The 72,089-nt window shown below is 33.9% G+C and overlaps 6 protein-coding genes and 1 non-coding gene across 8 annotated transcripts; 3 read left to right on the forward strand and 4 right to left on the reverse strand.

Annotated features, from left to right (window-relative positions):
* Window positions 1-15,040: 15,040 nt before the first annotated feature.
* Window positions 15,041-15,147, forward strand: LOC128042225 (small nucleolar RNA R71). Its single transcript, XR_008197430.1, has one exon. It is a non-coding gene; the product is annotated as a small nucleolar RNA R71 (small nucleolar RNA).
* An 11,221-nt stretch (window positions 15,148-26,368) lies between these two features.
* LOC105773634 (probable ADP-ribosylation factor GTPase-activating protein AGD14) lies at window positions 26,369-32,862 on the forward strand. Of its 2 annotated transcripts, none has more exons than XM_012595673.2 (14): window positions 26,369-26,681; window positions 27,043-27,151; window positions 27,767-27,828; window positions 27,975-28,062; window positions 28,197-28,258; window positions 28,336-28,432; window positions 28,609-29,082; window positions 30,134-30,802; window positions 30,888-31,049; window positions 31,130-31,234; window positions 31,349-31,432; window positions 31,812-31,953; window positions 32,044-32,089; window positions 32,332-32,862. In XM_012595673.2, exons 2-14 carry the CDS (start codon window positions 27,053-27,055, stop codon window positions 32,462-32,464), a joined length of 2,223 nt encoding a protein of 740 aa, XP_012451127.1. In that variant the 5' UTR covers window positions 26,369-26,681; window positions 27,043-27,052; the 3' UTR covers window positions 32,465-32,862. The 2 variants fall into 2 exon arrangements, with proteins under 2 accessions (XP_012451127.1, XP_012451126.1); XM_012595672.2 differs by having other exon boundaries at window positions 26,369-26,567.
* Window positions 32,863-34,747: 1,885 nt separating this feature from the next.
* LOC105771739 (putative glycine-rich cell wall structural protein 1) lies at window positions 34,748-35,230 on the reverse strand. The gene has a single exon (XM_012593141.1). The coding sequence runs from the start codon at window positions 35,228-35,230 to the stop codon at window positions 34,748-34,750; it is 483 nt and encodes a 160-aa protein (XP_012448595.1).
* Window positions 35,231-40,374: 5,144 nt separating this feature from the next.
* LOC105773606 (uncharacterized) lies at window positions 40,375-41,250 on the reverse strand. Its single transcript, XM_012595632.2, has one exon. The coding sequence runs from the start codon at window positions 41,248-41,250 to the stop codon at window positions 40,375-40,377; it is 876 nt and encodes a 291-aa protein (XP_012451086.1).
* A 1,229-nt stretch (window positions 41,251-42,479) lies between these two features.
* On the reverse strand, window positions 42,480-50,728 carry LOC105773605 (DNA mismatch repair protein MSH7). Its single transcript, XM_012595631.2, has 17 exons — window positions 50,250-50,728; window positions 49,484-49,955; window positions 49,072-49,167; window positions 48,903-48,958; window positions 48,564-48,630; window positions 48,076-48,171; window positions 47,247-47,378; window positions 47,134-47,167; window positions 46,996-47,043; window positions 46,348-46,544; window positions 46,145-46,271; window positions 45,777-46,054; window positions 45,210-45,404; window positions 44,408-44,815; window positions 44,177-44,273; window positions 43,681-43,808; window positions 42,480-43,211 (listed from the first exon to the last, which is right to left on the reverse strand). Exons 1-17 carry the CDS (start codon window positions 50,552-50,554, stop codon window positions 42,738-42,740), a joined length of 3,210 nt encoding a protein of 1,069 aa, XP_012451085.1. The 5' UTR covers window positions 50,555-50,728; the 3' UTR covers window positions 42,480-42,737.
* A 5,741-nt stretch (window positions 50,729-56,469) lies between these two features.
* On the forward strand, window positions 56,470-57,218 carry LOC105773895 (multiprotein-bridging factor 1c). Its single transcript, XM_012596090.2, has one exon. The coding sequence runs from the start codon at window positions 56,628-56,630 to the stop codon at window positions 57,063-57,065; it is 438 nt and encodes a 145-aa protein (XP_012451544.1). The 5' UTR covers window positions 56,470-56,627; the 3' UTR covers window positions 57,066-57,218.
* Window positions 57,219-57,286: 68 nt separating this feature from the next.
* On the reverse strand, window positions 57,287-60,406 carry LOC105773894 (aldehyde dehydrogenase family 2 member C4). The gene is made up of 7 exons (XM_012596089.2): window positions 60,252-60,406; window positions 60,000-60,142; window positions 58,381-59,028; window positions 58,161-58,298; window positions 57,939-58,076; window positions 57,794-57,855; window positions 57,287-57,703 (listed from the first exon to the last, which is right to left on the reverse strand). Exons 1-7 carry the CDS (start codon window positions 60,340-60,342, stop codon window positions 57,430-57,432), a joined length of 1,494 nt encoding a protein of 497 aa, XP_012451543.1. The 5' UTR covers window positions 60,343-60,406; the 3' UTR covers window positions 57,287-57,429.
* Between the last annotated feature and the right edge of the window lie 11,683 nt (window positions 60,407-72,089).

Here is a 72,089-nt window from a genome sequence, read left to right on the forward strand (position 1 = left end):
AAGGGCCACTGTCGACGCCACACGGGCGTGTGCCTGGCCATGTAGGTGGTCGTGTGCGAGACACGGCCATGTGTTTGATGAAGGTGCGGTCGTACACAAGACACGGTTGTGTGATAATGTGGGTATGGTCTTGTGGGTTACACGGGCTAGGCCAAGTTGGGCGTATGGGCCACACGGGCATATGGGTTTTGGGTTAGGCCATGTGGGCCACACGGGGAAGGCCAATCTGGGTGTGTAGGCTATACGGGCATGTGGGCCCCTACGGGCATGTGGGCCAATAAATCTGAAATTTTTCCTAAGGTCGGACGGTTCGTTCTGATCGACTGTGAGCCTACTGTAGGGTCAAAAAAGGCTAACCAAACCCTAAACTATGTGATCTAATACTCTGATAGTCTGTCTTGTGTAGGATACCAATATGTACATCTATTTTGTTAAGTATATATATGCAATCTGTATATGACCATGTTATGCATGATATTACTGTATTTGCTATTTATGTATCTGTGACTGAGATAGGTTTTGTATATGTTGAGGAAGTGAACTGTACGGCGACACTTTGCCTATATTTTGGTAGCTTGACTGCATATTATCTGTAATGTGTCGCATCGACACTATATGGTGTGTAGGGAAGGGTGAGTTTTTTAACCCAACATGGTGTGATGGGACGGTCGGAGACGGTGTGTAGAGGATGGGGGTAGGATTCTGCTTATTTGTACTGTTTAACTGATTCTGTTATCTGTATCTGAAGCGGACATAAGTCTGAATCTGTATCTGACTGCGTATGAGATTTCTGTATGTATTGCATGTCTATTTTTGTTGGGCTACACGTTGAGTTTAAGAAAACTCACATCTGTTGTCTATTATGTTCAGTTAATCCACAGACTTAGGCGGATCTGTGTGACGAAGTCTCACGATGACCACGAGTTTGTAAATTGTTTAAGATTGTGGTTTTTTTTAATTAAGGATTATTTCTGGGAGTTTTGTAATAATTAGACTCTCCGGACTGTTTGGTTAAATTTTGGAATTTGGATTTTCGTTTTAACATTTTACTTGCGACGTTTATCTAAAGACATGATTTTTACTAAAACAAAGGTTTTCCAAAAATGCGAACTGAATTTTCAAATATAATGTTTTCTATGACTTCTACTGTAAATTATGTTTTGGTAAATAAATTAATGAAATAAAATTTTTGATAATTGTTATAAACGAATATGAGTTATTAAAATTAAATGATTTAACAAAACGACTCAGTTTTCAAAACCCTTCTTTGTGACTTCTCCGGATTCGGCCATAACGTCTAGGCCGGGTTTGGGGTGTTACATATGTACTCACCTGTTATGAATTGTAGTTGACAGGAAATTTTGACTTTTAGTATTGCTATGTTTAATTCGGTAAACTTTATCATTTTAACCATCAAACTTACTAAGCTCTATAAAAGCTTACTTGTGTTATTTATCTTATCCCCTTATAAATAACGTTTTGTGAAGTTGGGCGATCAGATCAACTTGAGGATCACATTATCCAAATATATTTTGGTAGATTTTTATATGTTTATTTTGGGTTATATGGCTTGTAATAGTTTTTTTGTATACTTTTAGATACTTATTACAAATGTTATGTTTTAAGCTTGGTATAAGCTTACTTGTGTAGGTATATGTGTACGATGACATATCGCCTTTAATCTTGGTGTGAATATGTTCATATAAAGTTGTTTTGGTCATGTGATATAAACATTATTTAAGTGTTTGAATCATGGTATGAATGAATGTGAATGAGTAAGAAAAAATGATAAGTCTGGCATGAGTTTTATATATGAACCCATGAATTTGTATGCAAATTAGTTGTTGTGTCATGTGAATTGAAGTTGATAATTGAATTGTGGTGTCAATGAGAACACATTAGTTAGGCACTTACGTTGATTGTTTTGGCATGTTTAAATGTGTTTTTGAAGTATGGAAATGGTTGATTTTGATTTGGCTTGGAACCTAAGTGTTGGATGAAATTTTTGCCTAGTTTTGGAATCTTTTTAAGGTGCACACGGCCTGAGCTTTGCCACACGGCCATGTGTCTTATTAATTTTTAGGTGCAGGATTTTTCACACGATCACAGTTAGTCACACGGTCTGGCCACACGAACGTGTGGGGAAGCCACATGGGTGTGTGTGAAACCACACAGCCTAGGCTATTCCACATGGCTTGGCCACACGACCGTGTGACCCCCTGTTTCCAAAGTTTTCAATTTTTTGCATATTTTTCTATTTTGATTCAAATTAGTCCCGGATTATTTCCAAACTATTTTTAGGGTTCCGTAATTATCATAAATTATTGAATGTTATCATTTATTTTATATTTTTGTTTCTGTTTAATGGCAAATGTCCTGATTTGTAAAGTAATGTTCTGTAACCCTAATTTAGCGAACGGAGACGGGTTAAGGGTGTTATAGGACAAGGCAAAGGTGATGGAAAAAGGGGGATAGTCCTAGAACAGTGATCATGGAAGCCGGTAAGGCATTAGTGTGATAACCAAATATTAAGTGATCATGTGAAATATTCGCCAAGGTGGATATAACCTGAAAGGTCGTTTAGAGGGTAGGCTGAAGAACTCTATTTATAGTAAATGGGGGGAAAAGAAACCCACCCTGTAATAGGGTTGAAAGAAAGGATATAAGTAAAAGAAGGACAGAGATTGCAAATTAGATGAGTCATTCAGGGAACCATTAAACTAGAATGATTTCGAAAAGGGAGATCTAATGATTTATCCAAATAAAACAGAAATCGTCGGGTTGTCTCGAGAGAAAATTCTCCAAGCGAACGGGGAGTTTATTTTTATTATAGGATTATTTATTTGAATCCTTGCATAGTGGGGTATGTTTTGGTGTAACAAAGAAACTCACTAAGTTCATGTCAACTTACATAATCTGATTTATGTATGCAAGACTCGTCAGATAAAAAAGGATCTTAGGGAGGGACCCAGTTAGACAGGGGCATATTGAGGAGCGATTAAAGGATAATGTCATGCACGTAGGGAAAAGAGGTACGCTTAGAGGCGTCACCTCAAGGTGGAGCATTTTGTAGTTACGTAGATCCTTTAGGGAACAAGTTTAGAGATGGTAAACCCTTGACTTAAAACTTAGTGATTTTTTTGTAATCGAATGGTTCTAAATAAATAAAATTTGTCCATAAGAAATCAAGCTTAAAATTTGTAAAATTAGTTCAACTCGACCCTATTGTGGCACTCCACACCTGGATTTGGCAATTGGGTCGGGTGAGGGTGTTACATAATTGAAGTTTAAAGTGAGAATTAAATTAATTAGTCATCACAGATTTGTTAAATAAAGAAATTAAATATATTTTCCTTATAGATTTCAATATGGTAAAATTTTCATAACTTTAACAGAATTAGAACTGGATTGAGAAAATAATTTAATACAAAAATTAATTTAGTTTAATTTAATAAATTAACTAATTAGTATTTTCAAATAGACAATATAAGTTGGATTAAAGTCCAATAACACATGTAATTGGACCCAATACATGAAAGGTCCAACTAGGCTTTATGGAACACAAAGGGCGACAAACCTTAGTACTGTATAAGGCATGTCGCTACCGCTACTACTTCTACTTAGAGTAGAAGTTGTATTTTCTATTAAAATATTATTATTTAATCAAACTTTATTCGAACAGAACTCTTGTACTGATGCTCTATAAATAGGAACTATGTGTTGAACTATTAACACACATTATTTACATCATTATTCTGCCAAAAAATGGTGGCAATTTATTTTACAAAATAAATTCTATTTTCTAGAAAAAAATGCATAATTTCAGTTGAAGAGAGAAATAACTTTCCTACTAAAAGTTAAAAAAGTATTCATTATGTACTACTGGTTCCTGATTCTAGAGTCCACACTCAAAGCAACTCGTGATTCGAGAATAATAGAGAAAGACATTAGGTAGAAAGTTGGGATCAACTTAATAGTCTCGTATAAAGCACAAGTATAATTACAATTAATGTCTATTGTTCTAAATATCACAATACTCAGTTTTAAAGAAAATTTTAAACTTCCTCTGTGCCTAAAACACAATTTTCTAAACCAATTTTTCAACAATACGAACAACCAATTATCCTCAAACAACAATTAAAAAAACATAAAGAAATAACAAATCAAGAGAATCAAAGGAAAAAGAAGAAGACTCCACCATAGATTTGGTAGTTTCTAGAATGTTTAAGGACAATCCAATAGACAGACCAAGACCGTTTCTAGCTACTTTGACACGCTCGACAAAATTTAACTCGTATAAATCTTTTAATAGCGTACGTCCTCGAGTTTTGTGCCTCCCACCACTTTCAGCTAAAAAAATGGTATATTATAATATAAGAATTTGAAACAAAAATCAATAATAAAAGTCAAACATGCATGTAAATTAAAGTTAACATGACTTTGAATTTCTGCAGGTTCGTCAGCTGCATTCGGAACATTCGAAGATCCAATAGCAGTTTGTTGTTCACTATTTGTTTCTTCCAAATTTGGAGGATTTTGAATAATACTGAGATCTCACAATCTTCTTCTAGGCATTTTATATGCAATACACATAAAATTTCTTAATAAATAGATATTAAGGGGGATTTATGAAAAAAATTTCGAGTAGGTGGATATTTTGAAAACAGTATTTTAAATACCCAACCATCTCTATTTTAGAAGCAAATTATTATAAATTTAATAAACATATGATATATATCAAGCAATTTTTTCTGAAAAACAATATATTTAACAATTTTTAAGCAAAATTTGCTAAAAATATTAAATTTTTTTTAAAAAAAAGGTATTTAACCTTAAACAAATTTCCTAAGAAGACCAACACTTGTGTTCATCATTTCCCAATCCTAGAGATAGATTGGTTCAGTGCAGAATAGCATCAACAAAGATTACCAAATGTGAAGATATCCAAATTTAATCCATATAGGGTATTTAGACATTTATATACATAACAAAAGTTTGAAACAACAATCTACTAAACTAGGTCAACAAAACATAGAACCATAAAAATGACACAAATGAACTAAATATGAACTATAAAACATTAGGGGGAAACCAAAATCAAGAACTAATGAACATCCACTAGCAGCAGAAATAAGACAACAGTTATTTCTCTCTTATAAAGAAGAACCAGAGACGAAAAGCAAAAACAAAAAACATAACAGAAAAAACCCCTAGACCCCTAAATTTACAAGGCCTGGCTTCACTACTGTACTTTTACAAGTTAAATCCGATGCATGCAAAAATCCGATGCATGCCAAAATTAAATCCGAACAATAGATGAAAGAACGAGGGACCTATTTCTAAGCAAATGAAGAGCAATCTTATTCAAATAGGTATCCATTTTAACCAAAATAAACGCATGTAGAAACCTCAATTGTTATTTTCATTTTGGAACATACATAAGAATACTTATACGGCGATGCAACAGAGTAGTGTCTAGGGTGATGAGGCAAACGAATGTCGACAGTGATGCGGCAGAGGTGACAGTCGACGGTAATGCAACAAAGGGGACAATCGACGGTGATGTAGCAGATGGTTGGATGAAGATTTGGGGATTTTAATTTGGGGAATTAAAGATTTGGTGAAAAATTTTTGGGGAAAAGTAGGGGATTTCGGGGATGAGTTGGGGATAAAACTGAGCATAGAAAAACGGCGCAGTTTTGTTTAAAATAAAATTATACTTTGCGGCATTTTTCTTCTAGCGCCGCTAATGCTTGACCTTTTGCGGTGTTTTTCTCATAAACACCGTTAATGCTTGACCTTTTGCAGCGTTTTTCTCATAAACGCCACTACTGATTTACCTATTAAGGCGTTTTTTACGTTAGCACCACTAATGTATAATATTTGCGGCGTTTTCCTTCCAAACGCTACTCTAAATGCTTCTAAAACCTTAAATTCCTGTAGTGCCTACAATTACGGCGAAAAGAATAAGAGAGTGTAAAAAAAAGAGAAAGAAATAAGAAAGAAACGTGGGAGAGAGAAAAAAAAGAATAAAGAATAAATGATAAAGAAAAAAACAGAAATAAGTGGTAGAGCCTACAATAAAAAAACTTAAAGAATTAAACACATGGCATCCAAGTAAGCATTTAACGAGCTACATGTGATTTTCATTACACCTCTAAGGCAATTAACAACAAAGTGACCAAGTTGTTATAAATCGATAACGTTAGTGACCAAACAATAACAATAGAAACTTCAATGGCCAAAACATAAATTTAAACAAACATAAGGGACTATTTTGCAGTTTACCCTTAATATTTCTTAATTTTATATATAGTTATAGGTTATAGATATTGTTCTGGAAACAAATAACCAACTAAAGAAGGATATGTTGTGTATTTAATCAAAGCAAGTTTTCACCATTTGTTATTATTGTTGATATAAAAAGGATTTGAAATCTATTGAGGGTTTACATTGTGAAGTCGAGAGCTATAGACAGAGGTTTCGAGTGAATCTTAAGAATGGGAAAGAGAGCTTCAATGAAGTTTGGTAAAGAAATGATAAAAGAATGAATAGGTTGATGAGAGGTATTTAAATAAGTTGGTCTCGATTTTATTTAACTTCCTAGTGTTATATGAAAAAAAATAGGTTTTAGGTCATGATGAACCTTTTATATAAGTCTTAGATCAACTTCAATAAAGATCAAATGAGGTTTACATGTGAAGGGACATGTATCTATAATCATGCAAGGGGGTCAAACCCCTCTAAAATTGAAAATTCGCTTTTAGGTCTCTTCAAAATTTATAAAATTATAAATAATATATGATAAAATTATAGTTTGTGAAACACTCCATACTCAACCCGATTTTCAAATCCGAGTATGTGATGTCTTATTACATTGCCAAAGCAACTCAAGCTAATCTATTTCATAATCATAAAATTTCAAACATAATATATCAATTAAATAGTTTAATCATTAATCATACTTACAATTATTCATTTATTATGATTAAGGCTCAAAATCATTGTAAACCGGTGTTAAGAAAGTTCAAATGTCGAATTCGAACTCAAATGTCAAATTTTAAATTCTTGTATTGAGACAAGTCATAAATTATTTTGGGATTTTTAGATTCGAAGTTAGTATGTCTCAAGACACTACTAATTGTCTCAAGATGAACCTTCCCTATTTTCTTATTTTTGCTTTGATGTTTGAATGTCTCGAGACAAGGGGTTCCTATCTCGAGACCTGATGGTCACTAAACTATCTATAATTACGACAAAGGCAAGCACACCTATCGAACAATAGTATCACTATGGAGAGTAGGGAATATCGTATCCATGAGGATTAAAAGTACTAGTAACTACCGTTTTTCTATAATTTAGCCGATAAATTGAAGTGATTGTTTTTAATATAAAACTACTAATTTAATTTAACTACGAACGCAACAGAGAATGAAATGGGAAAATAATCGAAGATAACCAAAGAGAAAGACAATACCCAGGAAAGAATCCACCTAGATTTCACCTATTATTTTGAATCTGAATTAAATGATTTATTCACTTGTGTCTTGATCCGTAGAAATCCCTAAATTATGTTAATATCGCTTTCGAGAGTAAGAATAACTGACTCTAGGTTGATTAATTGAAATCTCTTTCTAATTAAAACCCCTATCGTCGCATTAACTTGATCTATGGATTCCCCTATTAGATTTGACTCTAATCCGGTAGATTTATGTCATCCTATTGCTAAGATTTCATGCAACTCCACTCAATTATGCTAGATCTACTTTTAAACAGGGACATTTGCTCCACTGAAATAAGCACATTAAACATGAATTAATATCCCAAAAATATTAAAACACGAAATAAGCATACAAAATTGAGAACAAGAATCAAGTATTTATCATGTAAATCAAAAATCGAATAACAAAATTCATCATAGGTTTCCTCTTAGGTATCTAGGGAATTTAGTTCATAATTTGGGATGAAAACATCTCAAAGTTAGGATAAAAACAAGACATAAAGAAACTCAATAAAACTTCGAAGGAAATTAAATGGAGATCTTTAATCTTGAAAGAGATCTGCTTCTGAGTTGATTCCGATGGTGTTCTTCGAGTGATTTCTTCAATCTTCTCTAAGCTCCCTTTTAGATCTTCTAATTTATATTTATAGATTTTAGAATGCTCACAAAGCCTAAAAATTGGATTTTTCCGCGTATTTGGGAAGCAGGGCGCAATATCAACACGGGATGGAACATGGGCGTATGGCCAGCCTGTCTGGCTCACATGGGCGTGTGGCCAGCCTGTGTGGAAATGCCTAGGCCAATTGGATCCTGGAAACAACTCTATTTGTCTGATTTTGGCTCGTTTTTCGCTCCTTTCGCTCCCAAATGCTTTCCTAAGTATAAAAACATGAATTTAAAGGATTAGGAGCATCAAATTCACTAATTTACATAATTAATCATTCAAAAATGCATTAAGAATAGGATTAAAATATGTTACTTTTACAGCTTATCAAATATCCCCCACACTTAAGCGTTTTCTTGTCCTTAAGCAAAATCCTCAACTCACAATTAAAATTAATCTTTCTCAACTCATTATTCTCATCAATGATGTTTCGTCATAATTCACAAATAATCATACATGGATAATTCAACTAAAAGAGCACTAAGGATTCAAACAATCCAAGTCAAACATTTTTAACGCATGAAAACATAGGTATTTCCCGTTATCTATGTAATTACCTTTAATTCAAAATCGACAAGAATCGACATCCTCACTAAAGATTCACTCAAATCACTCAATGTGTTTAAGGTTAAAGAATAAGCACTCAGTAGTCAAACATGAAAAGTCATTACCATAGGCTTGCATAAAAATCAAATCTCCACCACTATAAAATGAGATGATACACAAATCAAAAGGTCTTTAAGAGGTGTAATGGGGCTTAGGTTAAAGTTGTGGAGAAAGGCTGAAAAAGATAGTTAAAATCGAGATCGAATTGATAAATTACCAAACTAGAAAAATAAACAAATGTTGAATTAAAAACAATTACATCAATCGAAAACTGTTCAAGAATAACACGAGCTTCTTTTAAAAATATGAATTTAACTGTTCAAGCTCAATTATCATAGAACTAAATAATAATCAATATATGTGTATTTTTTTTATTTTTTTATATGTTTTGTACAATAAGAAATAATTCAGCAAATTAAACAAAAGGGCTTAATTAGGCAATTAATCAAATCAAATCTCGATAACAAGAGAGTCAATAAAATGAGAAAAATCCTCAACGAGCAAAAAATGAGTTATGGGTTAACATTAATAGGTAAATCAAGAAACGGTGTGTTAGGCTCAATGGGGTTCACTAAGGGTTAATTATGTAGGTAGGCTTTTTATGGGATAAGTGGGTTAAAACCTAAGTGTCTTTACCATCTCAGCATATCAAATCAAAGGAGTGGTCTCGATATGTATAATCGACGAAAGTTCTAGAATAACAAATCAATTTGACACACTCATAACCAATAATAAAATGAGTGAGAAAAATGCATGCTTTAAAGGCTCAAAATCTCACAAAAAATTATGGTTTTTGATGTCAAACTTGTAAATTTAAAACTTCAAGGTAACACCTCAGTTCAGGGAAACAACCTAAAAATTTTTTTCTGAAAATAAACTTATCATGCTTGATTCTCTCATGTCTTAAAGTTTAAATCAACCAATACACAATTATCGGCAAATTAATCTAAAAACACATCAACAAAAATAACAAATTGATAAAAATTCATTCTAATAGAAGTATGAGAAAAGTATTTAAACACAAGACATAATTCTGGGATTTTCTAATAATTATATAAATAATCTCCCCACACTTAAGATGTACATTGTCCTCAATATACAAACAGATATAATCACAGTATAAACAGAATATCATAAGCGAGGGAGAAAACTGAAACTGCCCTGAATATTGGATGAAATCCCTAGAATAGTGAAAAGCGAAATTGTAGTCAAATCTAAGTGTAGAGTACGATTCCGAGCAAACTAATAAGAAAATAAACACAAATAGTGAAAAATATTAAGGGATTATAACTAGATTAGAAACAACCATAAAAATAAAAATATAGTTCAAAAGATAAAAATGAAATAAGTCTAATACATGGAGATGCTGACAAATCTGCTTAATGTCGCGTCAATGCTGTCGAACCTCTGAAAGCAGTGCTGCTCGAAACGAGTGAACCATTCAGAGAGGTCCGCTAAAGTAGTAGCAGAAGAAAGAGGACGGTGACTCGAAAGTGGAAGATGAGGTGGATCCTCGTGATGTAAAGGGACATCATCAGTGAAGTCATCGGGTTCATTCTAAGAGTCAGAATGAACTAATCAGTTCTGAGGAGGATCTACACTACAAAGTAGTTCGATCATCCTCATATGGGTCATACTCGACATTCTCTATGAGGACATCTGGCCGGCGAGTGTAAGCGTAAAGGACTACTCCGGTGTGCCAAGGAGACCGAAGTGTCGAGCAAGTCGAGTCACATAAAGACCTAAATAGATAGGGCCCTTCCTGTTGCGGTCTGTCTGATGGCGGAAGGCTAGGGCGATGAAGTATGCTAAATCAAAAATATGTCTGGTGGACATGCTCCATAGAAAATAGGCATCGGCAGTACTGACGACTCCAGTGCTCTCTCTCCTACCAGTCAAAGTATGAGCTAAAATAGTATGAATATACCGTAAAGCCGGAGGGAGAGTAGTCGCCTTCGAGCGACTCACGTCATAAGGTGTCATACTTGCCATACGATTTTCCCAACAACTAAATGGCGAGTAGTAGATGTGCCGATGTAGGCAGAGGAAGTTCTCGACACTCATAAACTCCTAAGCGTGTAGTCCTAAAGAAGCGCCGAACTTAGGGACACTCATATGGTGCACCCGGCCACCAAGTCTGAAAGTGATGGTGCATGGCTTATCATGAGTCGTCATAGCATGCTATAGAGTGAAAGTCAAGCAGAACTCTAAAGTCAGTGCCATGTAGGTGGGCACAATGATGGAGAAAAATCGATCCCACGGGGCTGTGGCAATAAAGGCGCGAACAAGATCAGCTAGCTGGACTTGCTCCAAAGCAACCCAATCAATACATCGACCTAAGCCGAGTGGCCGCAATCAGAGTAGCTGAAATAATTCCTCCTCGGAACCCTCTGAAAATCGGAGAAAAGGGTGACAGGCCTCGGCGGAGGCACTCGAAGAGGAGGTCGTTCCAGGGGTCTTCCACTTTTTCAAAGTAGGGACGGCTACCTTAGACTTGCTTCGTATGTTCGTCATAATGAATCTGCAATAAAGCAAGCAAATAAATGAAACGGACGAACCAACATAATAGATGCACGCTAATAGGAAATAAAAATCTAAGTGAATCTCAAAAATTAGACTAATAGAGAAATTGACTTTGAACATAATAAAACTAATAAGCAGAATGCTACTACCAAACAAAAACACAATAAGAATTAATAAAACTAATAATGATCAACAATAAAATGAATAATCAAGACTAGCAAGAATAAAATCAAAAATAAAATCAACTAAAACAAAATAAATGTGTAATACCATTGAATGAAAAATAAAATAAAAATAAACTACTAGAAATGTCCAAAACCTAAATCAAGAATAAACCCAAAATCAACAGTAAAGAAACTAAATAAACAAGAATAATTAAAGAAATAAATAAAATTAGTAAAACTAATAATAATAATAATAAAGATAGAAATAAAGAAATAACAATAATAATAATAAGAAAAGGAAAAGAATCAAGGGGAAGAAAAGAGGACAGAAGGCAGGGCATTGGGGTGGACACACGGTGGCTGGTGCGGTGGTCGACGGGGTAAAGGTTTGGTCGACTAGAGAATGTGGGGCGGGCGGTGGTCTGACGGGAAAAAGAAAAAGAGAAAGCGAAGGGAGAGGGGAGATAAGGAAAGGGGAGAGGGGAGATAAGGAAAGGGGAGAGGAGAAGGGACGGTGTGATGGTATGGGAGTGGGGAAAAAGGGTGGGGGAGTAGTGCGACTTGGTGGGAGACCGAGAAAGGAGAAGGGGAGTCAGTTGGGGTGGGTGAGGGGAAAAAGTGTGACGATTGAGACGGAAAGAGGCCGGCAATGTGCAAAGGTGATGGCTATGGGGGTCAGGATTGAGGAGCAAGAGAAAAGGTAGGAGGAAGGGAGAGAGTGGGGCGACGAGGGTGGCCGGATTATAGAGGGTAAAGAAGTGGTAACGACTAGAGTATGTTGGGATGGTAGGGGAAGAAGATAAAACAGATGAAAAGAAAATGGGCTAGGGTTTTTTTAAGGGTGACACAGTCGTGTAAAGGCCCGTGTTAGGCCACACGGCCATGTCACACGCCCGTGTGCGATTTAAAAAATACAAATCCAGTCTTCACACGGTCATGTCGCATAGCCGTGTGCAACCGTTTTTGCTTCTCCCACGCCCGTGTGAACTCCCACATGCCCGCGTAGCTCGGCCGTGTACCTTGCCTGTGTAACTCACTAACTTGATTTAAAAATGAAAAAAATTAGCTTCAGGTTTCACACGGCCTAGGACACGCCCGTATGTTCAGGCCGTGTGGTCCACACAGTCGTATGGACTATTTTAGACCATGTAACAGTCAAATTTTAGAAAAAAATAGAAGCCCCAGGATTCACACGGCCAAGGACACGCCCGTATGTCCAGGTCGTGTAGGTGTAGGTTACATTGCGTCTGCCAGCAGTAGATAGGTCATCTGTTGTCTCGTCGTGCCATGTAACTCATTATCAATTTTCTTAAAATTTTAAAACTAAGTCTTAGGATCCATACGGCCAAGAACAAGCCCGTGTGTCCTGGCCATGTGACATGTCGCGAAGTCGTGTAACTTACTGTCGAACCCCTTTTAGTGCACAAGGCCTGGGACACGCCCGTGTGTCCAGGCCGTATAGGTCAAAAAACATATTTTTTAAAAAAATTTTGAAAATTAACTAATTTTAAAAATATCATGAAATAAAATTAAGAAATTTAGCAGTGGTTCGCGGAGTCTAAGCTTGTGTGTCCAAGAAGCGCTTATTTAAAGTCTAAGCTCGACTTAGCTCACATCCGCACAGTCACGGTGGTTCACGGAGTTGAAACTCCTCTATCTCGTTATCAATTCTAGTATCAACATAAGGCTTAAATCGAGTACTATTTAGCTTAAATGTGTCAAATTCAGAGTGAGTTACCTTGATTGTACCGTATGGGAAGACATTCAGTACCGTAAAGGGATTTGATCTGTTTGTATCAAGCTCTGAAGTGCCAATTCGAGGATCTGTTTTATCTAGCAGTACCTTGTCCCCAACCTAAAATTGGTTCGTTCCATCCATATGTTCGCCATAGCGTTGCTTTGGTTCTGCATCTTGTATTCTCAGTTTCTCCTTGACATGTGGCCGCCATTCGTCTAGTTAATTGATCTGTAGCATTCATTCTTCATGAGTCGTTCTGTTTCTGTCATATGGACTGGAATGTGGCTCTATCACATTTTTTGAAGGGTTTCCTACAAAGAAGTCTGAGCCACAAGGTTGCTCATATTAACAGAACTCGTATAATCATCTCGATCACTAGATGTCTTAACAGAATCACGAGCTTGGAGTGTAATCGTGTCATCACCTACACAAAGTATTAATTCATCTGTACCAACATCAATACTAGTTCTGGAAGTTGCTAAAAAAGGTAGTCCTAAAATTAAAGGTACGTCACTAATCTCATCCATGTCTAAAATAGAAAAATCAATTGGGAATATGAATTTATCAATTTTCACAAGTACGTCTTTAATAATACCCCTAGGAAATCTAATGGTTTTTTCAGCTAATTGAATACTCATCCTAGTTTGTTTGGGTTTCCCAACACCTAATTGCTTAAACATTTTATAGGGCATGACATTAATACTAGTCTCTAAATCAGCCAAAGCATTATTAATATTTAAACTACCAATTAAACAAGGAATAGTAAAACTCCCTAGATCTTTCAATTTGTTGGGTAGTTTATTCTGCAAAATGGCTGAGCAAACTGCATTTAGCTCCACATGTAACGAATCATCTAACTTCTATTTATTTGCCAAAAGCTCCTTTAAAAATTTAACCGAATTGGGCATCTGCGAAAGAGCTTCAATAAATGGTAAGTTAATGTGTAATTTTTTTCAGAAGTTTAAGAAATTTACTAAATTGTTCGTTCGTGTGGTCTTTCTTTGTCGTGTTAGGATATAGCACTCGAGGTTTATACCCTTTACCAACCAATTTTTGTTCATTTTAGCTTACCTCAACCTTACCGTTACTTACCACACTTTCTTACCTTGGTTCTGATTTAGATTCAACTGACCCTTCTTCATCTCGAACAGTAATTGCATGAAGTTGCTCTCTTGGGTTAGTTTCAGTATTACTCGGTAAGCTACCTTGTGGTCATTTTGAGATTAATTTAGCGAGTTGACCTATTTGGTTTTCGAGCCCTTGGATCGACGCTTGTTGGTTTTTAAGTGTTGTTTCAGTGTTTTGGAAGCGAGCTTCTCTTACTTGTAAGGTTGTTGTTGCAAGCCTGGAGGGGGTTGTGCTCTCTGATTTCCTTGACCACCCCAAAAGAAATTGGGATGGTTCCTCCAACCTACATTATAGGTATTACTATAAGGGTTATTCTGAGGCCTAGAATTATTACCCATATAGTTGATTTGCTCGTTCTTTGTGCTAGGACTATAGGGCAAATATTCTGAATTGTTCATTCCTCCTCCATTCGTATCACATTGCATCACCTGATGTACCTGCGTAGAAACATATAAACCATCAATTTTTTTATTTAAAAGTTCTATCTGATTCGATAACATGGTGGCTGCGTCTAAGTTAAAAACACTGACTGCTTTCATCAGCTTTGTCCTCATGACTTGCCACTGATAATTATTCTGTGTCATCTCCTCTCTATAAACTCATAAGCCACTTTAGGTGTTTTATTGTTCAGAGTACCACCTACTGCTGCATCTATCAACTACCTAGTTGAGGGGTTCAAATCGTTGTAGAAGGTTTGAACCTGTAGCCATAGAGGTAACCCATGGTGAGGGCACATTCTCAATAAATCCTTATACCTCTCCCATGCATCATATAGGGTCTCTAAGTCAATCTTCACGAAGGAAGAGATATCATTCCTCAGCTTAGTTGTTTTAGCCGGTGGGAAGTACTTCAGTAGGAATTTCTCGATCATTTGATCCCATGTAGTGATAGAACCTTGTGGTAAAGAATTCAACCACTGTTTAGCATTGTTCCTCAAATAGAAGGGAAACAACCATAAGCGAATGGCATCATCAGAAACGCCATTTATCTTGAAAGTGTCATAGACTTCTAGAAAATTAGCCAAATTAGTATTTGGATTTTCGTCTTGCAAACCATCAAACTGAACAAATTGTTGTACCATCTGAATAGTGTTCGCCTTCAGTTTGAAATTACTTGCAGCAATGGTGGGTCTTACAATACTCGATTCAGCCCCATTTAGAGTGGGCTTAGCATAATCGTACATAGTGCGAGAAGCAGGATTTGGATTTGCAGGATTCGCAACAACTGCAGGAGGCAGCTGATTATTCTAGTTATTACTCATCTCTTCAATAATAATAATAACGTCATCTTGCTCGTCTACTATACTCTGTCAACTTTGCCTTGCTTCTTTATAATTTCTGCAAACTGTACTTTCAATCTCACTGTCAAATAATAATGGTCCTGACGGGTTTCTTCTAGTCATAAGCTAAAGGAACCTGCCAGAAGCAAATAAAAGAAAAATTAGAAAACAAAAATTAAACTAAAAACAAAAAGAAAATGCAATAAAAATAAATGGCTAAATTAATAAAAATCAAGTGTTCCTAATATTTTAGTCCCTGGCAACGGCGCCAAAAACTTGATGGTCACTAAACTAACTATAATTACGACAAAGGCAAACGCACCTATCGAACAATAGTATAGCTATGGTGAGTAGGGAATATCGTATCCACGATGACTAAAAGTACTAGTAATTGCCGTTTTTCTATTATTTAGCCGATAAATTGAAGTGATTGTTTTTAATCTAAAACTGCTAATCTAAGCTAACTACGAACGCAACAGAGAATGAAATGGGAAAATAATCAAAGATAACCAAAGAGAAAGACAATACCCAGGAAAGAATCCACCTAGACTTCACCGATTATTTTGAATCTGAATTAAACGATTTATTCACTTGTGTCTTGATCCGTAGAAATCCTAAATTATGTTAAATCTCTTTCGAGAGTAAGAACAACGGACTCTAGGTTGATTAATTGAAATCTCTTTCTAATTAAAACCCCTATCGTCGCATTAACTAGATTCATGGATTCCCCTATTAGATTTGACTCTAATTTGGTAGATTTATTTCGTCCTATTTTTAAGATTCCATGCAACTCCACTCAATTATGCTAGATCTACTCTTAAACAATGACTTTTGATCCACTGAAATAAGCACATTAAACATGAATTAATATCCTCTAATCTTGAAGGAAATCCACTTCTGAGTTGATTCCGATGGCTTTCTTCGTGTGATTTCTTCAATCTTCTCTGAGTGCCCTTTTAGATCTTCTTCTAATTGATATTTATAGACTTTAGAATGCTCAGAAAGCCTAAAAATTGGGTTTTTTTGTGTATTTGGGAAGCAGGATGCGATATCAACACGGGATGGCACATAGGCGTGTGGCCAGCCCGTGTGGCTCACGCGAGCGTGTGGCCATCCCGTGTGGATCTTGGAAACAGTTCTATTTGTCCGATTTTGGCTCATTTTTTGCTCCTTTCGCTCCCAAATGCTCTCCTAAGTATAGAAACATGAATTTAAAAGATTAGGAGCATAAAATTCACTAATTTACATAACTAGAAACATGAATTTAAAGCATTAGGAGCATCAACTTCACTAATTTACATAATTAATCATCCAAAAATGCATTAAGAATGGGATTAAAATATGTTACTTTTACAGCTTATCAAGACCTAAGATCAATCGTCTCAAGATTATACATTTATGTCTTGAGACCTCGTGCTTTTAAATGTAAAATTTAAATGAAACTTGTTCTAACGATCTTGAGACATGTTCTTTCTGTCTCGAGACTAAATGGTCAAATAGCCTAAAATGCACATTTTTTAAGCATAAAAACCTTATCTAATTGCACCAAAAACATACTCAAATATTTCACCAATAAAAAACCACCAATTTAGCACATGTAAACACAATCAAACATCATTAAATCATAGCATCCAAAGCATTAAGGTTTAATATACTAAATAAAAAATTCAGACATATATAAACAAACATAAATAATCATAATTCAAGTGATGAAACTTAGCCTTTAGAAACGTTATAGCTTATAGTGTCAAAAGTATCAAATAAACTTAGGTACATGCCACACGACTCAAAACACATATATACATTGAAAAAGGATTGAGATTTCTTCTGACTTGAGTTTGGAGAAATTAGATGCTTGCACTTGAGTCTACAAAAGCTCTCGTTCATGACCTACACACGGAACAAACAAATCGTATGCTGAGCAATAGGGCTCAGTGGTGCTAATGTAACACCTGGAACCTAACCTAATCGTTGAGTCTGAGCTATAAGGTGCCACATTCATTGTCGAAGTAACTAAGATTAAACTAAAAAAAATGAATGATTAATTTCAGTAAATACATGCATACAATACAATAAACAACTATTTCTAGGTCTTAAACGAGCTTACTAAGGCTTTAATGCTAACTCAAGATCAAATTAGGACTAAACCGTAATGTTTATAAAATTCTAGGTTGACATCGCGAAGTTATAGGGTTCCTTGTCGCGACACAATATAGTAACTAGGTCTCATCTCAACAACCTATGCTTGACATAGTGTCGTGGCATAGTGGCCTGATCTCGTCGCGATGATCTACATCGACGTCGCGATATGACAAACTGTAATGTTTACAAAATTTTAGGTTGACGTCGCGAAGTTATGAGGCTCCTCGTCGTGACACAACATACTAACTAGGTCTCATCTAAACAACCCATGCTTGACATCGCATTGTGGCATGGTGGCCTGATCTCGTCGCGACGATTTACACTCAACGTCACAATGTGACAAATTGTTTCAATCTACCAACTTACTTAAACACAATCTAGTTTCATCTAAAATATGATATTCAAATGAACCAATTCTTGAACTATAACACTTATTCTATGATACACCAATATCACATTTTTTATAATTCAACCATTTAACACAAATCATTCCTAACTTCAAGCATAAATACCTATTCATCAATGCCATAGACCAATACAACATTTCATACCATTCAACCTCATATTTTGAATTCATTTAAACATTGTATTCAATTAACCAAATTCATACATTAAACTTCTAAATCAAAAGTGTATATAGACATAGTTTTGCACGAAAATTGACTCAACCTAGGTATATACCATGCTTAAAACAAAACGAGATTTACAAATGTTACTGAGTCGGAGGTTGCTTCCTGGATGCTGGATCAACTGCTCAAACTACTAGAATCTACTTTACTTGTGCACGGAGAAAACAAATTGTACGTTGAGCAAATACACTCAATGGTATTTCTATGATTCAAGCCAACATTATACAAGTTTAAAACATATGCATACATTCAATCCAATTTCAATTCATAGACTATTCTTAAATAAGTTTATGCCAACAACTTACAATACATTATAAACATACAAATCATCATTTTAACATACTAACTCAATATGCATACATATCAACTTACCAATACCATTCATTTCACATACTACCTAATCAATTCATAATGTCATTTATATGTACTTATGGTTACTCTGTTGGAGAAATTCGGTTTGAAAACAGCTTTCTGACACAGCGGAAAAACAAAATTTTAAAAATTGAGCCAGTTTGTGATATTTATAGCAATAAACCCTTTATCAAAATCACATATGTGTTTTCAGCTAGAAGGATCCTTGTTGTTCCTAAATTTTAACCTAACAGCCTTTTCTGCTATTCTCGTACCACGAACTGCTTCTAGTTTAGGCTCGAACAATTCGAATTAAACACAGAACCAAAAATAGTTTTCTTCACTTTCAATGTGAAAGCAAAACTTCTCTCAATAGAATTCAGCAGAATTATTATTCTCGAAAAAAGAATTAATACTTCGAGAATAAACTCTCACTGTTTTCGAGCAAAATGACAATATCTGAAAGTTGTGTATTTTTAGCCCTGCCAGTGCCATCTGTTTATAGGGAGAAGAGGTGAAAACCTAATTGAATTGTAGAAGTCTATTTCAAATAGAAAAACGAACTCCTGGTCTAATTAGGAGTATAAGGGGTAGCAACCCTAGTTAAACAAACTAGGGTTTATCTTAAAAAAACTAGGGTTTATCGTCCCTCTCTTTAAACATGAAGGCTTTTGGGCCTCTCCCGTATCAGGTCCAATTACAAGTACTTCCTGAACCTTTAACCCAATACTTTATAGTTCATTTCAACCCGATATTTGTTTTTTTATTTCCCAAAATAAACATCTTAAATAAATTAATTTTCCAATTAAATAATTTTCTCAACCAAATTTTAATTCACGACTTTCTTGTAAAAGAATCCATGAGAAAATATATTTAATATTTTTACATTCAACGGATTTAATATGACCAAATGATTTATTTATATTTTCAAACTTCATTTAATTCAAAAACCATAAATTCATTTCCAAGTCATTATCATTTTCATTTTAGAGAAAACCACATTCATTTCCAAATGTTTCCTATTTCTCCATTTTTACCATTTTTGTTCATGCAATTCATTTTTTGTTTCAACAAGCTAGTGGAAGGACCGATTGGGGATCAAATTATTTATAATTAAATTCTAGCTTTTCGTTTATTAATTATAATCTCATTTAGTCATGAAGTCATTCCACTATAGCATTGTGATTGAGCTCTCCCCAACGGCATACCATTACGAAAGAAACTCGATCAGTGCTCATCCAATGAACTTGTCATAAGTGTGTTACACTGATAGGATATCCTTAATCTCTTTGGGATAAATCTGTTCTCCCAATATGATCATATTTTATCTCATGGTAACCATTACATCTTCCTTTATGAAAAGTCAATTACTATCAAATAGTAATCAAGTCATTCATCACAAAGACAAACGACCAGTGACCACGTTTACTTTTCATCAACCATGCATTGCTAATGGGAGTATATCATTTGCCCAGATCTCGGGTTATGAATTCCACTGTTATGAATGACGCTACATACTACAGAAGTTGTATACCCAACGTACCAGCTTTCAATTTCTTATCCATTTGAACTCAAACTTTTACATGCACCAAAGTATACGAGTCACGCATAGATAGTTCGTTATTCACTCAGGATTAAGGTATCCCACATTTTGAACGTCACAAGTGAATAAATCCATAAACGGATTCAGGATCTATTCTTCTTAGGTCCAATCTAATGTATTGTCAGTCTAGTCAGCCACATCTATGTATCTATCTTCTGGGAGTTATCCACTCCAATGTCCAAGACAAGACATCTCCCTAATTGGACTCGGTAGATGGCATATTAGTATTTCAATAAATTTACTCATTTCCAATTAGACTAAAGACATGTTTAGGTTCTCCTACTAATATAAGTTGTCTTTCTGTATTACGATACAGCCACGTAATACCGCTTAATAATAGTTTAAAAATTAGATAATCAGTAAGCCAATACTTGCTTCTATTTTGCTTTGCATGCAAAAACCACATGAGGACAATTATATAAAGTATATTAATGTAATTCATGAATTGTTTTATTAATCAATCTGTTCAAAAAATTACAAGTGTACATAGACGAAAATACTACACTTAGGGCACCAGATCCAACATATTCATCTATTAACATAAAAAATTACATATATATATTCAATTTCATATATGCATTTCAACTAATTCTGAGCCTATTGGCATTTTCATACTCATTCGGCCCCTAAGACTCGTTTTCGATTCATTTCGCATATTGACGCATATTGTATTTCAATTTCATTTGCCATTTCACAAATCATTTAATCAATTAATATGTTTATAACCGTATTACCCAGCCACAGACTCCATCACCCAAAGTTGCCTGATAACGATGACACTATTCTTATACATACTACCACCCCGAGTTGCCCAACAATAATGGTTTTCTCAATCTGATTAATAAGTCACCTCGGGTTGCCCGAAAATGATGACTCAATGTGTACAATCTACCACCTTGGTTTACCTGGAAACAATTGTTTTCAATAAATAATCTGACCCTATGACATGCCAACTATATTTGACTCAGTCTGAACAACTAATAAGGTGACTAATTTTTGATTAATTAAATATAGTTCAATTAACTTTTTTTTCATTCTAAATGTATCATCAAATCAACAATTTATCATATAACACAACATGCTTCAACTCAATTTCATATCAATTCTCATATATCAATCATGTCAAACAATTTTCTATTTTATTCAATTTAGTCATTGTCTTGATAATCAATCTCAACCGAATTAATTCAATTAAAAAACCCAATAAAAACTCACCTCAATACTACATGATACAAAATAACATAAATGTGTAATAATTAAATTGGTCTCGAATCATAGAAATACAAACTGAATTTTTGAGCTACTCATCGATAACTTTCGATTTTCCTTTGCCTCTCGACGGTTCCATGTCAAATAAAATCACAAAACATATAATATTATCAAATTACATTCTAATCAAAGTCACCCACAATATCAAACATATTTTATAATTTATTGAATTTATCCCCTAAACTCGGGACAAACATAACTTTCAATTTAAAGCTTCAGATTGAAAACTAATTTCTCATATTTTCATTAGGGAACTCCTACTTGCTATTCCTACCAAAATTTTACAATAGTTTTGCATTTTATTCAATTTTCTCCCTAATGTACAAAACTAACCTTTTAAGCCTTACAATTTAATCATTTTCTTAATCTAAGCTTAATTTCTCACAAATTCATACCAATTTCATCAAAGTCTCAACAATGGTAACTTTCTAAAACTTTAACAGTTTTACAAACTAGTACATGAGCTAGCTAAATCAAGCTCTCATGATTCAATTTCCATAAAAATCAAAGAAAAATGACTAGAAACTTACTTGAATTAAAGACCAAAAGCTTGAAACCCTAGCAATGGCCTTTTGTTCTTCTTCTTTTCTACATATGGCCAGTTGGAGGAGATGAATTATCATCTCTCCTTCCACTAATTTCATTTATATATGTTTAATTAAGCTTTAGTTAATATTAATTAACTTTTAATTAATATTTTCTTATAATTTTAACTATAATTAATTAGTTTAATCACATATAATCATTACCATCCACTATCAGCTATTTTAAAATGGTTAATTTTTCATTTTAATCTTTTAGATAATTGTTATTTAAGTCCCTAAATCATTTCCTAATTAAAAATCTATAGCAATTAAACTTTATAATTTAGTCCTTAGGCCTTAATTAATCACAATTTCGACTAAATTAACCATCCAATTTCAATTAATCTATATATTAGTAAATATTAAATATTGACGAACTCAGCTTGTGAAAACAAGATTTCGAAACAGCAATTTCCAATACCACTAGAAACTGGTTTGTTACAGCTAACACGATTTAAAGCAATAATTAATTATAAGAAATTTAATCAAATATATTTAATATAAAATTCGACTACTATCTAAATCATGTTTGCATTTCTTGTCTCATGTATTAAATATCATGCATTGTACTTATTACCATGTCATATACCAATATTTGATTCACCTATCATTATATCTCAATTATATGTAAATTACGACATATCACAAGAACCATTTCACTTTCTCGTTACTTTCTTGAATCTACTCGTTTTATAACCATATCGACCCTTTGTGCTCATAAAAATTGGATCACATGGTCTTTCACATGTTATATTCCATTGCTTTAACATTAATAAACAATTTCACAATTCACCTTTAACAATCAACATTTAATGACAATATGCAAATTACATGTTTTATAATCCCTAGAACACGGAATCAAGACGAATACACGGATCATCTAACTATCACACCAAAATATCTAGCACTCAGTGCCTCATCAGTACGTCCAAAGTATAATATGCGTTATGTACCTCATCGATATAAATTGAAGTAAAACCCTATACACTAATCCTATTGCATGTCAACTATACCCAACTCTATCTGAGACCGTTAATAAGATAATCATTATCTCAACATATATATATTACATTATATCAACCATCATATAGAAAGTTCATATCAATCAAACCATTTACGTATCAATACATAACATTACTTAACACGTCACATATCTTCAATTTAATCATAAAATGAATATTTACCAAATCATGAGAAAAGTATCGATGTTACTTTAATTAAGCTATATTTAACGAATCACATACATATTTAATTCAAATTCATGAAAGCACAGACTAGAATTGGCTACTCGCCTATGGCCTTTGCCTTTCTTTTATCTTGAGACAGTCTGACGTCATCTTTAACTACATACAATAAATTTGATAATAGAAATAATATTAGTTTCACACAAACATAAGAAACACAATTGTTTAACGTAATTTTTATTTTATTCATTTTAGTCCCTATATCTGAAATGCTCATATCTTTCAATATTTAGCATCGAATCAAAATTTGGTTTTATATGTATTCACTATGGACCTCATACTTTTAATCTATAGCATAATTTCTTAACAACTTTCAATTTATTCAATTTAGTCTCTAATGTCATAAATCAACTATATAACTTAAATGTATTTCTAATCAATTCCAACAGTTCTTATACCTTTTAACTTATTTTAACATGCTCAAAACTCATACTTTAAAATCTCACCAAAATCAAACTTAATTTCATCAATATCCATTAAAGGTAATCAGATTAAAACTCAACAATTAGAAAATCTAATACATGGACATGAATTGTTAAGCTTATATAATTAAAATTCTATAAAAATTATTAAAGGAAACATTTCTCGCATTGATTAATTAAGAAAACTCAAAGCCTTTATAATTTCTTATTCATTGATTCGGTTGGGAAAGATGAGGAAAAGATATTTTCATCTTCTCTCTCCCACTAAATAGCTATATATATAATTGGTAGATTAATTACTTATCACTAATAATGTGTTTAATGTTAATTAATGAATAGTAGTGGAGAAAACCATGGAATTTCACTACCACCATATTAATTATGGAATTTATTTTCAAGTACTTATGAAATTAAAACCAATTCTCTATTCCTTTTTATCACTATGCAATTTAATCCTCATACCAATTATACTAGCTTAATTGCTTGAATTATTATCTAAGTTTGTTTCTTGATCCCAAATTAGACTCCAATTTTTTTATTCAACTTTCCGAATAACTCAACTTAAAATTTTCAGTTCAAAATTGACTTTTCCAACATTAAAAGAATTGAATTGTTACAATCTGTCCCCTTAAAAATGATAAAATTTTGATTTCATCTGTCTAAAAACTAAAGATTTAAATTGATATAATGGTGAAATTAATTTTAGTTCGATATAACTTAATTTTGTCCATTTCAAAAAAAACTCTGCCTTCCCCCTTGATGCAAGCGGTTTCTTACTCGTAATTTTGGTGGTAATGATTTACAATTACAAATCATTACCTGTAGAATTGTAAATTAAAGTTTTGGGTGTAAGCAAACAAAAACCTTTAATCGGAGTTGAGACAATGTTGTGTGTTTTTGCATGTGAACATTTTTAACACGTTGGTGCCAACCAAAAATGAAAAGGAATCCACCAATCTCACATTCTAGAAGTCTTCTTTGTTAAATCCAATTAAAAAAAGTCTCCATTGTCCAGCGCTGAAAATAAGAAAATAAAATTAATGAAATGTAATTTTCCCGTCATTTTTTTATTTTTCACACAATGATAAGACTTAAAAACCTACGCATCTAATAGCTTATGGCAAAATCTAAGGACTCGATCTTTACCAATTAAAAATGACACCTTAATTTTAGTTACATATGTCTACTTCTTTTTCTATGACAAAATATTGAAAAATTAATTATTTGAATTGGATTATATATAAAATTGTTAAAAATATTTTTAAAAAACACTTTAAAATAATATAAAAGATGAATGTTATTTTGATAAGATGAAGTTAAAAACTAAGAATCGTTTAAAATCCAAAGCAATCTACTTCTATCTTTCCTACGGCTGAAAAAGGAAAAAACGAAATCCATTGAAAAAATAAAAACGGCTGCAAGAAAAAAATGAAAAGAAAATTTAGAAAATCCCTGGATTTTCTCTTTCTAAATCCTATAACCTACATATAAATGGAAGGTGAACTTTCTTTCTTCACACGTGTTTTCACCCTTCTTTTCTTTTACTTTTCCTTTTATCTACAGTCTCCTATATCTAAAATTAAGATTTAATTTTTACAATAATTTGGTCCTTGTTTTTTTATAATATTTAGTCTAATTAAATTATTAATGTCGATTTTTTTAAAATATCATTTTAGCATGATGAGTTGGAATATATTTTTTAATCCAAATTAGCTACCAAAACTATTAACAGTGGTGCTAATTATTTGGACTAATGACATGATTTTTTTCATTTTTAGTCATTATAAAATAATGGTAAAATTGTAGTTTCAATTTCACTACTATGCTCATATTTCACATTTAGTCTTTATTTTTAATTTAATATAATTTAATTCTTTACTTTTATAATGACATTAGTTAGTTTAAAGAATGTACATCATTGTAAGTGATAGTTATCTTAATATTTTACCATCACATCCTTTGTATGCTAACAAGCATCCAAGGATAAAAAGGTTATTTAAAGTTGAAAGGTCAAAAGTGATTCTTTTTTCAATTATATATGAACACTTTGGCAAAGAGAGAGCATGAACATGACAAAGTGCCATGGCACCGTATTTTTCTACTAATTATGGTTGGATGTCAATTTTAGTCACTATACTACGCTTCAATTTAAGTTTTAATCTTTTTACTATAACTGAGTACCTTAACTTTTACAATGCCTTTAGTTAACCCAAATATTTTATTTTGATTAAAATGATTATGTAAATTTTAAGAGTTGATAACACCATTAAGTTTGTTTATTAAATTCATGTCCATTGTATTTTTATTTTTATTTTTATTTTATTTTAAAATGTGACTCCAATTAACTTTATAAAATACAAATTTTGAAAAGGAGAGGATTAGAAATGAGCATATAGAGCATAGAGGGACTAAATCCATCAAAATGCATAGTACAGGGATTTTATAGAGAATTTGACCTGTGTTTTATTAAGGAAAAAAACTTTAAAAATAATAAAGCGGTAAAGCAGCCATAGCTGTAGCAATTAGCAAAGCTACCCTCTTTCGAAGATCTACAATATTTTCTCTCTCCTTTGTTTCTATATTATATTTATATTTATATTTAATCCGGTTTTTATTGCTCCGTTATTTACATAATATTCTTGGAGTTGGATCGGAATTTATTGAATAAGAAGCCACCACACGTAAAGCTTGAGAAAATTCCTTTTTCTCTTTGATTCCTGGTCAGTCCTTTCTTTTCTTTTTCATTTTCTAGAGTTCCAAACACGTCACTATTTATATATTTGCGCTGTTTTCTGTTCTTAGGGTGGTTTGATTGTTCAGATCCATTGGTTTTGGTTAGTTGAATTCTTTTTTCTTGGTTTTTTTATATTGCCAGCAAAATGTTGGTCTAGTAAGGAAAAATAAGAGATTTGTCGTTTCGATTGTTTGATTTTGCTTGGCAGTGTAGGGAAGTTAATGTTTAATCAGTTCTATGGAATTGGTAATAATGTAGATAGAAGGATTCAGCCAAAAATGAAAATAATGTAGAAAAAGGAACTTTGGAGTTAACTGGGTTAGAATCTAGTGAATTTTTTTTTTGTGCGTCTGCTGGTGATTAATTATGATTTGGAGAAAATTCATGCGGACTTAATATATATATATATATATATATATGTACATTTAATTTCTATTTTTGTCTTTACTTATTTGATATAGGAAGAGTGTGATGGCGAGTCGACTAAAGGAAGATGAGAAAAATGAGCGAATAATTCGGGCTCTTCTCAAACAACCAGAGAATCGTAGATGTATTAACTGCAACAGTTTGGTATGGATTTCTTGTTTTCTTACAGATTGATGAAATAAAACTCTAGGAGTTGTTCATCTAGTAACTCTTTCGATTTAGCTACAGATATATACTTGCTTGTATACATAGGCTTTGAATTGATTGCTCGTTTGCAACTGTGATGTTGATGAAATCAATAATGCTTCTGGTCCGTTTGTGATTTATTGTATATTATTGATACTTCTATATTTATATCCCTGCATTAATGGAAAATTAACCCATTAATTTTGAAGGAAAATAAATGCAGGGTTTGCTGGGGTTGGTACTTACTTATGTCTAGTGAGAGTAGCTATATACGTTTGAATACTGTATGGATTTGTTACCATCAGAAAGCCTGATATAAGCTTTGATGATTTAAAGCCTTATATAAGTTTTGATGATTTCTGGAATCTTCACTCTTGAACCTTTTGGGAACTTCTAATTGTTCCATAAATATTTGTTTGAATATCCTCCCGAAATGTTGCTTTTGCAGTTCAAATATGTTTTTGTAGCATTTTCCTTATGCTAAGTTGAATGTGATATCTTTATAATGTGTAAATTTGGAAGTGCTTATACTTTGTCATAGTGTTGCTATTTGCTAACTTGTCAGCTGAGCAGGGGCCTCAATATGTTTGCACAAGTTTCTGGACATTTGTTTGCATCACCTGCAGTGGAATACAGTAAGTGTTCAAATTATTTTGGCACATTAAGTTTTCTCAACATATTGCCTGCTGATTAGCTTTTATCTGAGACACTAGTACCTCTGTGATGATAGTCAGACATCCTAGGTTTTCTAAAACTGGCTACTGGTTTAAATTGTTTACAGTCGGGAGTTCACACACAGAGTTAAATCAGTATCTATGGCTAAATTTACTTCTCAAGAAGTTAGTGCTCTTCAAGAAGGGGGAAATCAGGTAAAGATTAACCTTCTCTCTCCCTCTCTCTTGATAAAGAGTAAAAGGAAGAGATTTTTCATGTATGTAATTCTCTTTTCATTCTATTAATCCATTTTCTCATTCTTGTTCTTTTTTTTTTTCCTTATTTGCAGCGTGCAAAAGAAATCTATTTTAAAGAATGGGATCCACAGAGTAATTCTGTCCCTGACAGCAGGTTATCACTTAAAAATCCAATCTTTTGGTTCTGTCTTCATTAGTTACAATGTTTCTAAGCCAAAGTTTTGTTATCAGCAACGTTGAGAGGCTCCGTGACTTCATTAAGCATGTCTATGTGGATAGAAGATATAGTGGTGGGAGAAACTATGACAAGCCTCCTAGAGGAAAGATGGTAAGGTGCCCTTCCCTGTTCCTGTTTTAAATTGAATGTGAATCAGTTATGAAGTCTGGGATATGATATGATAGGCGTTGAATTTAAACGTTAGGTTCCTGCTTCTGGAGGAGGGAATTTTTATGCTGTTGAATCTTCAATTAGTGTTATGGTTTTTTGAATTTTGCACTGTGCAGGGTGACAAGGAAGACTTTTATGAGAATAGGAGGACAGATGGATATCAAGGAGGGTCCAGAAGTCCACCATATGAAGATACATATGAACGCCGTTTCAGTGAAAGGTCCAGTCCAGGAGGAAGAAATGATGACAGAAATTCTAGATATGGTTATGATGAAAGGAGAAGCCCTGGATATGATCAAGAAAGTCGACAATATAGTGACTACAGAAGTCCTGCTCGCCATGAAGTAGTCAGTGACTGGCGCCGAGAAGATAGGTTTGCTAATGGGAGGAAACCTGAAGATCATAGAGTATCTGATGGAGATCCAAAGTTGGAAGGTAGGTCACCTGAGCGACCAAAAGATCTAGAGTCATCCAGTCCCCCAGTGGCTCGTCCTGTTAGAGAAATTTTGGGTGAAAATGTAGTCCCCCTTCGTATAAGCGAGCCTCCAAAAGCAAATGGCAGCAGAATTATTGATGGCCCTCAAACACAGGTAGTTTCTGATGGTGCTTGTAATATTAGTTTAATGTTATAGTCAAGGTTTTGTTTTGATTTAGTTTGCAATGTTCACAAAACTTTTCTTTGTTTTTTTCTGTCATTCCTATCCTGCAAAAAGATAAGTTTTTCATTCTTCATCCTCTTAAAGCAATTTTATTTGTCTTAGCCTGATGCATTTTTTTTTCCAAAAGTATGTAGTTTCTGTTTGCTGCCATTTACCACAATTAACCACTTGGCACAGTTTCTATTCCTTTGAAATTTACTTTTTCTCCTCACTTTCTGCAAGTGTATTTAGAGTATTTGTCCTACTTTTAGTTTGACTTAGTAGCTCTTTTCCTGTTGGAATTCCATGTATGCTCTCTGATTTTCATTAATTTCCAAGTTATTCAGAATTATTGTCAATTTGATTATGATACCATGGTTCTTTGCCGCATCATCACTTTTATGATGTTTGTCATGATAATATCTACCTCAAAGTTAAATTAAGTTGTTTGCAGTCGAAAAATCAGTAAATGAATGTTTATCGCTGTTCAAAAATCATTATTGTGAACTTTTTGCATTTTTTAAGATTTTTTTCCTCCTAGTATTGCATGAAGGGAAAAAAATGTTGCCTGTTTTTCTGTACTTCTGCTCAACTTTTGTGATGGTACAGAGAAAGGAAATGGACTTAGAGGTGTAATCAAGCTAAGTTGAGCCGAACACAAATAGTGCCAAGCTCGAGCTCGACTCGAAATTCGGGGCTCAATACTTGACTTGAGCTCGGCTCGAGACATAATTGAGCTACTAGAGCTCAAGCTCGATTAAGCTTGCTTATTAGTTTTTGTACTCATAAAAATGTAATTTCATAAATAAACATATATTAAAATGAAAAGCTCAATGAGGCTCAGGAGCCATTCGAATCGAGTATTACGCTGCTCGAATTCAGCTTTAGCGGGTTAATAATTACCAAAACGAATTCAAGCATTTTTTTAATCGAACTCGAATAACTTGCGAGCGGCAGGATCTCATTTACACCCGTATGACTCACTATTATATTACTTTTGCAGAGAACTGCATCTTCTAGCAGCTTAGGATCTACCGGCGGGAATCCAGCAGAAGTTAAGCTGGAGATGACTGGGAGCTTAATTGATTTTGATGCTGATCCTGAACCTCCTGTTGCTTCCACAGTTACTCAGGCACCACAAACAACTGAGACTGAATCTTTTGTACAGACAATAAGTTCTAGCAATGACCAAAACTGGGCCTCTTTTGATTTTGCTTCTCAGAAAAATGTTTCTCAGGCTCGTTCAAATGTGAACACCCTGGACTCTGTTCTTTCTCAATTGTCAGTTCCAGCATCTGTACCCGGTGATCAATCAGGAGTTTATAGCAGTGTCGGTGGACAAATACCTGCCCCTATGGCCAATGTGAATGGAACACCTCTTGGCATCAACTCCAGTATTGCATTCACAGGGCAGATCGAAATGTCACCCTTTGGTACTGCTGCTCCTGCAGCTGCACCAGTTAGCAATTTCTCAACACTGCCTTCTACTGGTGCTTTGGCAGCTGCCCCTGGATTAATGCCTGTCAACGGTGGTAGTCCCCAGGTTGGTGGTTATAATGCTGGACAACAGCCTAATATGCAGCAGCAACAGACTTCTTTTTTCTCTTCAGCTGGTGGTCAGTCTACTACCCAACAATTTATTCCACCTGTTGATGGAGCTTCAACCAATCAGGTGGGAAGTATTTTCTAGTATTGTGGTATTTTATAGATAATCAACTCTTTGTTCATCTAACTTCACTTTGCACTTTTTATGGCAGCCATGGAATTTTGCTCCTTCACAGCATATGCTGGGGCCTTTGAGTGCATCAGTTGCACAAATACCTCAAGCTGTCTCAAAACCTACCCAAGATGCCACTTCTACAGTTGCATCAAAGCCTCCTACAGAAACAAAAGAAAGTGGAAGAAAGGAACTACCTGCGGTAATATCTCTTTAGGCCAAGGACATCCAAGTTCTTGGTTTTGAGGATTATTTATTGTGTTGGCCTCGTGGTTTTTGCAGGATCTATTTGCTTCAAACTATCCTTCCTATACTGCTGCTGCACCAGGGTGGCAAACTGGCCCACCACGTGGGATGGGTTTGATGATGCAATATAATACTGCAGTGGTACTCCTACATCATAAGAGCAATTTCGTTCATGAGTTCATTCTTTCATACTCAACTGAATGTCCAATTACTTGATGCATCACTTATATTTCTACATGCTTTTTGTTGTTACAGCCAATGTCTTCATTGCCACAGTCATCAAGGTCAATGAACCCATTTGATCTTGGCAGTGAGGCACCTCCAGTTCAAACTCAAACAGTATGTTATTCACATCTTTTGAACTATTCCACTGCTTCTGGCCATGACCGACATTTTTTTGTTGGTTTAAGGATGCTGTAATAACTTTATGACATACTTGTAATGCCGGAATGCTTCTCTTCTGCATTATTTTTAGAATTTAAATCTCATTGTTTCAGAGAGAGAGAGAGAGAAAGCAAGGTTATTTCTTTTATGCATAGTGCGATTTTGATTGTTAAATCTTTTATGCATGACGATTCATCCAATAATCACTTCCCAACCTACTTTTACTTTTTGAAATTTGAACACAAAGCTAGCTATCTCTCCTTGAACTTACCCAGGACTTGCTCATGTATGGTGTTTGACAATCTTCTTTATGTAAATGTTGCTTCTGGTGCAGTTTCCATCAATGGCTTCCTTACAAGGTGCACTACCAAATATGCCACCTCCTTCCGGCCCAGTGCGTACTTCTAGCCTTGGTACTCCATCATCAGCATGGATGTCACCTCAGTCTTTACCTTATGCATCATCAGTGGCACAACGTACAGCTTTTTACCCCTGCCCCCCTTTCTTCTTTTTACTTATTTTTATTTTGATCTTTTTGACAAGCTGAATTTTTCAAAAACTTATAGGGCCTTACCCAGGGGCACAGTTACCTAATAGCTTGCCACCTTCCAGGTAATTCATTCCTTATCTCTTCATTGCACGTGTTCGGTGTTTCTGCATGTACGCTGTCCAATGTTTCCTGACATTACTGTGCTAGCCCACGCAATGGCCATTTTATGTTTAAACTATTGTTCTGTTTTATGTTGTGGCTTCAATCTGGGTTACTGGCTGTGCCTCAAGTTGCCGAGCACCACCTGTTAAAAGTTAATTATAGGTTTATGTTCCTAATCTATGAAATATTCTATGCTTTGCAGCCATCATATTGGCGGTATCGGCAGTGAAGTCTGTTTTGGTTTTGTGAATACCGATCAACAGGTGGCTGGTAGATTGGCAGCACCAGCTGCCCCACAGCCATTCTCTTCTGTTGGGGGTAACCCGTTTGGCTAAGCATCCTTTCGCTGCCTGTAAAATTGATGGAAAGTTTTGGTTTTAGTTGGAATCATCCAAGCGCTGCTATAAGTTTTTCACTCTTGTTCATTTCGGGGTTCAAGGAATTGATGTCCGTATTGGCAATTTATAGTTAGTTTGAAGCTCATAACGGAAAAGCGAGGTGCAAAGCTCAAATGTAGCGATGGTACTGCAGTTAAGTTTGTGGGGATCTATTTTACTTTTTTAAATTCTTTTGTGCAGATATGATGTTTTATTCTAATTGCGATCAAAGTGATCTGTGTGTTTGCCTACAAATTTTATGCCCCCACCCCCCTCCTCGGTGTTGTATGATTTTGCAGTTGCTATTTGTAACTTTGTAATGTAATAATAATATTTTTAAGAACTTGCAATCGGCATTTTTGTCTTCTGCATCAACCGTACCATTAGACTCATCAACAAAGTTATTTTTTTTTAACTTTAAAAAGGTAATAAATATTTGTCCTCCAACTTTAAAAATATTTAATTTTGTTTTTTAATCTTTAAACTTAAACTTCTGTTGTTTGTCAAATTATTCTCAAAATATATTAGAAAAGTTAGTGTTTGTTAATTTTGTTGATGTGATATATTGTCATAGTGATGTTACGTCAATAATTAATTATTTTTAAAGTTTAAAAATTCACAAAATTAGAAAAGTATTTTTAAAAATTTTATAAGACTACTTAATTGCAAACATAGCATACATTGTATTCAAACTCATGTCCCTCCTGTGTTGAAAACAATATTTATAATTTTAATAATTTTTGTATTGAGGATTTTAATAAAATTTGTAATACAAAAGTTTTGCATATTTAATAATTTATGGAAAAATATAGTAAAAATAAATTTTACATAAGCTTTATATGATAAGAAAATTTTTCTAGAACTAATAATATTTTTGAGTTTCCATATACAATTATAAGTATAAATTATAAATAATGTAAATTGAAAAATTAAAATACATCTAAACTTTATTACAAATACAATATTTTGAATTTAAAATCTTTGTTATATTAAATCAAAACTTGATCCATGGTGTAAAGGTATTGTTATCAGTAATATGAATTGTGATCCATGGCGTAAAGGTATTGTAAATCTATCGTTCCGAAATCCAAATTTAGTTATGACCTAATTTTGCTGCTATCATTAATTTAAGAAATTTCTTTTATATACTGTGAGTGATGTTTTTAGATTTCACAAATAAGATTAGAGGATTGATAAAATACTCAATAAAAATATAATAAGATATTAAAAGTAAATATTTAATAAAAACACATTAAGTTTTTAAAGGATAAACTATCAAAATAATCACTTTTGTTTACCTCCGGTTATATTTTAGTCAAGTTATCCCGTTGTAATATTTTAGTCACTAAGTCGTTAATTGTTGTTAACGGTGTAATCGTAAGCTGACATGGCACGTTAAGTTATCATTTTAAACAAAAATTTTAAGTTAATTTAGACAATCGATCGCTATATTTTTTCGTTTTGAGTATTTTTTTCTTTTATATTTTAACTTTCTTTTTTTTTCTTTTATTTTCTATTCTCTTTTGTTTCTTACTTTATTTTCCTCCTTCTCCATTTTATTTAACGTAGTTTTTTATGTTTTCATTTGTTAAAACTAGTCTCTATACTTTTTATTTTTGAACAATTTAATTTTTTGAGTGAGGTGAGTTTGTGGACTAGTTTTTGCAAATGGAAAGTATAAAAACTATGTTAAAATAAATGAAAAAGGTAGAAAAACAGAGGGAGAAGCAAAAGAGAATGGGAAAAAAAAGTTAAAAGAATATAAAGAAAAAAATTAAATTACTCAAAATGAAAAATATAGGGACCAATTGTAGAATTTAACCTTAAATTTTCTTTTGAAATGATGATTTAACGTGACACATTAGTTTACCATTACATCGTTGACAGCAATGAACAGCTCAATAACTAAAATGTTATAACACGATAACGTAAGTGACTAAAACGTAACATTTCAAACATATATAAGTGACTAAAATGTAATCTGAGACAAACAAAAATGACTAATTTAACAATTTATCCATTTTAAAATCACTTATAAAATAAAATAAAAATACATTATAAATATACCAAATAATAACCCATAATTTAATTACAACTAAACATTTGTTGTTGTGTGGAAATATTATTAAAAGTGAAGGCAAAATAAGGACATTAGTAACTAACTAAAATTTATTTTTTGAAGCAAATGTGGTCGGAAATTGAAATAATAAAAGTGTGAATTGGATTGAACAAGTAATTAATTCATGTTTTCTTCTCTTCTACACGGTTGCCCTGGCTGCCTACATTTCCTGCTCGGCCGCCGCCGCCGCCGCCAAATCCTCCTCCACCGAAACCAGCACAGCTCCCAAAACCTCCTCCTATCCCGCCTCCACCACCACCTCCTCCTCCTCCCCCACCATAGTAGTGTCCTTTATCATTTTCCTTATAATGCTTTCCAAAGGCACCAATTCCACCACCACCACCACCACCATTCTGAACATAACCAGGACGTCCAAAACCAAAGGTGAAGCCTACACCCTTGCCGAAGCTAAAGGAATGTCCAAAACCAAAGCTGTTCCCCCCTCTAAAACCACCTCCGCCAATTCTCCAACTGGGGTTACCATCAAAAAACCATTCTGGCTTCTTCTTCTCCGCCTCTACCTTCCTACCCTCAACACTCTCATATCCCACCACTACCATCAAACAAACCCACAACCCAACCCAACTTAACTTATTCCAACCCATATTTCAATGCAATGCAACGCTCTCCTCTTTCACGGCCATACTAGCTGAGCTCACCATATGTTTATAAAGCTATTTCTTCTCTCTACAAAATTTTTTTAAAAAATGATAACCATAGTTTGGAAGCTTTACCGCTGGCTAGCTTTAAAACAATGTTCCACTTTTACGTGATTTGATATTGGTGTTTGCATTCAAAGCCACCATTTGTCGAGAATCACGTTCTACCCATTACCCAACCTCCAAAAGTTGGCATACCATGCATGCATGATTTTAAATTAAATGGGAAACCCCATAAATGAAGATGCAATGCAAATATTCATCTTCATTTTGACTGCTCACATTACAAAATAAGCAGCTTTAGCAACTTAGAAAGAATCGGTCCTTGATTAGCTTTTGTTCCTAAACTTAATTGAAAGCCTCCAATGATCGTCCGATTCAGGTTCATCTCCTCCTCCGCCCGAAAAATCCAAACCCTATAGGGTTTATACTCCCCTTGGAATTTCCCTTTGTATGGCCTAATATGTATTTGTGATGTTTATTCTCCTATTTACCGCAATCTCTTACATCCATTTCGGTTCTATTCACCTTTATTTCATAAATGTAAATATATGCTATTAACAAAACCAGTGATTGAATTAGTGTTACGAGTTAATTGGGTATTAACTCGGTTAGAAAATAATTAATATACCATTTTATTAAATGACTATTATTATTATTTTGGTGACGTTTTGTTTTTCATATTTTTAATGATTTTAAATAAAAGAACTAAAATTAACATAGCTAGAGGATTGAACTTGTGTTTAATAAATTTATAATTACTTTTTTACCACTACCGATAATGATTCTTAAGTAAACTTTAAAGAAAATAATTTTAACATAAAATATTTTCTCTCATCAAATTGTGTATATAGATGATTTTACCAATTGAGTTGATATCATAAGTCACCTCGACACTAACTCATAATTGATGACAACACTATAAAATTAAATAGGTAAATACATGTAATTAAGAATATTAAACACACTCCAATTGTTTTCTAGCTTGTACTATTAAAATAAAGCTTTAGTTGAAGTGGTAAATTTAAGGTATTGTAAATGTTGGTGGCATAGGTTCAAATCTTGTCATATCTAATATTTTTATGGGTTTTATTTAATATAAAGATGAAAGTACCATTGTAATAATATATCTTATTTTAAATATGAATGGACATTATAATAACCGAACCGAGTTGGTATCTGATTGACTTGTAACACCAACTCAGTTAGGTGGTTAAAATCTTAGTATAGATACAAACGATGTGGGTGAAATGGTTTGTTTAATAATATTAAAATGTTGGTGGTATGAATTAAAATATCACGATATGTAAATTTGTTTTTGGTTTTATTTGAAATATAAAAAGACAAAAATACCATCGTAATAATATAACTTATTTTATATATGTGCATTTTAGTAATTTCTTCAATTGAGTTAGTGTTCGGTTGACTCGTGGCACCAAATCAGTTAATGATTTAAATAACAGTAAGTATATATATACAAACAATGAGAGTAAAAACAGTTTATGTAATAATATTAAAATGTATAAATAATATTAAAATAAAGTTTTTATTGAAATGGAAATTATCTTTTAAATATGTTGGTGGCATAAAATTCAAATCTAGTTTTATTAAAAATATAAAATGACAAATGGACCATTGCAATAATATAATTTATGGAAAATATTTTCTCACGGTCCGCAACTTTTCTTCACACTTACGGACCACAAAATATTGGGTAGAAACTTGTTTACCTTTTTACTCGGTTAAACATTTATACCCGTAAAAACCATATATTTAGAATATATATTTGTGTTTAAGAATAATATACAATGAATAATAAAACGTAATAATTATTTTATTTTAATATGGTACATTGGTTTCAAACCATATCTTTTATTTTTATTCAATGTTCTTGTCTTTTAAATACATGGTATCCATATATTTACGCGTGTGATAAATTATTAGTACTTATATATACTTGTATATTATTATTTAAAATGTTATCGAGTTGGTATTACCCATCAATCGGATTATCGAAAAATCATTCCTATTATAAAGTAACAAATATTTTTGATTTTATATTTTATATAAAATATAAAAAAATGTACATGATGAAATTTAAACCTAAAACACCATAATCTTAAATATTTAAACTTTACCATTTTAACCAAAACCTAATTTATTCGTTACATTAAATTTTTTTATAACTACTTTAATTATGTGTATGTATTTTTATAGATTTACCAAAATATAAAAATATATATAAATATCATCAAAATAATATTTATTGCTTTGTAAAAAAATGGTAACCCTCAATAGTATATATCCAAACATTGTTATGTGTCCTATCTTTTAAGGATTATTATCTTATACTTAGTTAATGGAGTAAAAAAAAATTCCACAAGTGGGTCTAAGATGATACCATTTATTTTTAAAATGTAATTAGGTAAGGATAATTATTTGACACACATGCAGTGGAAATATTAAGATTTTTCATGTGTTATAGATTCGACAAAAGGTCTTAGTCATAACATAAATAACATAAAATGGATTGTGCAAAATCCATAGTTTTTTATTTATTTATTCTAGTTATTCTAGTAAAATATAAATTACATGGAAATAAAAGATATAGGAAGAAAGAAAAGAATAGAAATAATATTTGGATTCTATATCATAGGAACGGAAATAGGACTTCTGTTTTTCATTGTTGATTCAATACAATAACAAGATTTTTTTGTTACAACAAGTTAGATCGCAGAATCATAGAAAAAATGAATTATTTGAGTTGAAAATAAAAAAATGAGCCCAGTCGGATACTAAACAGGCCGCCGTTCTGTGAAAATTGGAAATAGAAAAGTCCCCTTTTGCGCGAAATCAAAGTGATATTCTTCCCTTTTTTTATTTGAGATATTTCTTTAGCGCCTTTGTTTTATTTAAAAATATAAATGATATAGAATATAATATAAATGAAATGAAATTACTAATAAAGGTTCTATATCTCTATAGAAAAGTTGGATGTATCTATATAATCAATCTATATCTATATCTACATCTATATAATAATAATAATATTTAGAATCTATATATTATGGATTAGTAATACTCGACCAATTGTCCAAAAAAAGTCCATTTCCAAAAAAATACGGAAATGGGCCTTTTTTTCAAAAATAACGAGAATGGTCCAATTTTTCTAAAATGCACTAAGCTGGCGTCGTTTTCAAGGGAAAGTCAGAAAAACGCGTACAGCTCCATGCTTTTTTTCCCTTTTGACCTGTATAACGCGTCCAGGTCAGCGCGTTTCATATGTGCATGTACAAGTTTCATATGTGCAATTTGTTATTCTTTTTCTTTTTTTATTATGGTCGTTTTGTATATGCTAACAATTCTAAAATGCAACACGATTAAAGATCTCAAAAGGTAATTTTGTAATATGAGAAAAAGTTAACAAAATATTAAAAAAAAATAGAAATTGTTTTGTAAAAAAATTATTAAATATGGTGTAACGTTTAATCTTATGTTGTTAGTTAAAAGAAGAAGAAATCTCACATTATCTACGAACAAGCTGCAAACTTATTCATGAGTTTATATATACACATATCTCACATCTCACATTGCTTAAGAAAACAAAGGAAATGAGACATATGATCTATATAAAGTTTTTGTAAGTTTTATTTCCACGTTAATTGATGGCACCAAAAACTTAAGAGAAAAATAGTGTTGCCACTTTGTGTCTATATAAAGGCTCATTCTTGTAAAATTTCAAAAAAATTGACCTATTTTTGCAATTTTAAAAAAAATACCTTTTTAGGAAATTTAGTCATTGGAACACGGGCAAAAAAGTGCTGACTTAGAAGCGCTTTAACAAAACGCGCTGACCTAGATGCGTTTTACAGGTCAGAGGGGAAAAAAGCGTTGAGCTGAACATGCTTTTCTGACTTTTCCTTGAAAACGATGCCAGCTCAACACGTTTTAGTAAAATCGGACCATTCCTGTTATTTTTTAAAAAAGCGGTCTCTTTTCGTAATTTTTTTTAGAAATGAGCTTTTCCTAGTCAATTGGTCATAATACTCTATATAAACAAATAATAATCTATATATAACAAAGTAAAAAAGGGTTTTTTTTCAAGCCTTTCTTTTTGGTGCTGTAACATAGTAATTATCTTTTCTCAATTAAGAGAGATAGTTGAGTCGACTAAAGAAGTTATATTTTAAAAATAAATAATAAATAAAGAGGACATATGACAAAACTCAATTTTGTTTGCGTTCTTAATAATTTTTCATCGCCAATATACTAAATAAAAAAGAGGACATTTATATTTTTGAAATTGTTTATATATTTTATATATTTCCTTGAGTTTTTTAAAATTAGGATTAAGTCAACAATATTTGTAATTTTTGAGAGTTAATTTTTAAAATTATGACTAAATCAATATAATACGTAAAAGTTGAGGGTTAAATTTGTTATTATACCAATTTTTTAACTGCTACGTTAATTGAACTATGTACCGTGGATGCTTAAATTGTAAGTTTTTATTTTGAGTCACTAAAATAAATAAATAAAAAATTCTTTGGATGAGTGTATAGTTTACTAAAAAACAAAGGGATAAATCTCAAAATTATACATGAACTTTGGTCTAATGTGCAATTTTATACATAGACTTTGATTTTGTGCAATTTTATACATGAAAATTTGATTTGATACAATTCTCACAAATTATTAACACAATTATTGATTTAGCATCATTTTATGTTTATATATTGCATACATATATAATTATATTTATCAAATATAAAATAAATTGATGTATTTATTTCTTTAAAATGTGTATAATTGAATTAAAATTAAATTTTCATGTATACATTTGAACCACAATCATTAAAACATGGTGGGCAGCGACTCGAATCCGAAACACGTTGAAGTTTTACCCTACTCATTGAAAATTTAAAACTTCTCAACAGAAAACACTAAAGATGGAAAGCATAGAGGATAGGAGTCGAAAGCAACCTTTGCAGTGTTCATTGAGAAGGCTGAACTTCATTTAAAATTGAAGCTACGCAACGACCAAATGCCCCTTAAAATATATATATATATATATATTCGATTTTGTTCTGTCAAGATTTACATGCGTAATATAATACAACATTCATGACTGTTTCAAGAACAAGAACCGAAGAATACATTGATATCAATACAGGGATTTCCCACATACAGATTCCCCTGCATATTCTCAACTCAAATACACACTCAACTACCCTCAACCCTATGTTGCTCAACAATGCCATCATTAAGCCTGTTTGTCGTCTTCCTTCCATAAGCTTTTTAGCTTTCCATAGTGAACCAAGTCCGTCACATTCACTCTCCAATACTGCTATCACGTTTGCCATGTTCCCCACCACCATTACATGTGCGAACATCACGCAAAAAGGTATCCCTAGCAACCCCACAACACCCCAAAACCCCATTCCAACTGAGCTGATTCCAAATGTGTAAAGCATCTTTGGTGCCACTGCTAAACCAACCACCATTGCTCCAAACAGGCCTAGTATAACGAGGAGCTCCCAAGACCTTGTGTGGAGAAGCTTAATCCAAGCCAAACCGCTTCTCATGAATAGCCTTCTTCCATCAAGGTGTATGCCATTGTAACTATCTGAAACTGCTTGGATGGTGGCTGCTCTTCCAAGAAGAGAGAACGTAATGGAAGAAGGGGTGCATACGATGATGTGAACTAGTGTTTTGGACGGGAAATTTGGCAGCCCGTGTATGAATAAATTATCTGTGATTGTTATAGCTGAGGAAGGTATTTGGGGGAAATGGTGAAGGAGAAAATGCGATAAGAAAAGAGAAACTGGGAGCGGCGAGAAGAGGAAAACGGAGATGGAATGGAAATGAGTAGGGTGAAGAAGGATCACCCTAATGGATTCTCTAAAAATCTCAACAGTGTTCATCAGATAGATGGAGTCAAGAACTTGTGTTGTTCTTCTTGCCATATTCTATGTAATAATATTAGAAGCAAGAAAGAAACATAGATAGCTGAGTGAATGTGAGAATTAGTATAGGGGTTAACCAGTGACAAGGAGAGTATAATAAGATCAGATTGCTGATTGCTTGCGTGCAAATTCATCATGATTGAATAGGTTTGTAGGTCGGTCGTGTAAAAGTTGGTTGTTTTTTTTTAAATGGTTTTAATCATATGAATGAGAGGTAACGTGTTGGAATCTTGATATTTTCTCAATATATAGATAGTTGAATCTATAGCTGTTGTTTTGGAGCCTTAAAGGGGGCGTATGTTATGGCTGGTAGTTGCCTAGTAAACCATTGGTTTGGCCTTAAGTAGATGTGTATGCTCGTTCGAGAGCAAGAAAGAAGATAATTGTGGGGTCAAAGAGAAAGGTTAAGGTGATAATTTTGCCTTGTTGTAATGAGGTTGTGTAATGATTGTGGGAGGGAGCTGATGCCTGAAATATTGCAAAAGGGAGAGAAAATTTTAATACCAACTTGGGGGGGATTAACTTGAAAGCAAAGGCAAATTAGACATGTGAGAGCGTGGGGGCCAATTGAGGACCCAATGCCAAAGCTAAACGATTAATGTCAAAAAGTTGGAAAATGTTAAAAATGAAAAGTTACTAGCCACTGAAGAGCTATCCCAATTTGTATTAGATATGCAAATCTGATCATATGTCAATCATGCATGTGTTAGCTCTTTTCATGCATACAGCTTGGGGATTTTAACCAGATTCCTTTTGCTTTTGATAAGTTTTCCCCTATATGTTGGTGAGGTAAAAGAAAATGCGGAACTAAAACAGAGCCTGGACTAAGGGCAACTTCTTCACTTGGACTAGTAGTAGGGATGGTGAAGAGGTGATATGGGGATTTGCCTCGATAGATGGTTCATGGCTCCAAAGAAAACTACCGACAGGCAGCAGTTGCAACCCTTCCAATCGTACATTCTGATTACAGAATTGTAAAACAAGAGAAAGAGACCTTGCCGTTTCGAGGCTACGTGTTTATCCCACCCCCAAATGTAAAGACAATAAAATTATGTTGGATCGAAGATCAAGGAGATATAGCAAACTTTTAGGGCGTTTACCAACACTTGAATTGGAGGCAGACAAACTAGTGACCGAGGCAAGGTGATCTGGCTATCCCCTTACCGTTTTATCCCGTGTCAAAATATACTGTCTGCTCTCCAAGAAGGAATTAAAATAGAGCAGAAATGTACGGCTATAAAATCATCTGCAAATTGCAGATGATTGTTTCTTCTTCAAAGTAACCGAATACATATCAAGGATAGCTGACATGATGAATATTAAAACTAAAAACCAACAAAATATATAGACAAGAGTTTAGTACGACTCTTAGCAAAGAAAAGAAACTGTACAATGGAGTTTTGTGGCTGCAGCTGAATATGCACCTAGGACCCTTAGAAAACATGGTTTCTGCAATGCAATCTTACAACCAAATGCTATTCTTGTATTTAGTTGCTGGCCCCATATGAATTTTTTAGCTCATGCCACAGGCAAAATAATGTGTCGTAATCGCCATCATCGAAGTTACAATTTTCAACCTGTGAGACACTTACTAGGCTCCTTAACCACTCTTCATGGAGAGTTGAGAACTCTGACCTCCGTTCACTTGACTTAAAACTTTCCCCAACACTTATTTTCATTACTTGTCCAGCCTTTGAGGCAGCTTCAACTACCTTTTCTGGGATCCCAGCCATGATTGCAACTTGCAAACCATAACTCTCCGGGCATGCTCCATTAGTAAGCCGATATAGGAAACTTGGCTCTTGCTCACCTTTAGAATAACCTTCAGACTTCATCTTAAAAGAGCAAGCCATGTGTTGCAGTATAACATGTGGATGAGATGCAAATTCCTTTGTGAGTGGATGGTAATGTGTTGCAAATAACAGCCGACAATGAACCTTTTCAACAAGATGGCGGAACACCTACACAAACATCAAAGTAGGTTGTTTGAAAGGGGCATGAGTATTCAAATTCTAGAATACGTAATAATTAAGAAGTGCAGAACAGAACAGAGAAATCCAGATCATTCTCAGTTAGATTTGGCTAAGATGTTTCTCTGAAGCTATCAAGTAATATTCCTCTATACTATGAGCATAAGCAAACTTCATTTCTCAAAGATTTGCATCATAAATACAATGGTGAAACCATTTGTGCCTGCCTTTCACAAACATGATTCATGGTGGCACTAGATTTTTTCAGTCTAAAAGAAATGCAATATTTATTCTCATCATCAATTGGAGCACATAAAACATAAAAATTTCCTTATTATACCATATGTTTTTGTTTTGTAAAGAGACTAAGGGTCAATATCTAGCAATGTAGCATATCGGTTCTCCTACTTTAGGGGGAATACGTAAAGTTGTAATAGATTATTGAAGTTTGAAATCTCACAGCATATGCAATAGCATATCCATCAAAAGTGCTTGTTCCTCGACCCAGCTCATCGAGAAGAACAAGAGAATCTTGGGTGGCATTTTGAAGAACTGATGCCGTTTCAGTGCACTCCACAAGGAAGGTACCTACAAAAGTAGGTTGCACAATCAGACTTTGCAACAGAAAACGTGAAAGTAGTCATGCAGCACATACCCTTATGAAAGGCTATAGACAGATTGAGGAAACATGTTTTTAACTGTTTGAAAAAACCCCGAAAAACATGTCGACTTAATTGAGGTACTCAACAATAGAACTATTTATTAAGCACAATCTGGAAAGGCAATTTTGAAAATTCCAACAGTTATGTATAAGGATCAGAAAAGTACACAGGTGATGCAACTCCCACTTCAATTTGGATATATTTGACAATACATTCAGAAAAGCAAAGCATATTCATTTGGAACAGATAGTGTTGGACCACGAGAAAAGTATGTTAGGAAACTGTTGTACTTACTCTCGCCAGTCATGATCCGGTCAGTAGCACCAAGCCTTGTAAAGATTGTATCCACAAGTGAGATAACACATGTCTCACAGGGCACAAAACTTCCCAACTGCATGTAAAAAGATTAATGTATGAAACACTGCAGCAACAGGTGAGACTAATAACAAAACATGCTGATCACCAGAAGCCTGTGGAAGCAGGTGTTTAATTAATGGCAGCTCTTAGGGACCACGAGAAACAAACCTGGGCCAGTATAACAGCCAGACAAGTGGCACGCAAGAGAGTTGACTTTCCACCCATGTTCGGTCCAGTCAATAGCAAAGCACGAGGAGTATAGTCATTTACACCTTCACCAAGGAAAATGTCATTTGGGACAGGCAGTACACCATTCTCCCCAAGGGCAAATGGATGCCAAAGCCCTGTAATTTTAAGTATTGGTCCTCCTTGATTAGAGGTTATGGTTTTTGATTGGGGCAATACAACAGGCCTTGCCATAGTCCCAGATGAAAAACTTGCAGTTACTGCAAAAGATCTTAGTACATCGATGCAGTTTAGGGCATGAATAACTTGAGACCATTGAGAAGCTTTTTCAATAAATAACTCGATCAGTATGGAAAGTGTTTCAGCATCCGAATCTGTTAAATCATGGTTCTGGCAGATATCGTGTCAGTTAGGTACCCAGAAAGCAAAAAAACTAACTTAAGTCACTGCTGAAACCAAATCTGTTACTAGAAAGCAATCAGTTTCTAGACAATCAACATGCATACCACATTGAAATTGGTCAGCTAGCACTGCCTAAATGACAAGCTAAAGATGGGCCTTTTCCACCATTATCAACCCTATTATATCTTAGATCTAATTTGAATTTAGAATATAAAATGCATAATTTCTACGAGAAAATATCAAAACATAAATCCATAGCTACATACTCAGCCTAAGGATTGCCTGCTTAGAGGCAATATCCAGGAAAAATCAGAACTAATAGGATATTTGTGAAAGCTTAATACAAAAAATACTCCCATTGATACATAATAAGAAAGCAGACCTGGTAATTTGGGAAGTCGCTCTCTATGGCTGCTTCAAATTGAGTGAGGAATTCATCAAGCCCATTAGCACCACTTAGAATTGGAAACTTAAAAACTTTTGATAATAGAGATACCATATCTGCATCCTTTTGTAATAGCCTTAACAAATCCATTCCACTCCAGAGACCTTTGACAAGTGTACCAAAAGCCTTTACCTGCCCCACAATAGGAAACGCTATACATCAAGATGTTTAGAAAGGAAGTGTCCCTGGCCAAAAGACCACAAAAGCAACATGTTTAACTTATGAGTCCAATATCTTCCTTTTTTACATGGAACCTATCAGTGAAACAAAATAAAAGAACATGGATTGTTGTTGCCAAAAAATTTGAGGAATAAATATTTTTAGGTCAACCATGCAGTTGTAAAAATATTAACAGCGAGCAAGATGCTTTCCAAACACTAGTTTCCAAAACATGCAACCAATGATTCATTTAGTATTTACTTTCCAAGTTATTTTACCCAGACAAAGCTAAAGGAGTACCAAATTGGGAGGGGGGGGGTGAAGATACAGATGTAGGAGACCTACCAGTTGTTTGAGTACTTTTTTGCCTATCATGGGAAGAGCGAGAGAAGCTGATGATTGTATGCTAGCCTTAACACGTCCAAGTAACCTTTCTAAGTCTGGAAGTTTGCGAAGATATTGACCAATGATTAACATAATTTCTGAATGTGACATGAGTTCTTCAACCACATCTAGCCTTTTATTAATGCTGTCAACATCTTTCAGTGGATGACAAATCCAGTTCCTTAAGAGGCGCTTACCAGATGATGTCACACAGTTATCAAGATACTTATACAATGTACCTGAAAATAAGATAATTTTAAGGACTAAAAAGCTAAAAAAAGCAACAGCCAGCAAAAAATATTGCTAAGCTAACAACATTCACCACTTGCCTGAAGAACCACCATCAGCACTATTACTGAAAATCTCAAGATTTACTATTGTCTGCCCATCAATTCTGAGGCAACCTTGATAAACATGGTAGGGTAAGACATCTCCACTCTGTAAAATGTCCTTCAGCTGTATGAAATAGAACTAATTAGATATCTAATGTGTATACTGACATGCTTATATAAATGCTAGTCCGCAGGCTTACCATCAATCGTGACATATGACTGACTAATCCACCAAGAGCACACACTGCAACATCATGGTGCACCACACCATCAAAAGCATTAAAATATGAATTAGGCGACCCCTTAAAGTACCCTTTTGACTGAATCATATTTCTAACTTCAGAAGCATCCAGAAAATCAGTAGAGAATCCAGGACTCAGTTGAACTGCTGTAGTTCCTGCAAGATAAACGAAAATCAATATGCAGTTTGACTAACCATGATTAACATAGTTTCTCAGCATTTAAAGCTACATGAATCTTCAAGATAAAGAATCTAATTAAAACTGCAAAAAAGGAAGGGCTGATTTATGACAATTTTCAATTATACAGGTGCAGATTGTCCAGAGAGAAGAAGGCTTTTTAACCTTTAAATGCACATGGACAAATTCATCTTTACCATATTGAATTACTGTTATCGTAATTTAAACAAGACTTACATAACATAATTAAGAACCCAATAGGAAAGCAGAAGATGTAACTGTTTTCAAATACAAGAATCTCAATTCAGCTTTACAATATACTTTCTCTTAGGGATAGAAAGTACTCAAATAAAGCTAGACATACAGATTCATACACATAGAGAGAGGTATTGTTCAACCTGCAGATAAAAGAGTTGATAAAATGCTCACCACTAAATGAGTACTTCTTTAGTGCTTTATGAGCTTCTCTGGACAGCCCTGAAATACTTGAACATATACTTCAAATTAAGAGGCAAAACTTTTATAAAACTAGAACTCAAAAGAAGAAAAATTGAAAGAAAAGTTCACCTCTATGTTCATATATGACTTCCTTAGGAGACACCTACATCAGATTCCAACCAATACATTAGAGCTTATTTTCCAAACATAAAAATCCATCATACGTAAATACAAGAACCTACCTGCATCAATAAAGCTCCCAGAGCAGAACAAGTAGCATCATCACTAATAGAACCAACCCAAAATTTTAGAGCAGCACAATCAACAAAAGCAAACCCATATGTAGTTGAACCATTCTCAACTCCATAGTTGCCCTAAGTAAAAAAGCAGTATGTAATCACATTATGTATATTCCAATAAATATTCAAATTACAAATAGAAAAGTAATGCACTTTAAAATGGAAAAACAAACTGCAATAACTTATGCCTAAGAACTTTGAAGATCCAAAATAAATGGTGCAACACTAGGAAAACAACTATCAAATCACCTCATGCGGAAAAGGAAGCATGCATGATTACATAAATATTTCAACAATATGCATATACTTGACACCCTGACCCAGACCCTGACAATCCCACCTACCTAACCCGTTAAAGAAAAGGAAAATAAAAGAAAAGAGGAACAGAGAAAAGGAGAAAGATATATCACTTCAAGAATTCAAAAAAATGAGAACAAAGTAATATATAAACTTCAAGAAAACAGCAAAACATTCGACCACGAAAATATGGTATGATAGATAAGCAATATGTTCATCCGATAGATAACACCTTCCAAACCCATATCTAAATAAATAAACAAAAATATTTTAAAGAGAGAGAGGGGGGATTACTTCAAGCCTCAAGGAGTCAACAACATAGTAAAATACATCCAAATTCAGTATGATAAGTTTCAGGAAAGCATCCGAAAATTTGAGCCAGAGAAATTCATATTACAGTTGAACTAGATATATTCATTCAGCAGACACTGAAGAACTAATTATTGGAATGTATAAATATATAAGCATAACCAACCTCCTTTATAGCAAGTAGATGAACAGCATCAGGTCCAATGTTACCATCAACTGCTGTTGATGGGGTGATCACTTGAACTAACTTTCTTTGAATGACCTGATAATAATCCAATGTAGTTAGTCAAACTATTTAGACAAGCTACTGAGCCCAGCCATGGTGTAAAATTAAAGACATGAAACCACCAAAGAAAGTCAACATAAGTAGCAGAATATTTATTCAAGAAGCATGTACAGGGAGCTTTGTTGGAGAATCCAATTTGATGAAACCAGAAAGTATTGTAGTCTTAGACACATCAAGCATTTTTGAAGTAGGAAATTTTTAAAACATTTCTCTTCAAAACATGACTCTTGCTTGTTAGCCTTAAAGAAATACAATATCAAGGCACATAAAGGATGGCATACCAAAGAGTAACAATAATATAACAATAATATTTTTAAAAAAATTAGATTCAAAATTGCATCTCCAAACATGCAAAATTAAAAACTTACAGAATTTGCACCCCTAGCTTTTGCTTGCTGAGATGTCTCTAACTGCTCCATACGTCCCACTTTGTATCTTCAGAAAAAAACAGAAAATGTGAATAAGAATATGCTAAATTAAAGAAAGATGCCCCATCTAGAATTCAACATTGCACTCTCAAAAAGATGACCAAGGACATAAATCATAATTCCCTCTTTTGCACTTTCGACCATCAAACCTAGTCTTTCTCCCCATTCCAGAATGATTAAAAAACAACATTCTTGTTGACAGCTTATTGTAAAGGATTCTAAGACATAGTATACACAGATGAGGATGAAGGCAATCACAAATCCCTTCATCATTCTTACCCGCGAGCAACTAGCTTTTGAACAGCATCATCAATTCCACTTTCTGGTATACCAACCTGTACATAAAGAAAGATACCATGGGTATTGCATCCACACCACCACTGTAAAGGCCATATATAGAGATAATATTCCAATAGACCAATAAAAGAATGAAAACTAGACAATTTACCTGGCGGCATTTGCCTACTCCGCTTACTGTCATCTTCCAATCAAGCTCCTTGTGGCCAATTTCAGCATCTATCTCATAAAGCTCATAGAATTTTCCCTTTTAGAGAAAATCATATGGTTGAATTAGGTAACCACGACTAAGGAAAATAAATACAAAACTCATAACATGCATCATTCAATTAAAATCCAACTTATAGATGAAGGGAGGTCTCACAGAATATAAGAGACCATTAGGTTGAAGAATAAAAAATCTAAATAGTGATATTATCTACATCACAAAATTAAATACTCTTTTCCACTCCCCCATATAAGTTATCCAGTTAAAGGTTCATTTCATATGACTAACATATAATCCAATGTTGGCAATAGCTAGTGACAAAATGAAACTAGAATGTGGCGCAACAATAACTAACCACTTTAAAGAAGAGAACAATATCCATATATTGACATTTGACACCCCAATATTGTTTTTGAGATGCTGACATATTCTTGAGAACATCGGGAGGTATAAAAAGAGTCTTCTTGTCGTAAAGGGGGTCACTAGGCCTTCTTCCATTAGCATCCTTTATGCGAGAAGGATCAAGCCACTCAAATTTGCTAGCAACATCACTATCATTCTTGTGATTATTGTTCCCAACAATAGATTCCTGGAGAAGCTTTATTCTTTTACTGGAGTCTAATAAAGAATCGTCCTTATCCCCAAAAGTAGGGAAATAATCTTGAATTCGCTTGAAACGGGAAACACCAGGTCGTGTAGCAGGTGTTTCAGGTCTGAGATCATCATCATTCTCGACGTTTAGAACATTGACCTTTTCAGATGGTTTAGCAGTTAGCTCAACCCTAGGCAATTCCTCCACATCAGAAGATTTGTCAGCTGCCTGGTTCCTGCAAATTAAACACAAATTATTGACGAAGGTTATACTCCGATGCTTGATAGTTAGAAATTTGAATTTAATTTTCTGAAGAAATTTATTTCAATGGACTACCATTTTCTTTTGTCCTTACTCGTTAAAGACTATGTAAAGTTTTCTAAAAAAAAGTAGAGGAATAAAAGAGATAAATTCCATCCTGTGTCTGATTATTAAACCCTAACAAACTTTAAACCGTAAAGGTAAGTCCAAATCGTTTTTAGAAATACAACAAATTGATTTGTACGCCTAAAATTAACCCAAAAAATACCTCTGACTTCCATTTTCTCTGTCGTCAGCCTTCACAAACTTGTGCATGATACTAGAAAACAGAGAAGAGGAACCCCTAGCCTCGGCATTCGATGCGAAGTTTACCGGTAAAACCTTACGAGGCACCTTCTCCGGTGGAGTATCAGTGCCTGTGACTTCTAAAGAGGAGCCACAAACGTCGCCATTCAGGTTCTGTTTAGAAGGAAACAGAGAAGCTCCTTGACCTTTTACCTCACCGACAGCGCCGTTTTGGCTCGCCGGCGAAGGTTTTTGCAATAACGAGAGTATCGATTTTTGGCGCTGCATTTTCAGAACGTGGGAGGGAGAGAGAGAAGACGTTGCGATAGCGGTAAAAAGCACCTTAAGAAGCAAAATTTTGGCGCCAACTTTTGCCCCCCTCCTTTTACAGTGTTTTAGCAAAAATATAGAGCGTCAGATTTCTGAAATATAATCTAAACCGAGACCTTAATACCTTTGCTATGTACCATTTTGATGTGTTTTAGCTATTAACGATTTGTATTGTACCCATACCCGATTAGCAGGTGACGAAGCCAATATTTCAGTATTGGGCCAAAATACCAACCACGCAACTATAATTGGATTTTGTTGAAATGATAATTTTTTTTTAACTCAGTGATATAATATATTTCAATGTAGTAGAACCTATATCCTTCGCGTTGATAATAATACACATGTCAATTTAGTTAAAATTCAATTAACTATTAAAATAGTAATATTAAGGGTAAACTACTAAAATAGTCACTTTTGTTTGGCTCATATTACGTTTTAGTCACTTATGTTTGAAATGTTACGTTTTAGTCACTTATGTTATCACGTTGTAACATTTTAGTCAATTGAAATGTTAGTTTACATTAATGGTGTAACGATGAAACGATGTGGCACGTTAAATCATCATTTCAAACAAAATTCTAGGTTAATTTATACAATTGGTCCCCATATTTTTTCGTTTGGAGCAATTTAATTTTTTTCTTTTATGTTTTTTAAACTTTCTTTCTTTTCCATTCTCTTATGCTTCTCCCTTTGTTTTCCTCCCTTCTCCATTTCTTTCAACTTAGTTTTTCTATGTTTTATTTTTTTGAACAATTTAATTTTTTTGAGTGAGGCGAGCTTGTGGACTAGTTAAAAATGGAAAGCATAGAAAAACTATATTAAAAGAAATGAAGAATGGAGGAAAATAGAGGGAGAAGCATAAGAGAATGGAAAAAAAAAGTTAGAAGATTTTTAAATCATTGAAAATGAAAAAATATAAGGACCAATTGTAGAATTTAACCTAAAATTTTCGTTTGAAATGATGATTTAACATGCCACATCAACTTACCGTTACACCATTGTCAACAATTAACGACTCAGTGACTAAAATGTTACAACACGATAACGTAAGTGACTAAAACGTAACATTTCAAACATAAGTGACTAAAATGTAACCTAAGGCAAACAAAAGTGACTATTTTAGTAGTTTACCCTAATATTAAATGTTAAAATTTTACAATGTTTTAAGTTTGACTTTCACCATGTGTAAGTGTTTTTCTTTAGATTTATAAAATTAATCTTAAAATAATATCTATTGTTTATTAAAAAACAAAGGGTTTTAGTAATTTTACAACTAAATTTGAGACTTCGTCATGAGTGACATCAACTCAAGAAGTCACTTAAATATAATATTAGTATACCTATCACACGTGTATATGTGCGAAATTATATTTTAAAACAAACAAGTTCATATAAAATCAAAATATATATAAATAATAAAACATATGATTTAAAACTAATAATAACATAACACATGAATTGCACAATTTTAAAATTAAATCAATTAATTTAAATTATGAGTTGAATGGCAAATAGTATTAAATGCATTCTAATTGTTTTCAACTTGCTCTGTCATGTTTCTATAAAATTCAAATGTTATAATGTTTTTTTGTTGTTGTAAAATGCGTATAAATAAAATTTTAAAATAACTTTAAACAAAATTACATGAATTAAAAATAGTCTACTACTATTCAGGGAAAAGTCTGGTACCCTAGCACATTTGTGTCTACCGCCTCTGGCAAGTTTTTTTAGGTTTTCTTGTTTTGTCTGTCTTTTTCTTCTTGATTTCTTGCGTTTTTGTCCCTGGAAATTTATGGAGAATGAATTAGCCCAATTAACAATTAATGAAGAGGAAGATGTTGTTATTAAAATTCAAGAAAATCATGGAACAAAAAGAAGAGAGGAGTTTCTTCAATTGGTGGGGTGTTTTCTTACAGCAAGTATAATTCATTTTCCAGCCATGAAATGTACTATGGCAAATGTATGGCACCCTGTTCGAGGAGTTAGAATCCAAGATATGGGGGAAAAAAGGTTTTTATTTCAATTTTTTCATTATATGGATCTGGAGAGGGTTTTGAAAGGCTCCCCATGGATATTTAATAATCATTTGTTGATACTTTATAAACTGAGGTGGGAGGAGGATCCTATGTAGGTCCCTTTAGTGTTAACCCCGTTCTGGGTTCAGATACATGACGTGCCTATTGGTTTGTTTTCTGAAAACTTAGCAGTTAATCTGGGGAATTTTCTAGGGAATTTTATGGAATATGATGTGTCAAATATAGGAAAAGAAAACAGGAATTTTATAAGGATTAGGGTCCAAGTCGATATTAGACGTCCTTTGAAAAGAAAGAAGCTAATCAAATTTTGGGAAGTAAGTCATATGTTTGTTTTAAATATGAAAGATTGACACTTTTTTGTTTCTATTGTGGAAAATTGGGTCATAATGATTCTTTTTGTGTGGCAAAGATGTTGATTGGAGTGAAAATCGCAGAAATGGGTTGGGATTTATCAATAAGAGCACAATTCCGAAGAGCTCTGACTATGAATAGTGTCTGGCTACGAGAAGATGGGGAGGGGGTTACAAGTGGAATTCATGAGGGAAACAGGGGATTTGCAAGGAGACCACAGATAATGGAGCACATGAAGAGTTATGGGAAGGCAATTGATCCAGTTCTTGGCTTTAATTTGGAAGGTGGTTTCTTATGTGATGGTGCAAAGTAGGTTAGCTCATTGATGGATCAAGCCCATTATGTAATGGATAATGATTTGGAGGATGTGGCTTTAGCGGGAGAAGAAGGTAAAAAAAGATCTAGAGTGTAGAATGATGATGCATTAAAGAATGAGGGGATTATCTCTCCGGTAAGAAGTAGGAGATTGATAGACCTTAATCACTTGACATCGGCGGCTGCCAAGAGGCAAGCCGATCGGGCGTTATGAAAGTCATAAGTTGGAATGTCCGTGGATTGGGGAGTCCACGGGCATTTAGAAGACTTTGGCATTCGCTGAAGACTAATGACCCCCACATGGTCTTCTTTATGGAGACGAAACTTGGCAGAATTCAAATGGAAAGAGTTCGAAGGAGATGTGATTTTGTGAATGGCACAGAGGTGGATCCAGAGGGAACTAGAGGAGGGATATGTTTGGCTTGGAGGAATGACGTCAATATTTCTTTGAAAAGTTACTCTAAAAGACATATTGATGTGCTAGTACATGATAATGAGAGGGAGGTTATGTGGCGATTTACAGGCTTTTATGGAACTTCGTACGCACGAGACAAGGAAGATTCATGGGCTGTCTTGAAAAATCTCTATAATGGAGAGAATAATACATGGTTAGTATGTGGAGATTTCAATGAAATCATGTATGGCTTTGAGAAGAAAGGAAGTATGCCCCGTGATAAAATGATAACAGATTGAAGAAAATTTTTTTTGGTAACTGTTATCCTCTGAACAGATGTGACGATTCAGCATGAAAAGGTGGAATTTAATTGCATCCAGCTGTTAGATTTGACTGGGTATTAATTACTGGCTTTGTCTTTTCATTTTCCGATTTTGCTTTTTAGGATCAATTTTATTGGGCAAACTTTGTAGCCCAATTTTTGTTTTATGTTTGTAGACAGTAGGAACTAAGCTCAAACATATTGGGTATTATTTTGGTTTGATTCTTTAATTTATAATAGCCCAGTCATATTATTCAAAAAAAAAAGTCTACTACTCTCTAGCATGGGTTTTCGTCTGTCATCATTGACAGGTTTGTTTCTTTAGTTTCTTGCCGTTCTAGTTCGGTTTTGAGCAGTTTTCCGGAGCATAGAGGATGAGATAGCGAATCTGCGTCTCACTGATGAAGAGGAAGATGCTTTCCGGGAAGATCCTTACGCATTCGATTATGATAATTACTTAATCAATAAAGTAGTACTGGAATAACGCAACCATTCGTGAGATTGCTAATGGGGATCAAGTGCAAGTCATATTGTCTATACCTTTGGCCAGGACAAAACTACCCGATTCTAGGATATGAAAGCTGGATGGCTCGAATATGTATATTATGAAGAGTGGTGACAAGTTGCTTGCTCGTCGAAATTCAAAAAATACAAACAGATTCATCTACTCCTATGTCTACCTCTGTACAAAAATTTTTCTCGGTCTTATGGGCATTACAACTTCAAGAGAAGATCAATATCATAATGTGGAAAGTGTACAACGATTTTATGCCTACATATGCAAATTTAAACAAACGACATATTCCTACTCTTGCTCTTTGCCCGTTATGTCATACAGATTTGGAATTTGTTGACCATTTGTTGCACTTTCGCCCAGTAACGGGGCAAGTTTTGGTTTCTTTGCGTCTTAATGTGCCCCCTATGTCAAAACATCTAGATTATAAATCATGGTTAGTAGAGGCCTTTCAAACAACAGGTGACAGAAATAGAAAACTGGTGACTCTATCTATTTGGTCCATTTGATTTGCATGAAACAAATTAATCCATTAGGGTACAAGGCAAACAGTGAATGACTTGGTGGTGTTCATTTTAGGCTACTTGACTAAAATTGAAGTTCTAAAATTAGTGAAATACCCTAGACGCTCCTCTATACTCCCAAAATCTCTCTCACTTAATTAAAACTGAAGCCTAAGGTATAAGCTGTGTTATTCACTTATCTCTTAACATGATGAAAAGTAATTTGCTCAAAGCAACCCAACTCACTTTTCCAAATATAGTCATAAAAAATCGAAATCACTTCCTCACAAAGTACTTCAAACCCTAAACCTAAGTTACTTTTATAAACCCTAAATCAATTCCCAAAAAATTCCATTTTACTTTTACAATCCTAAAAAAGGTTTTTTTTTAAAATATTTTATTTTTTAATTATAATTTATTTTATAATTAATTATTTTGTTTTTAGGAAGTCTAAATCGATAGGAAAATTGTACTACACCTGCACCAACATGACAAGCCATTAGAAATCAAATTGATATGTCGACTTTCATTATTGGTTTCCAAGATGCCTTGTCCATTTTTGACACACCTAATACATCGATTTCAACCCAAACCATCAATTGCTTTGCTGACTTGAGGTTTCATGCATCTCTCATATTATTTCGATAAATAATTTATTTTTTGTATTATTTCGTAAAAAAAGCAAAGGTATACTTATATTTATATATTCTACATGAAAACATTTAAAATATTAAATTATGACATCGTGAAAAATAATTATGTAGTAGTTATATTTATTAAAACTTATATAAAAACCAGTTAAAATGGTAAACTTATATAATTCATCATATTTGAATTTTATTAATTTTATGTAAAAAATCCTTTCTTGATAATATATATTATTTCACATAATTTTAATTGTTTTAGTGCCCATCGACATGTCAATTCAATTCAAAAGCTTAAATACAAATATAATGGTAAATTTAGCTCTCAATATTTACATTTTTTATCAAATTGGTTTTATTATTTTTCAAACTAAATTAGTTATTAGTCATTCAAAAGAGTCAAATTACTTATTTAACTAAAATGCTAATTAAAATTTTAATTTTAATGACAATAGTGTAGTAACTCGTGGTAGTTTATGTTTATTTCATATTTACATGTCACTATTTATATTTTCTCATCATATCTACAAATAATTTAAAATTATAAAAATATTATAAAAATTTAAAAAAACTTAAAATATACATGAATTATATGTGAGTTATTATAGTTAAAAATTTAACATTTTTAAAATATTTTATAGATAAGTATTGTGGAAACAGTAGGCATATATAATATATATTATACCAATGAAAAATCCAGTTCTTTAGATTTTGGCTTGGGCATCACGCTAATTACGGTGTTTCCATTCTCCAAGTCAGCAACATCCACGATTGCAATGTCATCATGTTAAATACGTAAAACTTGCAAAGAACCTTCCAGATATTAAGAAGCCCAGGAACTTTCCCGACCCTTGAGCTTCTATATAATCTCCCATATATCTTCACCATCACCGGTTGTTTTAGTTTGTTTGATCAAAGCTCTACTTCTCATTTACATTCGTCTTCAACAATGCCGACCCGATTTGGTGGAGCCGTGACTCAGGACTGGGAGCCCGTTGTGCTTCACAAGTCTAAACCCAAGGCTCAGGACCTACGCGATCCCAAGGCCGTGAACCGAGCGCTGCGGTCGGGTGCACCGGTTCAGACCATCAAGAAATTCGATGCTGGATCGAACAAGAAAACGGCGGGACCAGTGGTGAACGCTAGGAAGCTTGACGAAGGGACGGAACCGGCAGCTTTAGACCGGGTTCCTACGGATGTTAGGCAAACCATACAAAAGGCCCGGCTGGAGAAGAAGTTGAGTCAGGCTGAGCTAGCTAAGCTGATAAACGAGCAGCTCAAGGTGGTTCAAGAGTACGAAAACGGGAAGGCAGTGCCTAACCAAGCTGTGTTGGCCAAGATGGAAAGGGTTCTCGGCGTGAAATTGAGAGGCAAGTCAGGGAAATGATCCCGTAACGCCGTTATTGTAAAACAGGGTGCTGATGTTTTTAGTGTTGTTGAACATATGTGTTTGTGGTTGTTGTTTGGATCTCATGAAAGGAGCCGAATTGTACTGATTTGATATCATGAAAACGAAAAATTCTACTTTGATTTGTGCTTTCATGGTGTTACAAAGTTGCAGCCCTGTTAAAAAATCTCAAATTTACTCCAATAAACAAGGATACTGTCTGTTCCAAAAATTTAAGCTTTAAATTGAGAAAACAATACATTACTATGAAATCGAATGGATATAGATTTGAAGACAACTATGCTGTTATAATAACTATGTTTTGTCGGATAAGATCCGGTTACAGGTAATAGATGAATATGGCTTAGTGCCACGGAGAATCATGAATGGGAGTTACGACAGACTTGATTTGAAGATACTGATTAAGGGCATCCAGTCCAAAATCCCTTCCGAATCCACTCATCTTGTATCCACCGTAGGGGCAATCCACGTCAAATGCAGTGTAACAATTGATCCAAACCACGCCGGCACGGATTGATCTCGATACGGTGTTAGCCACGTTCAAGTTCTTTGTTATAATCCCAGATGCCAGGCCATAAGTTGTGTTGTTTGCTCTCTTGATTGCTTCTTCCATTGTTCTGAAAAACCCCGTTTCAATGACCATACTTCATCGAGAAAGGAAAAAAAAAAAAAAAGAACAACAGTTTTGAAGTTTAGAAACTACTTACTTGAATTTCATCAACGACATCACCGGGCCAAAAATTTCTTCTTTTGTTATGATCATGTCTTCCTGTTACAACAATACAAATCACTATGGTTTAGATATCTTAAACCAAACCTATTAAGACATGATTAGCTTTATGGTTGTCTTACATTAACATCAGTAAATATGGTAGGCTCGATGTAGTATCCTTTCTGGCCGACATGCTTGCCCCCTGTTAGCAAAGTAGCTCCTTCTCTCTTTCCATGCTCAATATAAGATAGAATTTTCTCGAATTGCTTCTTATCAGTCTAAACACCAAACATAGTCCGTTAAATTATAAAATTCCAGGCTTCAAGCAAAGGTAACTACATAAAAATTATGACTTGGCTTACTTGGGGTCCTTGATTAACTTGAGGGTCGAAAGGGTCCCCAACAACAGTTGCTTTTGCCTTCTCTACCAATTTCTTCACAAGTTTTTCATAAATACCTTCTTGAACATAAACACGAGAACTCGCCACACAAATTTCTCCCTACAAATTTACAAGATAGACAACAGTTGAGTACATGTAAGATTTGTTCAATTGTAAAAAGCAAAAATAAAAAACCACCTACTTTGTTGTAAAACATGCCTCTGAAAGCAATATCTGCAGCCTGGTCAATATCAGCATCATCAAATATTAAGAGAGGCGATTTGCCTCCCAACTCCAGTGACACTGGCTTTAGATTACTTGCTGCCGCTGCTGCCATTATCTTACGCCCAACTTCCGTAGACCCTGTGAAAGTCACTTTATCAATGTCCATATGAGCACTAATGGCAGCTCCAGCAGTCTCTCCGAATCCATTCACTACATTGAGCACTCCATCAGGGATACCAGCCAGCTTAGCAAGATGAGCATAATAAAGGGCTGACAGAGGAGTCTGCTCAGCAGGCTTGACGACCAAGGTGCAGCCAGCTGCTAATGCTGGGGCAGCCTTCATGAAGAACATGGTAGTGGGGAAATTCCAAGGGATTATACTTCCCACAACGCCAATAGGTTCTCTGAGAGTGTAGCCTTGAAGTCCCTTTGACATTTTTAACACTGTTCCATGAATTTTATCGGCTGCACCCGCATAGTAACGCAGAGTCCTTGCTGCTCCTGGGATGTCGATGGCCTTGCAAAGAGTAAATAGCTTGCCCCCGTTTACGGCATCTAATGCCGCTATTTCTTCTACATTTTCTTCAATTAAGTCTGCCAACTTCATCATCATCCTTCCTCGCTCCTAACATCATATTTAAAAGGATGAATGAAGACTGACATAGTCCCAAATTCGCGGTTTCTTTACGGTACCAAATTATATTTCTTTTATATTTGTTGCACTTTGTTAATTACGATTTTGGAAACAGAGCTATTCGTCTTTATTGTTAAAAGTTTCTGATGGAATTAGAATTGGCTTCATATATTTACGACCTTATATTTAATCCAGAGTTAGTCTTGAGTAAAATTTTCCAAAGTTTTTAGAATTTAATGAGAATTTTTAATAAAAACTTGAAAAGTTTAGGTATATAGGTAGAATTTTGTAAATAAATGAAGGAGACAATTGCATCTGACTTCAATTATTCGGGGTAGTGCAATTTTGTCCACAGGTGGCGTCGGTATATGAGCCAGATAATAGCATGTGAATTCTTGAAATACCAACACCACCCTGTATGTTTGTCCACTTCCCGTACTTTGAAAACGTCAAGCTATATTCATTGAACACTAAATTTCAGCTTAAAGATTTAAAAAAAAAATATTATGGCTTTTGTTAAGGGAGCTCCACTCCATGAAATAAAAAAACAGTGTGGTTGGGAGCTGACAAATCTTTTAGAAAGTTGATAGTCGTATTTTCTCTTATATTTGAAGGAGTGGTCAATTTACAACGTGAAAAGTGCTTTGTATGATATTTACGCTTAAAATGGATAAAATTTTAGTTAGGTTTTTATAATTTATAAAATTATAAATTAGTAATGGTAAAATTATACTTTGGTCCTTTAAAAAATAAAAAAATATGATTTAATTCTCTAAAAATCATAAAAAAAATAGTGAAAGGATGATATTCATTCAATGAAGGACTTAAACTGAATTCTATTAGCAAATATTTTAATTTTTAAGTAATATTGGGTTTGAGTTTATAAACAGAAAAAATAAATGATGATAATATTTAAAATAAAGTAATTATCGAATATGAGTAGGAAGAAAAGAGGAACATACAGAGCCGGACATGCGAGGCCAGGGGCCATAGTCGAAAGCATGACGTGCAGCCTTAACAGCCAAATCAACATCCTCCCTATCGCCTAGCGAAACTTTTGTTATCACCTCCCCTGTTCTTGGATCAATTGTATCAAACGTTTTCCCTGTTCATAATTATTCATTCATTCCTCGATTAGCAATAATCCCAGACAACATGAGACTCAAAACAGAACACCCCCCCCCCCCTCCCCATCATGTTAAATGGAAAGATACCTGAAATAGAATCCACAAAGTTGCCATTGATAAAGAGCTTGGTGAATTTTATCGGTGGAATCTTGACAGAAGACTCGCAGTGACTGCCCATTTTCTAACTTATCTCTGTTTCTCTCTGTCTCTGCTATTCTAGTTTATTACGTAAAAGAAGAGAAGCCCCCTTTTATACTTACAAGTTGCCCCAAGCCCAAGGTCCTTCATCTTTATTTAATGCCAATTAGCTTAAAAAATGGCGTTATAGTTATTATCTTAGGAATAATTAAATATATTTGTATGCCGTCCGTATAGGTTTTATTTTATTTTATTCTTATGTCATTGGACAATGCATTTTTAAAGGTCTATGAATATTATTCAACTTTATTTGGAAGAAAAATATTATGATAGTTTCACATTTTCAGCACCATATTATTTAAGTCCTAAAGTCATTTTCTCAACATCCCTTTTCAATATTCAACCCTTCAACAAAAGGAAAAGTCAATGTGCCATAAATACATTATTAACATAAAATTAAATACACGTAATGTCTTTTTACCATTTCGTTTAATTTTTTACTTTTTAACTTTTGAATTTACGTTTTTGTTGAATCATTCCAAATTGAATGGAAAAGCTAATTTTTTTTACTTTGTTGGCATTGCATACACGTGAATGACACATCAACATTTAATTCATTTTTTAAAAAATTAAAAAGAATTATAAAAATTACTTTTAAAAATTAATTAAATATTGATGTGTCATCTATCTGGCACCCACATGTATGCCACGTTAACAGATGTTAATTTTCCCATCTATTGTAAATGAAACACTAAAATAAACTGTTTATAAAATTAAAGGGTAAAAAAATTATTATACAGATAAATAAAAGTGAAAAGATTGCAAGGGTGCTAGTCCGGCCTCGTTGAACTCCTTTGGTAATAAGTAGGATTCAAATTTATAATGATAAAAAAAATAGAGCATGAGAAATAAAATTATTTTAAAATGACCAATCTGTAGAAAAGAAAAGATTTCCTGATCTGAATTCCAACTTGGCTTCTATTTCCTAACTTCAAAATCTCTTATTCCAAATTTGACCAATTTTATTTTCTCTTTAGTTTAGGGTGTCATTTAAATAATAAAATTCATAAAATCTCAAATATGCTCATAACATTTAACATAAATCAATGAGAGATAAAACTTATCCTAACAAACTAAGTTTTTAATTTTTTGTTTTTCTAAGTAATCCTTATTTCCTTTTCCTAAATTCCCAATGTGACTGCAAATAATATGTTCAATGTTTACTAATTTCAACTATGATAGCGTATGTTTTAATTGTTGAATTTCATAAATATATGATTTTTAGATTTTTTTAATTTTAAAATATTGGATTTTATTTTAATTGGTACACACACAAGCATTATCTGGAAATAAAAATACAAAAAAGTTATAAAAATAAAGAATGAATTTGGACAACTATTGGATAATTAGTCGGCAAAATGTGAAAATAAAATTGAATGATGTTAGTGGATTACCAAAAGAATATCAACTATAAAGAATAAAATAGACCGTAACTCATTAAAATGAACTAGCACACCACGTCATGGCAGCTTGGATCTGGACGTGCTCATTCCCAGAAATTTTTGTTGGCTAAACAGTACAAACATTTTTTATTTTTAGAAAAAAAGGGAGACTTGTCAATGCGGGATGGGGTACTCAAAAACTTCTTATTTGCGCAAATTGAATAGTTGAATTAATGCACACATGGATTGACCAATAGTGATCAATTTAGTTGAAAAACTAAAAAGTGGTTTTCAAAATGATAATAAGAACGTGCTAGTTTTTTAAAAATTTAAGGTTTTGAGTCGATTTCTTTAATATTTAAAGAAATAATTTTATTTTGAAAATAGAAATAAAAAAAGTATCTTGTTAGGCACGTTTTTAGTTGCAAACACTCTTTATTAGTTCCTTTAGTTAAATGGTTTAACCCTTGAGTCTTAAATTCAAATCCTCTCATTCTCACATTTATATATTTTTTATTTCATGTTGTTTCAAGCTTTTATTTTATTTTTATTTCATGTTTTTAACACATCAACTCATCCGGTTAGATGGTTAAATGATAGTGGTTTCATCTTTAAATCCCATGTTTGATTCCTCTTCTAAGTACATTTGTATTTTTCTATTTCATGTTTTTAATTAATAAATATAGTGTTTTCATGTTTTTATTTTTAATTCATATTTTAATTAATAACTCTTTTATTTATAAAATTAAATAATTATTTCAAATATCATTATTTTTGGTAAATATAATTTTATATGTGTAATATTTATTTTCAATCCATATCATAAGTGTTATATATTTTTTATGTGTATTTGAAATATTTCACATGTAAACATAATGATATTTGAAATACCATACCCACATTATAGATGAAAATAATGATTTTGAAATATTTTACATATAAAAATAATAATTATATTTGAAATAATTATTTGATTTTATAAAATTAGAAACCACCATAACCACAATATATGTGAAGAAAACAAATTTTGACATATAAATATTACAAAAATATATCACAAAATTTTTTGATGTTTTTTTAAATAAAAGACATTTAACATGATGATAAATATAAAATATATATTTATAATGTAATTTCTAATTTATAAATATAAATAAAAGAATTATTAATTTCAAATATTTTTAACATAATGATATATATAATATATATTTTTATTATATAATTACTTATTTATTATTTGATTTTATAAATAAAAAGTTATTAATTTAAAATAAAAAAATTTGAAACATGGAATAAAAAATACAAATGTGCTTAAAAGAAGAATTTTTTAAAAAAAATTTGGGACTTTTTATTAAAATTAGGGCCAAAACCAGTTGAGTTGTACAAAAACTTTAAAAGAGCAACAAACTAATCTAAACTCTAAAAACAAACAAAAAAAAAACCAGAAGCCTATGTCACGGGGCTAGACCTTTCGTCTCGCGATCCGTGCGGCATTAGGCGGATTCTTTACTCAAAAACGCCTAAGTCAGTCTTTACTTAAGTGAGGATTCCTTAGGAACTCCTCCAAGGCACCAAATTTTATGCCAAAAGAAGAACCATAAAGAACAACAAAAAAAGAAGAACCATAAAGAACAACAAAAAGAGCGCACACAAAGTGTTTGAGTAAATGCTCTCAATTCTCTTATTCACAAAGAATAAAGAAATAATGAATAGAATGAGTACAAATGAAGGGGGAGGCTCTCTATTTATAGTTGAGCTCCCCCAAAACCGACGGTCAAGATACATTTACATCGACGGACGAGATTAACATATCCCTTTATTTTAGAGATTTACAAGACATGCCATATAAAATCTAATCTAATATTTACAATATATGATTCCCTCAATCTTCTAAGATTAGTTACCAAATTAGCCTAAGTTGCCATATCTTCATTATCGGGCCAACCAGGCTTCAATCTGACAGGCTTCTCCAACAGCTCTTTGAATCGTGCCAGTTCTCGTGGGCTAAATGATCCCATCTAAACAATAGACCTCTATTGGATGCATTTGGTGCGATGGTCACAGGCTTTGAACTGCGGCCCGTGACATTCTCCCCCACCCATTCTTGTAACGCCCTCGTTGCGACTTTTGAATGGTACTAACTTGATTCGCCTCGATCTCGTCTCGACGCCTTAGCTTTTATCTTCCTCCGGGACTTTTGGCTCGGCTTACGTCACTTCTTAACTCGAATTGTCCTACTCATTTGTACATCTCGATGACAAGAAGTTACGTCACCTTCTTGCCCACATTCTAACTTGGCTCGAATAGAATCCTCTTGATTTACAACACTTGGCTTCACTTTGCCCACAGTCTCTCGGCCTCTTTGCTCAAGAACTACGAAAGGGCCCTTACGTTCTTGCCAAGTTAACAAGTTAGAATGCAACACACTATCAAAGTGTTTGGAATGTACCTTTGCATTTACTCTGGTCAACTGTCCCATATGCATCACTTTTTTTTCCTTGAAGTCCGATGCACCACCCACCTCTCCCATAGGTAGAAGTATTGTCGATGACTTGGCCAACTTAAACATTTCACTCAATTCGAGCCTCATTGGTCCCAGCTTCACTGTTTTCGTCGCAACCTTTACCTCTAAGTCCGATGAAAAACTCACATCTTCCTTGGGTGGAAGCCCCTCCGATGACTCACCAAACTCAAACGTTGCATTTCCTTTGACTCCAACTTGCTTTGGAAAATTTCGCAACTCATGCGGACCACGGCACAAGAACTTTACTCGCTTCTTTTTGCTCCTCTTTACCTCTTGGTTTCGACTTTTCCCTTACTCAAACCAAGCTTCTTGGGCTCATTTTCTACTTTATCGTTCCCTTCGATGACAAACTTCCTCGGACACTTCCGTAAACTATGCGGACCATGACACAAGAAGCACTCCACTGGCTTCTTCTCTCTTTCGGCCTCCTTGGCTTCGATACCTCTTGCGCTCGAACCAAGTACCAAGGCCTTACCCATTGGTTTTTCCTTAAGCGCGGATTTCTTTGGACATTTCTTCAACATGTGTAAACCGTGGCAGAGAAAGCATTTCAGCTTGTCCCTTTTCCTCTTGGGTTTTTTCTTCTCAACTCGTGGTTTTCCATTACCATTATTGTCGCTGTTGCCATTGCCATAAAAAACATATTCCTTCTGATCCTTTTCACATATGCCCCTTTCCTCGGACTTGGAATACCCAAGCTTGTCTTTCCCTAGACCAAGCTTGACCACAAACTCAACTACCGTCATGGCTTCTGACAGCTTTTGGACACCTCTTTGTTCCACCTCCTGTCTAACCCAATGCTTCAATTCATTTCAAAAAGTAAGCAATGCTTCTTTGTCGGTCACATTTGAAATTTGGAGCATGAGTTTCTTGAACTCTCAAACATACTCCCCCACTGTGCCCCATTGCGTTATCCCTTACAACTTTGCCCGAGCTTCTTCCTCGGTAAATTCTGGGTAAAACTATCCCTTCAACTCACATTGGAACTCTTGCCACGTTCTAATCTCACATTGCCTTTTATCTGTGATCCTACCTCGCCACCATAAAAGCGCAAATATCAGTAAGAAATGTAAGAGCCCATTTTTGCCAGGGCCCATACCAGCAAAACAAAAAATAAAAAAATAGTTCAGTTACAAGCCCAAACCCAATAGGCCCAAAAATTAGAAAATCCCTAGCCCAAAAAACTTAAAAAAATTTTAGCCAAGAGAAACCCTAGGTACGCTGCACCTAGGTCTGCCCATGGCCGCCGCATGCCTCATGCGCCTCTGCCGCTCCTCGTCCACAAGTCTGACACCTTTATCACCTGCAGAAGAAAACAACACGCAACCCAGAGCAAACAAATAACAAACAGACAAAAAATAGAAATTAAGAAGTTGTGTGGATCGGTTATAAAAGCCTAGAATATCACCCTTGTATTCTTCTTTGATTTTCCTCGTAAAAAACAAACAAAAGAGAAATAAAAAAAAGTAATATTTCAATGTGATATTTCATTTTTTTTGAGATCTAGTGTTTTATTTTTTTAATTTCTTTTTATCTACGAAAATAAAGGAAAAGAAACCACCTGAATCGGCCCTTAGGCTCGCCGTCAATGGCACTCCACCGTCGCTGGACGTGGGTTTAGGGAGGGGCCAAGGCTTTTCTCTTTCCCTTCGTTTACCTGTTCCATGGCCTCGACCTCTGAACGCGCTTTAAAGCACCGATAGAAGGCGCCCTCGCATGGCTCCGGCCACCGAGCAGTGGGGACGCGTGACGGTGGTGGGGTTCCTAGCCTTGGAACCCTAGCAGAGAAAAGGAACCTCTTTTTTTTTTATTTTTTGTGTTCTTTGCAAAAAAAATGAAACTGCAGAGGAAGCAATTTTTTTAGGCTTTTATAAATTAATAAAACGGCACCGTTTGAAGGAAGGGAAACCTGCGCACTTTTGCCCTAATGGGTAATTTGCGCTTTTGGTCCCTCCAATTCTGTGGCACATTCAATGCAGTCTTTTGTTTCTTTAATTTTGGCCCCGCAAATTTTCCGCATGTTTCAATTTAGTAAGCGCTTAAACACTGTGCTTTGGCGTGGGGAATATTACCCTGTAAGTCCCTCGCGCTTTGAGCGCGCTTCGTTTCAGTCCCCTGGCACCCTGTTTCATTTATTTGCAATTTTGAGCCTTGTATTTTTAGCCCGATTTCAATTCGGTCCTTAGCATGTTTAATTAATTAATTTTTTATATTTTTTAAAGGAAGAGAAAAATTAGTTTCATTAATATTTATTTATTCATTTTCAATTTTTAATCAAACTTACACTATTATTTATCTTATTTATTATTTATTTATTTACATATATGCATCGGTTTGTGTATGTTATCTACATTATTACTACCATTTCATTATCTAGTTATATGCTAACTTTCAAATACTTTCTTAACTTTTAGATTCTTTAGTGTTATCTTTATCATTATTGTTATTATTGTTGTCGTTATATGGTTATTCGTATCATTATTCATGCATGTTGACATTAGAACTTTTAAATATCCAAGTATTTGTATTTTTATGCATACTATGCCATGGTTATTTAAATGCATGTTGTATAGCTATGTATGATTCCTTTTGTGTGTCAAACGATGCTATTAAAAGCATAATGGATTAAACGTTTTTTTATTTCATTATTCTTTTACTCAAGTTCGTAACACATTTCAAGACAAAGCAATGTTTCGCGTTTTGGGAATTCGAGAAATTGTACCCTAACTTACTGGGTCTCAATTTTCTCGTTAAACCCAAATAGCAAAATATCCTTTTAAATTTCCAAACACATGAAATTTCAAAAAATAAAGCTAATATTCTATATTTAGAAAATTCGAGAAATCGTGCCCTAACTTACTGGGCTTCAAATTTTCTCGTTGATTTTAAGTAACCGAATATCCTTTTAAAATTAAAATAAATGAGGATAAAAAGTGAAATGCAAACTTACTCTCAAAATATGAGATGTCGGGTCCTAACTTACTGGGTGTGACATCTTGTTACTTCGAGATAAGGAGACATTTTCCATTTTTGATTTAATTAAAGCATTTTAAAATCAACATTAACAAAAGAGGATCATATTTTAAATCTTTTCAAACTTTCAGCTTTTGACATAAAGACATTAAATAATCAACTAAGGTACCAATTTTAGGCGTATCGAGGGTGCTAACCCTTCCTCGTGCGTAACTGACTCTCGAACCCGTTTTCTAAATTTCGTAGACCAAAATCGTTGTTTTGATAAAATCAAATCGTTTATTAAAAACAACCACTTTTCGAGGTGACCCAATCACACCTCATCAAAAAAGATTGGTGGCGACTCCCGTTTTCGTTTTCGTTTTCAAAAAACAAGTCGACCCCGTTTTGAAAAAAAATGGTGTCAACAAGAAACATTGAAGCAGTGTTTACCTTAACCGCATCATCCACGATGCCTTTGGCACAAAAGTAGTTTTTCATCCTCCACAAGAAATTATCCACATCGCATGCAGACATTGTCCCCATAATCTCTTTTGGCTTCAGGACATCCTTGTTACAGAGTACTGCATTTGCCACTCTTTTCCCTACGACTGCTCGACACAAGGCCAACTCTCTCTTGAGCTCCTCTATTCTTGTGTTTATAGCCATCGTCGTGGCCATTGTTTCTTCCTTTAAAGCCATCATCATGGCCTCGAGAGTATCATTCCTCTTTGTCAGCTTCTTCTTTTGGGAATCTAGCAACTCTTGCACGCTATCCATTTGGGAAGTGAGACACATGGTCACAAAGTCCCTGAACTGCTCTCTCAAGTCTTCAATGCTTTCCCCAAGCGCATTGTCTAACTCTTTTGCGTCCTTCATGGACTCCTCAAGTTACCCACGCGTTCCTCAACAGCCGACAACATCTCCCTCAAAGGCTTTCTCAACTACCTTTATTCAAACTCTTCTTTCGACATCCCAACGGTGCCTTCGAACCAATAACTCAAATATCACTTGGTTTGAACCAACAGCTCGGATACCACTTGTCACGGGGCTAGACCTTTCGTCTCATGATCCGTGCGGCCTTAGGCGGATTCTTTATACAAAAACGCCTATGTCAACCTTTACTCAAGTGGGGATTCCTTAGGAACTCCTCCAAAGCACTAAATTGAAGAGCGAAAGTGATTTATGCCAAAAAAAGAACCATAAAGAATAACAAAAATAGCACACACAAAGTGTCTAAGTAAATGCTCTCAATTCTCTTATTCACAAAGAATAATGAAACATTGAATGAAATGAGTACAAATGAGGGGGGAGGCTCTCTATTTATAGTTGAGCTCCCCCAAAATCGACGGTCAAGATACATTTACATCGACTGTTGAGATTAACATATCCCTTTATTTTAGAGATTTACAAGATATGCCATATCAAATCTAATATAATCTTTACAAGATATGATTCTCTCAATCTTCTAAGTTACCAAATTAGCCTAAGTTGCCATATCTTCATTATCTGGCCAACCAAGCTTCAATTTGACAGACTTCTCCAACAGCTCTTTGAATCGGGCCAGTTCTCGTGGGCTAAATGATCCCCATCTAAACAATAGACCTCTATTGGATGCATTTGGTGCGATGGTCACGGGCTTTGAACTGCGGCCCGTGACACCTACATATACTTAGCCTAAGAAAGCAATAACATCCTAAAAGCCCAACCAGGCCCCATTTTGATATCCCCAATGCCCACCCTCCAAAAGACGAGCCCCTTCCTCTTCTTCAGATAATTTATCGTCCAATGCAGTCCCCAAGACCCATCTATTGATGATACTATTCCTCAGTCAAAATATATTCTCGAACCTTCCTCCTTTTTCAAGCAATCTTGGCATCGATTTGTCCCAATGCCCTTATCTACCCCCATACCCCTTTTGATTTCCCTTCCAAATTAAATCCCAGAATACGACTCACCTGTTGCCCCTCTCGGGGTTGTGAAAATTTTTTCTCCTCATCCTTTACTTCACTACTTTGATCCTTCCCACAAATCCTGTTCTCAAAAGGATCTCTCCCATCATCTTCCCTCAACCAAACACTAGTAGTTGTAATTGCCCTTTTCTCTGGCGCCCTCAAAGACAAATCCCAACCCAATTTAATTTCTTGACCTTTAGTCGTCACCGCCAAAAGGTAAAAACTATCTCCATGTCCAAGACGACTACACAAAAAATAGAAGATAGTCAATTTTTCATACTGAAACCTAGCATATAATTGTTTAACAGTCAATGTTATCAGTTTTTTCCTTTTTTTTAATGGGACCTTCACATCCGCAAAAACTCGCACTCTCATATAGTTTTGATAACCCTTGCTAATTTGCTCCGCATCATATTCAACAAAAGACCCAAAAAATGCTCTAAATTGTTTAGCAACTGCTTCTGACATCATACCCGATGGTAAATCATGAATCTGAACCCAGAAAAAGGAATATATCAAAGGTACCTCCATTGGGTCTTCATTTACCAATGGCCTACGAAAAACCAACATATGATTATTAAAAGTCCGTGGAGCATCATTAATCACCCTATAGATATCCACCTCATGATAGAACTTGAACATGAACCCCTTCTCCCCTAGAATTGTAATTACCATTCCACCAATAGGATGCTATAAATTAGCCGAGGTATTCGTCATGGTTGAAAAGTGCACCATACTTGCTGTCAAAAAACACCCCACCAAGCAAAAAGCCTGACGCGATTCCTCCTCCTTCAATCCCTCTTCCACCGCCCACGCATTCTCCTCTCTATAATCGATTTTCAAGCCCACTATACCATCTTCCATAATCAAACCAAAACTTTCGGCCAACAAAAGTAATTTCTTGATCAATTTACTCTTTTTCTACCTATCAACATAATAGAATCAAGCACCAAAACCGTAAAAAAAATTAGAGTCCTACTTAAAACATGCCTCACTAGTAGACGAAATTTTAAAGAGAACGTACCAGTACGGGAAGACTTCTACAATTTTTAACTTAGCTATTAATCATCCTTGTATTTAAATTCAAATAAGTGAGTTTTTTATCAAACCGTTTGAATATCTTAAAAGAAGAATTAAAATTGAGACTTAAGATGAAATCACTATTATTTAACCATCTAACTAAAAGAATTAATGTGTTAAAATATTAATTAAAAATAAAACAAAAACTTGAAACAACATAAAATAAAAAATACAAATGTAAGTAGGAGAGGAATTGAACTTGAGGTTCAAGGATAAAACCACTAACATTTAATCATTTAACTAAAAGAGTTTACGTGTAGAAAAACGCGTTCTGTAAGCAAGTTTTTCTGAAAATGCGTCCTACATGACACGCTTTTGGCTGAAAACACGTTCAGTAGGGCGCATTTTTTGTTTCTCTCTCCAGAATTGGCCTATTTATCTAAATATAGTAGAAATTAGCCGAAAACCCTAATTTTTTTAAACTGATATATTCTTAAAATTTGGCCAAAATAAAACATGTGAGAATTTTTTAAAATATTTTCATTAAAAATGTGTTGCAAAATTAGAAAAAAAGCTGTAAACAAAGGTTTTTAACTTTTAACTTTAATCAATAAATTGACACTAAATCAAGTTTATATAAATTTAAACATAATATTTTTCAATAATTTTTAAATATAAAATACTACAAAATTTTATCATCTATCTTAACAAAACCTTTCCAGCATCATTATTAACTCCTTAATCTTGCTTTCCCCGAGCAACTGACCTCCTGCTGATGACAACTTGGCCTCCTTCCTCATTGAGATCATCTCAATTCTCCTCTTTCCCTCCTCCGGTTTAATAACATTCTTAGCCATTTTTTGGGGTAATTTGATGTATCTAAGGAGCTGCTCCGATAGTGAGAAATCTAAGAACTTCAGAAACCTTACCACCCTCAAATCTGGAGTTTTGAGGAGGGAACGACAGCTCCTATGGTGCCATGGTTCATTAACATCTAGTAGGGTTAATGAGGCAGCAAGAGATGGATTGGACCATGACATCAAACTTGTTGGGAGACATTACTCTAGGACCGAAAACAATGAGATTTCGAGAAAAAAAAATGAAAATTTAGATAAAAAATTTTTACAGAAGGAAAATTAATATTATAGATGAAATTCGATGAAAAGTATTTTGGATGAGAAATGTGGCAAAAAAAGATTAAATTGTAAACTCAGAAAAATTAGAGGATTAAAGTGTAAATTTGACTAAAAAGAGAAATATAATTTATTATTGATTTTTTACATGAGAATAAAATTGTCATGTGTATTGGTGTGATGAAAACCACTTTTGGGATCATATTGAAAAATATTTGAAAGTACGAGATTAAATGGTAAATTTTTATTTTGCCAAGAAAAGGGAAAAGTATAATTTTTACTATTCAAGGATTTTTATTAAGATTTTGATGTGAATTATGAGATTTGAATTTGATAAGTACCTATTGTTAAAAAGTTTAACATACTAACAATGAATATTGATTTGATAAATGTTTACAGTAGTGTAGGTTTGAATATCCTGAAAATGAGAAGACATTCGAAGACTAGGTGCTTGTGACCATGTGACGTTCGTTAAGAGTGAGCAAAATCCGATTCGGTTAAAAAAACTTGATAAAAGTTCAAATTTTGAATTAAATAGTTCGAGTTATTTGAGTTAATCAAGTTATTTGGATCAACTCGAATAAAAAAGTAAGTTTTTCAGTTTAACTCGAATATGAATTACACAATTCAAGTTATCAGAAGATCTGAATAAGAAAAGGCAAAACTACGTCGTTTTGATAATTGTTTACCTTTTCTAAAGTTAAAGACAAAACTATTAAGTTAAAAGGAAAAACTACGTTGTTTTGATACATGTTTACTCA

The sequence above is a fragment of the Gossypium raimondii genome, chromosome 6, assembly GCF_025698545.1.
Source record: "Gossypium raimondii isolate GPD5lz chromosome 6, ASM2569854v1, whole genome shotgun sequence".
Classification (NCBI taxonomy): Eukaryota; Viridiplantae; Streptophyta; class Magnoliopsida; order Malvales; family Malvaceae; genus Gossypium; species Gossypium raimondii.

Bases quoted from the DNA above. Each gene is read 5' to 3' on its own strand.
- LOC105773634 (XM_012595673.2), top strand. From the start codon at position 27,053: ATGGCGAGTCGACTAAAGGAAGATGAGAAAAATGAGCGAATAATTCGG. The intron at 31,050-31,129 runs GTAATATCTCTT...TGGTTTTTGCAG, and splicing joins GAAGAAAGGAACTACCTGCG to GATCTATTTGCTTCAAACTA. The intron at 31,433-31,811 runs GTATGTTATTCA...CTTCTGGTGCAG, and splicing joins CTCCAGTTCAAACTCAAACA to TTTCCATCAATGGCTTCCTT.
- LOC105773605 (XM_012595631.2), bottom strand. From the start codon at position 50,554: ATGCAGCGCCAAAAATCGATACTCTCGTTATTGCAAAAACCTTCGCCG. The intron at 48,959-49,071 runs GTAAATTGTCTA...CTTTATGTACAG, and splicing joins GAGTAGGCAAATGCCGCCAG to GTTGGTATACCAGAAAGTGG. The intron at 48,631-48,902 runs GTAAGAATGATG...TTTTTTCTGAAG, and splicing joins CAAAAGCTAGTTGCTCGCGG to ATACAAAGTGGGACGTATGG.
- LOC105773606 (XM_012595632.2), bottom strand. From the start codon at position 41,250: ATGGCAAGAAGAACAACACAAGTTCTTGACTCCATCTATCTGATGAAC.
- LOC105773895 (XM_012596090.2), top strand. From the start codon at position 56,628: ATGCCGACCCGATTTGGTGGAGCCGTGACTCAGGACTGGGAGCCCGTT.
- LOC105771739 (XM_012593141.1), bottom strand. From the start codon at position 35,230: ATGGGTTGGAATAAGTTAAGTTGGGTTGGGTTGTGGGTTTGTTTGATG.
- LOC105773894 (XM_012596089.2), bottom strand. From the start codon at position 60,342: ATGGGCAGTCACTGCGAGTCTTCTGTCAAGATTCCACCGATAAAATTC. The intron at 59,029-59,999 runs GTATGTTCCTCT...ATATGATGTTAG, and splicing joins GGCCTCGCATGTCCGGCTCT to GAGCGAGGAAGGATGATGAT. The intron at 57,856-57,938 runs GTAAGACAACCA...TTGTTGTAACAG, and splicing joins CCATATTTACTGATGTTAAT to GAAGACATGATCATAACAAA.